Source organism: Manihot esculenta, chromosome 8, assembly GCF_001659605.2.
Source record: "Manihot esculenta cultivar AM560-2 chromosome 8, M.esculenta_v8, whole genome shotgun sequence".
Classification (NCBI taxonomy): Eukaryota; Viridiplantae; Streptophyta; class Magnoliopsida; order Malpighiales; family Euphorbiaceae; genus Manihot; species Manihot esculenta.
The window spans coordinates 33,865,993-33,926,013 of record NC_035168.2 but is presented as its reverse complement, the minus strand read 5'-3'; the positions used below and the strand labels follow the sequence as shown (position 1 = coordinate 33,926,013).

The window sequence follows — 60,021 nt, the reverse complement described above, 5'->3', positions numbered from 1 at the left end:
TTTTAATTATTTAGAAAATAAAAATATTATTTAATTATTATCAAAACAACAATAATTAATAATCACTAAACTCTTTTAGGATGTGGAAATGGTTGATTAGAGGAGAGGGCCAGCATGAACAAGAAGAATCTGATTAAGGACTTAGTGTTGGATTCATTGGATTTGTTGGAGGAGCATGGGTGGGTCCAGCAGGTTCCTTAATCACAAGAATTATCTCCTAATTATGGCGTTTGATACTAGAAGCAATTAAGGAGTAAGTGATGTCTCCCACGCCCATTTGTTAATCATCTTTAATTTAATTTAATTACTTTTTCTACTTTGTTTTTCACATAGGTTAAGATAAAAATTTTTATTAATTTTTTAATTATACACATTTTAAAAAATTTTTAATTTTATTAAATATTAAAAAAATATTTTAATTTGGTCTTATTTTGCTTTTTTAATTGTAGTGAAACCTTTTTTTTTGGTCTTATCCAATTTTTGTGTTATCTTCCTTTTCTCATTTATATTGTGATTATACAATTGTGTATGCAATTAAATATAACTACATATTATATTGTTTGAAAGTTTAATAATTAATTTTTTTTTATTTTTTAACAAGAAAAGGAAATTATTTTTAAAAAAATAATTATATAAAAATTTATTCAAAATTCTTTGTGATAAATATTTTTTTAGGTAGAAGTCTAAACGAAATAGTTTTATTCATTTTTATAACTCCTTTATTCAATTTTAGTAAAAATCAGATCTCTTAAATCTCCAAGGCTGAAGTGTCTTGTTCAAGGAAATTGGTTCTGACTTGACTGAAACCAAAATCTTGAATTCCAAAAATTGAAAAAGAAGAAGAAAAAAAAAAAGCAGGATAAAGGATTGCTCCCAGAAGCCAATCAGAAATAAGATTGGCTTTTGGGATTCTGTCAACTTCAGGAATTGTAAATCCATGGGATTGGTTAATGACAAATAAATCCAAGGATTAAGCAATAGAGAAATTTCCATAATCAATCTAGTTTGGGTAACATGTCACTCTACCATTGGCAAGGACATTAGTCATTTTGTGGGAATTATATAAGATAATATTATTAGGTAGCCCAACAGACAAATTTGGGCCACGTGTCAAATCAATATTTGCTGTATTTGTACAAGAGTCTTATTGGTTTGCCAAGTTTATTAGAATTTGAGAAAACAGCAATCTGATTTCTGATTTTGTAACCTTATATATAAAATTATTTTTTGAAAAATAATTATTTTTATTCATTTTCACTTAAAAATTTATATTTATAATAGTATATCATAATATTACATTATTAATAAATAATAATTAAAAATATTAATATGATAAATAAAATATAATTATTAATCAATAATTTTTTAAATAATTTTTTTTCTTTTACCATAGTTTTTGACATTTGAATATCTTAGGAGAGCAGTTCACAAGGAGGAGGGTGATGGAGTTTGAACTGGGAAAATCCCCAATTTGGTCCATTAAATATGCCAAAAATTAGAGTGTGGTAAGCTGTATTTGCCAAGTTTGATTAGGTCAAGGAAAGGTAAGCACTATCACACAATGGACCAACATCTCATGATTTCTTGTACCAGGGTAAGTTTGGCTGCCTGGCTGGTTAGCCATAGCCATTATCTCAATCTTGACTTTTTTTTTTAAGGAAGTCTTCGTGAGGTTAGGGTTAAACTAGTGTAATTGTATCTATAAGTGTGTTTTGTTCCTATACGCTATAAGATTTGGATTAAAAAAATAAAAGAGAAAGTATAAAAAAAATATTTTATGGTCTTTTTAACTAATTTAATATAAATAAAATTATTAATATTGAAATAAAAATGAGTGAAATTATAAAATATTTTTTATATTTTTATTTTTAATTAATAATTATATTTTATTTAATACTGTTTAATCACGTTAGAAAATTATCGTTATTTTTAATAGGGTAATAATATAATTATTATTTTAATATAAATTAAATTATAAACTTTAAAATGAAAATGAGTGAAATTATAATATATATTTTTTTATATTTTCTTAAAAATAAAATTATTATAATCAATGAGCTTAGCTTATAGTATTGAATTTTTGTTAACATTGTTAAATTTTGAATTCCAACTTCAATTTATGTAAATTTTTTAATTTTGAAGTAAATTATTAAAATTAAAAGATTTGAATAAAATTTTGAAGCTTAAATGTTTGATTTTTTAATGTTACTTATATTTTATCCATGTTTTAAATGAGATTCATGTTTAATAATAAAAAAACACCACACACGCCACTAAACCTACTATCCATTGATCTTAATTTTAAATTAGAATAAAATTTATATAAAATATTTTAATTTTAAACTAAATTGTAAAAATTAAAACGTTTTGGATAAAATCGATAAAACGCAAAAACGCTTAATTTTTTTAAGATTATAAAAATGTATGTCATAGCTATATGTCACAATATCTTGAGACTATTGTTTTGCTAGTAAATCATGCAACAATACTCTTGAATATATGCAAATTTTAATATAAATATTAATTTAATAGTTATCAAATTGGTTTTCATATGATATTAAATTTAAGTTTTATTTAATTCAAATTAACTATTAAATTTTTAAAAAATTAATTTAACACAATTAGGAGACTAACTTAAATTTCCTAACACCAAAAAAAGAAATGACTTTTGAATATTATTTTAAAAAGTCAAAAAAAATATCAACAAAACAGATAAAATTTTAATATTTTCGATAATTTGAAATTTCTTAATTGTGTTGCTCCAACCTAATAGTCGTTTATATTAGACTAATCCAAAAAATATGGAAGAGAAGTCAAAGAATGGCTATTTAGATTTCTTGTTGGCCAATCAACTCTAGCCCTTGCAAGTGGGATTACTTTGTCATTGACTTGTGTATCTGTGTGTGTGTTTGAATTGTAAAAAAAAATTGAGGCTGTTGATAAACTGACAGTGCGGTCAAATGGTGGATGTGCACTTCTGATTTCCAATGCCTTAAATAATTTTTCAAAATTAATTTCAATATATCAATGATATTGGTTTACTTATTTTTCAAAACTAATTTCAATGGGAATACACAGTAATGAAAATATGAGATTTTCAATGAAGAAATGGGAATCGTGTGAATGAAGTCAAACAAAGATATTTGATCAATCATTCATAGAAACAGCAATACTATAAATGGGGTAATTAAAAAGCAAGAAAAGAAAAGAGCCATCTTTATCAAAGGGATATGCTAGCCAATACCTTAGGATTTCCTTTTCTTATTTTGCGCATAATCTTGGCTTTACTTTTTCTTCTTTAATCTCCCACTTGGATGTTCGTCTCTGTAAACTGAGTGGCAGACAATGACTAATATGCAAACTCAGTTTTCTGTGATTGATTTGTTTCAAGGGATATTCCTAATTTAGACTTGGCGATACATGCATTAGAAATAGGTCCCAACCATTTCGACCAGCTTGGTTCTTAATTTTACTCAAATCTAGCTTTTCCCTATTCATAAATTGAGGAAAAACTTACAAACACCTGATCTATTATAAATCTAAAAAATAAGTTTACCTTTTTCATTTTTTCCTGGTTTCTTATTCTATTTGTTGGAGAAGAGCTCCCATTGATCTGTTAGCAAGTGGTCTCTTTGCATCTCTTTCGGGCTCCTTTCCCTTGTTTAGAGAGTGGGTTCTCATTTTTCACTCTCGAGTGAGTTTGTATATAGTTTTTTATTGTTTCTTGTTGGCAAATAAAAGTGTAATGAGAGGTTTCTTATTAGATTTGTCTTTTTTTTTTTTATCTTTAGTCATAGAGCGTTTGTTTGGTTACATGTCTTATAAATTGGTTCATCAATTTAGTAGGAGATGAAGATTTTCTTTATAATTCATGAATAAGTCTCTAAGCAACACCGTCGTATTAGATTTTATTGTTTTGAATCTGTGAGAGATTTTCTCTAATCCATGGGTATCTCTACAACCTTTATATACCGTGTTCAAGGCTTTTCTTTTTTCTCCTGTGGCATTATGTGACTAACTCATACGGCTTTAATATTGCAGGTGAATTTTGTCTGTTAAATTTCTCTAGGATCTTTCTGTTTTGTGGTAGTTGTGCTGGCGAAAGTGCTTTTATGGATTATTAATAGGTTTCTTTCTATTCCACCAATACTAAAATCTAATATTTTTGGAGACCTAATTTTCTATCTTGATTTTGTTTTCTCAACTTTGACTTCTCTTTTGTGTATATCCATCAAATTAATGCAGTTTGGGTGTGATTATTTTTTCTCTGCTCTAGCTATCGGATGATACTAGGTCTTTAGTGGTTGGCTATGCTTATGTTGTGACCGGATTTTTGGGTCTAACTTATTTACTCAATTCTAGTGTTGGGCCTTATGAATTTTCTTGTAACAGACTGAGTTGATTTTTTTTTTTTTTTTGATATTGGACTAAATTTTTTATACTTTTTGAATTTTTTAGATATTTTTAATGAGTTATTTATATATATATATTAAAAAAAAGAATTTTTTTATAAAAAATAAAATAAAATTGATCTATTTATATTTTAGATCCATGATAATACATCCCATCTAAATAAAAATTTCCCAAAGCTGCCTAAGAATGCATTTGCATCTTTGCATAGTATTTTGGCACCTCATTCAATTTGAGTATCTTAATTCAATTGATTTCAAAATAATTGTTAATGTTAATTTAATAATTTCAATTCATAAAAAAAGAAACTAATTCTATTAGTTCAATAAACTTCTTAATACTTATATTAATACAGTAATATTAATAAATTTCTTTATTTAAAGAGAGAATTTAAAATAATTAATTAACATTCTAAATTGACAAATCAAAAGAAGCTCACCTGTGGCACTGCTTGATCTGGCTGGTTCACGCACAGGTGGACGGCGAGACTGTCGTCCTGGTCAGATCCTTGTTCGGGTTGCCCATTCACCTTTAGCCTGGGGATATTTTTTTTTTCTTCTAGTTGAACTGAGCTTTCTTGACTGGGCTTACATCCTCGTACGATGTCCATATCCGGCCAGTAGTCTTGTAATTTGCAAACGATCCAATGAGGACATTACCATATTAGGGTTACATTAAAATGATTTTTGGCAGCACATGGCCTTTTATACATGAGTATTTATGTTTTAAATCATAAATTTAATCCCAATTAACCCTTATTTGATATGGGTAAAATAAAAAAGGTTGGAAAATAAATAGTGAAAAATAGGGGAGAATTTTTACTTTACATTATTTAGAATGGGAGAGAAAATAGAGAGAAAAAGAAAATAACTTTTATTTTTCCTACTTATTTTCTCTTGGGAAAATTATAAAAGAGAAAGATTTTTCTTTGAAAGTATGAAATTATTTTCCTTCCCCTCCTCTAAAGTATCTACTGGTTTGGAGGGAAGGAAAATAAATTGAAAAAAAATGTCTTTGAAATAATATTTTCTTTTGTTCGGGAAGTAAAAAAGAGAAAGGGAGGAACTTTGATTGTTTTCTCCCCACATTGGAGAGAAAATAAAGGAAAATATCATTTAAATTTAAAATTACATTCATGCTTTTTAATCTTATTTAGAAATAAAGGATACATTAGTTATTTAAAAAAATAATAGTATTTTTTTTACAAAGAAAAATAAACTTTTTTTATATTATTTTTTGGTCGTATTTTCAGATTAAATTTTTAAATACAGTGTAATGTAAAATAATAGTAAAAAAATAATTAATACACTAAACGAGAGCTGAGATGAGACGGCGCAAATTTATTATTTTCTAATTAATAACAATAAATTTAAATTTGTATATAGAATATTTTTAAAATTTAAAAGAAATTTTTTTATTTTATTTAATAAATTTACTTATACGCATCCCTATTAATTAATTAAAGATATCAAATATTTTATACTTTAAATAGTTATAATAATAAGTAACAAAAAGAATTTAAAGATGATTTTAGTCCTCTGATGTAAGAACAATAATTTTACTATATAATTGTGATTTCATAGATGAAATAATAATTAATTTTTAAAAATTACTTTTTTAATTTTTGAGATATAATATAATTAATGGATTTATTTTTCTATTTTTATAATTCAATATTTTTATTTTTAAAATTTAATTTCGTTAAAATCTAAATTTTTTTATAAAAAATTTCTGTTAAATTAATGATTTTGACTTGCTGACAGAGAATAAATATAATTTTAAAAATATTTTTATCAATAATAAAATAAAAAAATTATTATTTAGTGCTTATAGTATAAAAAAATTCGCTATTTAGTCTCTTAAATTTAAAAAAATTATTAAAATGTCCTAAAATTTTTAAAAGTCTACTAGTTAGTTTATCTATTAATTTTATTACTAAATATTTTACTATTTAATCCCTATAGTTTAGAAAAAATTATTAGTTGGTCTCTCAAATTATTAAAAATTTTACTAATCAGTCCCTCTATATCAAGAGTATTTAAATTTTTTTTTTTATAATACTTAACAACTAAAATTAACGGAAAGACTAATCGGTAGATTTTTTAAAATATAAGAGACATTATTTTTTAAATGGCGAGCAGTAATCGACAACGAGCGACAAAAATAATTCCTATTGTTTAAATTTTATATATTTTAATTTTTATTATCTTTGTTGAATTTAAATCTTAAATTTATTAAAATTTTTATTTGTTTATGAAAATTAAATTTGAGATTTTCTTATTTGAATTTTGATGAAATTAAACTTTAAAAATTAAAGTGTTAAATTCGAAAAATAGAGAAATAAATATGTTAATTATGTAATATTTTAGGATCGAAAACATATTTTTTATTCTCAAAAAGAATTTATAAATTTGTAGAAATTAAATTTTAAAAACTAAAATATTGAGATCTAAAAATGGTAGTTCGGTCATTTTTTCTATCACTAATCATATTTTTTATAAAGTAACCTCTAATTTTGATAGAATTAAATATCAGAGATGAAAGTATTGGATTCTAAAATAAAGAGACGAATTAGAAATAAAAAAATAATTTTTTCTAAATAATTTAATTAATAAATAGAAAAAATAAATATTAACGATAGGGAAATCTTAAAAAATTACCAAACATTTTTTTAAAACGATTATATTTGTCTATGTGTTAAATTGTTAATGGTTTGACATTTCATGACATGGTATTACCAAATTTCTGTATTTTTTTTTTGATTTATGGATAAATTACTACTAAAAGAACATAAAGTTTAAATTAAGATATTGTTTTGTTAATATTTCATAGATTAATTTTAAAAATAAATGGGCTAAATGTATGTTACTAAATCTCAATTATCAAATATTATAATTTACTTTAATTATGCGTCCACTTGTTCGGTGGAAAATATTATATAGAAAATATATTTTACATTTTTTAATATTTGAGACAGTAAAAAAATCTTATTATAAAAATATTTATTTAATCAAATAAAATATTAAGTCATTTTATGAATTTTATTTGTATTATTGTATATAAATTATTAATATTATTTATTTTTTAAATTGCAACTAAAACATAAATAAGGTATTTTTAAAAAATATTTTTCAAACAAAATTTTTTCATGAAAATTTTTTCAAATATAAATTATTTTCTATAAAAAATTAATGGGGCATAAATATAATTTTAATTGAATTTTTAATGTCATGCCAACCATTTGATGATATTAGAGAAAAGTCTCATTTCATCCTACCGCAAGCTGTACGTTCACAACAAATGAGAAGGAGGTAGAGGTTGAGGGAAATTAAGCCTAACTCACCAAACGCTGAATTTGGTGAATGGATGGCGGTGTCTTGCAGGGGAAAGAAAACATTAAATCGAAAAGTACTAGATAGAGCAAATCTTGAGAATAATAGCTCACGATTTGAGACATTAAGAAACACTGATGCCATGGAAAGTTATGGCAAGGAATTCCATCCTTAAAGAAATGCATGATATAATATAAATTTAGCATATATTCTTTTTTTTATTTTTTTTTATCACCTATCCAAATAATTTTTAATTAATTTTACACTTTTTGTCATACTTTTACAAAAAGTAAAGAATAAAAAAGATAAGTCAAAATAAAGAGAAAAGAAACTGATTATATGCAGTGGCTGAATAGATTTGATCAACGATTTATCTAAATCTCTGGACAAACCTCCAAACTACAGCAGAGGCAGACCTGACAATGAGCGGAAAACTAATTCAAATTTAAAATAAAAGATCAGATCTCCTCATTCCAAAATCGCGAAATATTACACGATTTCCCTCCTTAAATGCGGTATAATATCACCCTTAAATCAATGAGTCTTCTCCTGAATGGAAATAAATTAAAGAATGATTCTCCAATTGAAATAATCAAGATCTCCTATTTTCAAAGGGATTTTGCTAGAGTTCAGTACCTATTTAATCTGGTTTTTGTGGACATCCGCACAATATCTTCATAACCATCTCTTACAGCCGAGTTTCTTCTCTTCTCTTCTTTTCTCTTTTGTATTTTCTTTGTGGCTAAACTCTTTATTTCTAGTTGAAATTAGGTTAAAATTTCAGTTTATCTATGAATTATGAGATCTAAACATTGTTGTTCATATTTTATTCCTCCAATATTTATGCAATTTCAGTTTTTAATATTATTATTGTTTTGTTATTTGATCAATATGGTCAATTATTCATATTTTCAAAGTGATATATAGTTAGTTTGGATGTTTGAAATCCGTAATTACTTTAGGTCTTCAATAATAAGTAACAATTAAAAAATTGCATGATCTACCTTAAACTCACCATGCGATTTGATTTGTTAGTTAGAATTGGGTCTCTATAATTCTTAAGACGGTTGATAAATTAAATCCAATAAATATTTTTAGGGTTATTTATTGACTAGGGTTATGATCAAGCATAATTTAACCACATTTTTATGATCTTTATTATTGTTTATTTACACATTATTTAGCTTAATTTATGGTTTTTACTTTGTTTTTACAGAAAAGGAAGAAATTGAAAAAATGGAGAAAAAATGCAGAAAATGACAGAAAAGTGATTGGGTCAGTGATTTGCCCAAATCACTGCCCAAATCAAGCTGAAGCAGAAATCTGGAGGCAACAGGCAGAAGTGATTGGGTCAGTGATTTGCCCAAATCACTCGTAGAAACTGGTCAAATCACTCGCAGAGACAAAGACAGAAACTGGACTGAATCCCAGAGAACGATTGGGGCAGATTGGGCAAGTGATTTGCCCAAATCACTCGCAGAAACTACTCAAATCACATTGACAGCAGAAATTGACAGCAGAGGCGGGAAAACAGCAGGGAACCAAATTTCGAATTTTCAGAAGCCCAAATCCAACTCAATCACTACCAACACAATTCCAAGAGCCACGAAAGAGCTTCTCACCTAAGAAATTCCAGTTGCAATTAAATTCAACATCAAAAAAGGAATCACAAGCCAAATTAAAAAGGGATTTCAAAACCCTAGAAGGGTGGAATTCTTCAGCTATAAAAGAGCAACCTTCAAACCAGCAAGGGGCATCTCTGATCAGCTACTCAGCATCTTCTCCCCTCGCCAGAAACTCTGCAGCTTCTTTCTTTCCTTTCTTTTCATCTTTTGTGTATTTAGTCCACCATGAGTGGCTAATTTCCTTCTTTTCTAGTTGAAGTTGGTGAATTTCAGATTTTGTGATGAATTGGGAGATTTAAAACTCCATTGTTAAACTCTTATTTACTTTCAATATTTATGCAATTTGAGCTTTCCATAATTATTACTTTGCTTTTAGAATCAATAAGGGCCCATTGCTTTTAAATTGCTTAAGTAATATTGTTTGAATGATTTAGGTCCGTAATTGCTTAGGTTGTTCAAATACACATTTAATCAAATTGCATAATCTAAACTTGACCACGCGGTTGGCAAGGATATAATTGGGTTTCTCTAAGTCTTAATGCAGTCAGCAGTTGTTCGATGCTACAATGCCCCAAGGACGTTCCTTGGCAACTTGTTGATTAGTGTTTGATTAGCGAACGTTTCCTAATCAAACTAGAACTAAGGAGGAATTTGGATTGTGAGAAGCGTCTTCCACATCCTAAACTAATTTATTGAGATAAATAGGAGTATTAAAGAATCAATGATCAATTCTAAACAATCTGAAATAGATCCATACTTCAACTAGAAGTTTTTCTCTTATTGATTTACTCAAACTTTAAATTACTGCTTTCTTTTGCTATTTAATTTTAATTATCAAATCAAAACCCCCCTCTTTTATTTATTTGCTATTCACCTAGTCATTATTAGGAAAATCTTTGGTGTCAACTCCCAGTGGTTCGACCCTATTGCCACTATCTGCAAATTTATTTGTTGATTGATTAATAGGTTTATTTTTGACGGCTTCGACAACCGCTTATCAAAAATTGGCGCCGTTGCCGGGGAATTGATTTAACTCATTTGTTTTTCTTTCAAAAAAAAAAAAAAAAAAGATAGCACTACCGAATCAGCCTCTGAAGAAGTCACCATCGCAGATCTGAATCATGGATGAGGTAAGTACATCTATTCTCTATTCTCAACTCACATCTGTTATAAAAGATCTTGCCATAGACATAGTGCAACAGATTCAAGCGCCCCAGCCACCAAAGCCCTGTATGATCTGTGGATTTGTGGGACACCTAACTTCCCGATGTCCTACACTTTATGAGGATGACCAACCAATGCATACATTTGGAGGATTCAATGACCAACCAGTTCATGCATATGGAGGATACTATGAACAGCCAAGACATGATCCCTACCATGACACATACAATCCATATTGGGGAGGCCAACCGAACTATGGCTACGCTGAGGCTAACGACTACCAGGACTATCAAGGATACCAAGCCCAACCAGCACCTCCAAGTTCAGACCCCGCCATTAGTGAGTTGGCAAAGACTTTGCAAATGATGCAACAGCAGATGGATCAAATGGCCACCTCATTAAATGCGATCATGTTAAGAAGAGAGGAAGAGCTTCAAGATGTATGGGGTGATGATGAAAGTTCACAAGTTCAAGAACAAGCCTCTGAAGAAATACAACCAGAATACTGTTTGTCCAAACAAACTGATCAAACAGAACCTGTTGTTGATTTAGATATCATTGATTATTTGAGCAAAGATATTTTTTATACAAATCAAGATGATATACTAAACAATGATCCTTGCAGGGAAGAGAGCCAAAAAGGGCCAGAACTGAAAGAAACTAACTGTTACATCCAACAGGTGAACTGCAGCCAAGCACAGACTGAAGAGGGCTCTGTCGCACCTCTTCAGAAGAATTCGCAGATGAGCTTTGCGCAACCTGAAGCCACCTCCATCGCATCCTTTCAGCTTCCAAAGCATGTGAGCTCTCCCAGTCCTCCCTTTCAGTCAGATCTTGCACAGAAGGAGCAAATTGAAACCAATTCAGCCATAGATCCAACGCAAACAATCCATGCTCACAAGGAACAAGTGGAAGTTCAAGAGCCCAAACCAAAGGACCATGCAGATCAATGCCTTCCCAAACCTCCGGATAAGGTAGAGTTTGTTTTGCCTGAATTCAGTACTAAATTGCAGCTAGCCATAGAGAAACATGAATTGGAGTTCAAAGTTCTTCCCAATCATCTCAAAAATGCAAACATAAGGGCTAGAGGCACACCTCATCTGAAAGAGGAGAAGCTAATCATGTTACTTCATGAGTACATGGAAAAAATAGGATGGGTTTTGACTAAATCAAAAGGAGTGCTACACTTTTTGCTCAATGCAGTTGGAACTCTTTTCCCCTCTCCAATTACTTGAGCTTTGATCAAGTGGATCACACCATGCACACCACACCCAGGGGAGTACTCAGTTTCCTTTGTTCTTTTATGTTTCTTATACATTGAGGACAATGCATGATTTAGGTGTGGGGGTGCATATTTCTGAATTTTTACTTTTTGAGTTTATTTTTGCTTTGATTTCTAGTTTGCTTGCATTAGTTGAAAATTTTTCATTTTTGCTTTCAATAACACACACAAATAGCCACAGTTTTTATTATTATTATTATTATTATTTATTTTGTTTCCATTTTTGAGATGCTTTACTCAATCTTATAAACTATGTTGGATGAGCTTTTTTTTTCCATGACCCCATTGATGTGATAACTCTTTAAACTTATGTTGAATCAATTGCAGTGAGTTATATTCATGTTTGAGAATTACCTTTTGAATTGAATCTTTGAACTTGCCAATGGTGAAAAATATATTGATGACCCTCAATTGATGAGAATAAATTGAAAGTTGTGTGAATGAACTTAATGTGACTTGATTTAGCAATTGGTGTTGATTTGCCCAAATCATTGAGAGAAAGAAATTCACAAAAGCTTAGATTTCAAAAGCACAAATTGAAAATTGTTCCAATGGACAAAAGACTATGAACAGAGCTAGTAGCCACTTGGACAGGTGACCAATTGAGTAACTGGGGGTGGGTATCACAAATATGTACCTTCACGTCAAAAGGTTGGTGACTTGTTCAAGCAAAATTAAAAGTGCAAAAAGCTGAATAAAGTACTTCAAGGTAAGGGCAAGTCACTCTGAAAGCTAGAAAAAGTCTTAACAAAAATGTGCATGTATGGTCTCTCTTGAGGAAAACAAATCCTAGCCATGGTGAGTAAAGGGAAACAAGGAAAGGAGGTAAGTAATCTTCATGCATATATTCTTCACTGCAATGCTTCAAAATAGGGGTCTAGAGTAAGAGTTTAAGTGGAAATAAGGATCTAGAGTAAGAAAGCTTATTTGACTATGTTTATTTGCTTGAGGACAAGCAAAAGGCTAAGTGTGGGGTATTTGATAAAACATAATTTAGTCCATTTTATATTAATATTATTAATGAATATTTACATGATTTCTGCTCAATTTATTGCTTTTAATATTATTTTGCAGAAAATAGTGTAAAAGGACAATTTGGAAAAAATCTCTCTAAAACTGCCTTATTGGAGCAAAGAATGAGGAAAGGATTTTGAAGCTTAAATATTCAAGTTTCTGGGCCCACTTATGGATCAGCCCATTCTCGCAAATGGCCCGCCAAATTCACTCCACCGTGAGCCAATCACCCACGCTCACGGACTCCAGCATGCGGACAGCCCAAGCACTGCACATGGGCTCGCGCTTCCCCATTCCTTCACCGTGGACCGCACACATTCCCACTGCAGCAAACACATGGACCGCGCCTTCAACATCCAAGAACCACGGGCCCACCAAGGCGTTTCAGCAACTCACATGATGGCCCATCCCCGCCAAAGCACAATCTTAATGCACATGGGACACATTCACATGGCCACCACTTCATCACACATTCAAATGGCCTCCTTCATTTGCACATGGCCCGCTCACTCAACTCACGCATTCATGCACAATGGTCCAAGGACAGCACGTGGGCCGCACTCACACTCCAACTTCACCCACGCACACGATGGCCCATTCCCGCTCCAATCACCCGCACGTGGATCCAGCTCCAGCACACAGACGGCAAATCCCACACGCGCACAGTGGACAAAATCTTCCAAAATAGTGCGCCACTCTGCACTTATAAATAGAGCCTTCAGTGGCCGAATTAAAGACAATTCCACCTCTCGGCAATTCCAACGCCCGGCGCAAGGAGAATTCGGTTCTTCTTTTCTTTTCTTTTTCTTTTTTTCTTTTATTTTTTTTGTTTTCAACTCAGTCAATGAGTGGTTGATTTCTTTCATCTAGTTGAATATTGATTGAAGTTTTAGTTGTTTAATGGGTTGTGAGACTTGATCAAATATTGTTTAATTTTGGAAGTTTAATATTTATGCAATTTCATACTTAATTTTTATATTATTTTGTTATTAAAATCTACGTTAATTTTTTATTGCAAAATAATTATTTGTTAGTTTGAATAATTTAAGTCCGTAATTGCTTAGATTATTCTTACATGGTTCACTTGGGATAAAACCCAAGAAAATTGTATGATCTAGCGTTATCTCCATACGTTTGGGTAGTTAGGATTGGATCTCTCTATTTCTTAATGCAATTGACAATTGTTTTGATGCCTAAGACCCAAGGACGTTCCTTGGCAATTTGTTAATTAGTAATTAATTAGAGAACGTTCCCTAATTAGTTTAATCATAAGGAGAGATAATGGTGGTGAGAAGCGTCTTCCATCTCCATAACTAATCTATTGAATCAACCCAAAAGAACAAAGTGTCTGTGATCAATTCCAATGACTAAAGTGGATCCAATACTTCAACTAGAGCTTTCTTATTATTTATTTCTATTTTATTTTATTATTCACTTATTTTAATTGCTTTTAGTAGTTTATTAATCAAATCAATCTCAAACCCCTCATTTTACTTTACTGCAATTTATTTTTATTCCGCTTTCAGTTTATTTCATTTTTGGTTTATCTCATTGTTTCAGTTTATTTTATTGGTCTTGTTGAGAAAAATAAATAGGTAATCAATTCTCTGTGGATTCGATCCTTCACTACTATCTGCAGTTGTAAATTGTGGATTCTCCGGTTGTTTGAGGACAAGCAAAAAGCTAGGTGTGGGGGTATTTGATCAAGCATAATTTAGCCACATTTTTATGATCTTTATTATTGTTTATTTACACATTATTTAGCTTAATTTATGGTTTTTACCTTGTTTTTACAGAAAAGGAAGAAATTGGCAAAATGGAGAAAAAATGCAGAAAATGACAGAAAAGTGATTGGATCAGTGATTTGCCCAAATCACTGCCCAAATCAAGCTGAAGCAGAACTTGGAGGCAACAGGAAAAGTGATTGGGTCAGTGATTTGCCCAAATCACTCGTAGAAACTGGTCAAATCACTCGCAGAGACAGAGACAGAAACTGGACTGAATCCCAGAGAACGATTGGGGCAGATTGGGCGAGTGATTTGCCCAAATCACTCGCAGAAACTGCCCAAATCACCTTGACAGCAGAATTTACAGCAGAGGCGGGAAAAGAGCAGAAAATCTAAATTCAAAGAAAAGAAGTCCAAATCCACTTCAAACACTACAAGATCAGTCCCAAGAGCCACGCCCTTCACTTAGAGAGTTCCATTCTCAATCAAATACAAAATCCAAAGAGGAATCAAAGACTACAAAGAAGACCAAATCAAATTGAGATTCCAAAACCCTAATCAAATTGGAATTGGGATTCTCCAGCTATATAAGGGCAGCATCTAAACCAGCATCTCATCATCTCATCTTCAGCAATACTGCAGAAAATTACAGCAGCTTTCTTCCTTTCTTTTCTTTTCTTTCTTTTGAGATTTTGTCCACCATGAGTGGCTAAATTCCATCCTTTTCTAGTTGAAGTTGGTGAATTTCAGATTTTGTGATGAATTGGGAGATTTAAAACTCCATTGTTAAACTCTTATTTACTTTCAATATTTATGCAATTTGAGCTTTCCATAATTATTACTTTGCTTTTAGAATCAATAAGGGCCCATTGCTTTTAAATTGCTTAAGTAATATTGCTTGAATGATTTAAGTCCGTAATTGCTTATATTATTTGAACACAAATTTAATCAAGTTGCATGATCTAAACTTGGCCACGCGGTTGGCAAGGTTAGAATTAGGTTTCTCTAAATCTTAATGCAGTTAACAGTTGTTCGATGCCAAAGGCCCCAAGGACGTTCCTTGGCAACTTGTTAACTAGTGTTTGATTAGCGAACGTTTCCTAATCAAACTAGAACTAAGGAGGAATTTGGATTGTGAGAAGCGCCTTCCACATCCTAAACTAATTTATTGAAATAAATAGGAGTGTTAAAGAATCAATGATCAATTCTAAACAATCTGAAATAGATCCATACTTCAACTAGAAGCTTTTCTCTTATTGATTTACTCAAACTTTAAATTATTGCTTTCTTTTGCTATTTAATTTTAATCATCAAATCAAAACCCCCCTCTTTTATTTACTTGCTGTTTACCTAGTCATTATTAGGAAAATCTTTGGTGTCAATTCCCTGTGGTTCGACCCTATTGCCACTATCTGCAAATTTATTTGTTGATTGATAATAGGTTTATTTTTGACGGCTTCGACAACCGCTTATCAAAAATTAGCGCCGTTGCCGGGGAGTTGATTTAAACTAACGTATTTTCCCTTTATGACCAGGTCTGGCCATAAAGACACTCTTCTTTACGACCCTGAGATTGAGAAAACTGCCAAGCACTTAAGGAAGCAAGCAAATTTGAGGAACCAAGCCTCAAAAGCCTCTTCATCAGCAACACCATCTCACAGAGCTGTTGTTATATCTGCTGATTTTTCTGCACCAGCAAATTCACCTACCTCTGCACCAGCTGAAGCACTTGCTGTCACATCTGCCCCTGCTGCAGAAATTTTTGCACCAGCAGACTCTCCTACAGCCACTATTGCATTTGAACCTGATACCCGATTCCAGGTTATGGCAGAAAATCCAGCAATGGCGCAACAACCTGCTGTCCGTGGGGAAGCTGAACTTCAAGCTGGAAATTTGCTTATCCCGGTCCAAGCACCACAGCCACAGCCACGGGAAAGAACTCTCGGAGAGCTAGCCGAACCAGCAGGAGACCAAGCACCCTTATGCATTGAATATCCCCCTTTGACAGCACCATTTGAGTTAAAGACAGGCCTAATCCATCTCCTTCCCAAATTTAGAGGCCTAGAAAATGAGGATCCTCACAAGCACTTGAAGGAATTCCACATTGTGTGCTCCTCCATGAGACCTCAAGGTATTACTGAAGAGCATGTCAAGCTTAGAGCCTTCCCTTTTTCCCTTGATGACTATGCCAAGGAGTGGCTATTCTACTTACCACCCGGATCCATCACATCATGGGCTAGTATGGTGAGAGCATTCTTGAGAAAATTCTTCCCTACCTCAAAAGCCATAGGCATCCGTCGAGAGATAAGTGGGATAAAGCAAAAGCACTCTGAAGGCTTGTATGAGTACTGGGAGAGGTTCAAAAAGTTGTGCACAAGCTGCCCCCAGCATGATATTTCTGACCAATCTCTCATTGAGTATTTCTATAGAGGTCTGATTCCCGCAGAGTGAAAATTTATTGATGCAGCCTATGGAGGATCCATTGAGAAAAAGTCACCTAGAGAGATGAGGGAATTAATTTCCACCATGGCTGCAGCTTCTCAACAATTTGGAGACCAAGAGCCACCATCAAGGAGTGTAAATGAGGTGAGTACATCCATTCTAGCATCCCAAATTTCTGATCTCACCAATGCTGTCCATAGCCTTGTTGTGGGTCAAACCCAACAAGTCAAGCAGATTCAGCAGCCCAAGTCATGTGGAATATGTGCCAACAACCCCCCAACTGATCTATGTCCTTCCCTTCAAGAGGAGGACCAACAAGTCAATGCTGTTGGAGGGTTCAATGGGCAAAGAAGGTATGATCCCTATGCAAATACTTATAATCCAGGTTGGAGGGACCATCCAAATTTCAGCTATGCAAGGGGAAATCAATATCCAAGCTACCAACAAAGGAATCAAGCTCAAGCTGCACCCCAGAACTCCAAAGCACCTCTTGAAGAGATTGTACAGAATTTAGCCAATACTGTGCAAAGTCTTGAGAAACAAGTGAGTCAAATGGCCTCCTCAATGAGCAAATATGAGTCTCAAGGGAAGCTACCTTCCCAAACTGAGATAAATCCAAGACAAAATGTTAGTGCCATCACATTGAGGAGTGGAAAGGAGTTACAAGACAATAGGGCTGAAAAATTGCAAAAACAGGCCTTGGAGGAAATTCTGCCAGAAAGTGATCAGGGCAGTCGATTTGCCCAAATCACTGACCCAATCACTAGGCAAACTGATCTGCCCAGCAGTGATTTGCCCAAATCACCAGAGAAGGCAGAGATCGATCTGCCCAAATCAACAGATCATGCAGAGTCCAGTCAAAGGTAGAAACAACAACCAGCAGAAAAATTCAAGGTACCTTACCCTTTTCCCAAAAGATTTGCAAGATCTCAAAAAGAAAAAGAGGAAAAAGAGATACTTGAGACACTCCGCAAGGTGGAAATCAATATACCTCTACTTGATGCTATCAAACAAATACCAAGGTATGCTAAATTTCTCAAAAAACTATGCACCAATAGGAGGAAACTTGCTGAACATGAAAAGGTAAGTGTGGGGGAGTGTGTCTCAGCTGCCATTCAAAGGAAACTTCCCACCAAATGCAAGGATAGAGGAATGTTCGCGGTTTCATGCAAAATAGGCAATGTGGGAATAAAGAAGGCCATGTGTGACCTTGGGGGCTTCAATCAATGTCATGCCCCTTTCCATTTTTAACTTGTTGAATGCAGGTACACTCAAGGGCACCAACATTGTGATCCAATTGGCTGATCGATCCGTCATCCATCCCAAGGGAGTGCTAGAAGATGTGTTGGTACAAGTTGACAAACTAGTCTTCCCAGCAGATTTTTATGTGATTGACATGGACGAGGATAAGGGCAAAATCACCTCTGACATCCTACTTGGGAGACCATTCTTGAGCACAGCTAGAATAAAAATTGATGTGCATGATGGCACACTAACCATGGAGTTTGAAGGGGAAATTATCAAATTTAATGTTTATGATGCCATGAAATTTCCCAATGATGTTTCTCATGTTTATGGCCTTGATGTTATTGATGATTTAAGTCAAGAAATTTTTTATTATGATCAAGAAAACTTACTTTATGAAGGTCTTTGCAGGAGGGAAGAAGTGGACAACAACACTGATACAGACCAGATAGAGTACTGTTCACAGCTGGTGGCGGGTGATTTGCCCAAATCACCAAACGATCTGCCCAAATCACTGGGGCAGACATGCACAACAGAGAGTGATTTGCCCAGATCACCAGATAATCTGCCCAAATCACTGGCCAAATCAGACAACAAACAGCAGAAATCAGAGCAGACAGCAGATACACCAGATCTGAAGCCCTTGCCCAGCCACCTCAAATATGCATACTTGGAGGTTGAAAATACACTTCCAGTAATTATTTCCAACCAGCTCAGCCAAGAGGAAGAAGAAAAGCTCCTTGATGTGTTAAAGAAGCACAAAAAAGCAATTGGGTGGACCTTGGAGGACATAAAAGGCACCTCAAGACCATTCGGTGGAGGCTCATCTCACCAGAATCAGAGACAGGATGCAGCACATGGAGCACCTGCTGGACCTGTTGGTAGACCATTTTCTGCCCAGCACCGTGACAGACAGTGATTTGACCAGTGATTTGCCCAAATCACTGGCCAAATCACCCACAGGCCAGGAAGTCTTTTTCCCTTTTCTTCTTAATTTTTTATATATATGCTTACACATTGAGGACAATGTTTGTCATAGGTGTGGGGGTATTGTTAGGTTATTTTTGCATTGATTTGCGTTGATTCCATCATCTTTTCTTTTCTATTTGTTTATTTTTGTTTCTTTTTGTTTCTTTTTTTTCTATTTATTTCTTTTTGTTTCTTTTTTTGCATTGTTCTTACCCGTTTTTGCATACACCAGAATTTTTTTTCACACTTTCTGTACACAAACACAGAATTTTGTCTTAGCTTTTGCTCTACTCAACATAGATAACAAAGTTAAAAGAGTTTCCTATATCATGACCCCATTGATTTTCCACCCCTTTAAGCCTAAATTGAATCAATTATAGTGTGCTACCTTCACTTTGGAAGTTCTTTTCTTGAATTGAATCTCTAAATTTGCATTGGTCAAGGGAAATAAAAATATAAATACATGCAAATAAAAAGTTAGTGTAACTCCCTATGAGCTGATTTGCCCAAACTGTCATGAAAAGAAAAGAAAAAGAAAAATCAGCACAAAGCACAAATCATAAAACCTGTTCCTATGGCCAAATAAGCTATGAACAGAGCTAGTAGCCACTTGAACAAGTGACTAACTGAGTAACCGGGCGTGGGTATCACCAATATGCACCTTCGCATAAAAAGGTTAGTGACTTTTTCAGGCAAGAATAAAAAAAGTGCTGCTGAATAAAATAAAATAAAATGCTCAAAGAAGGGCAAGTCACTCTTAGAGGTTGCATTGAGCTCATATAAAGAGAATAAGCATGATTAAATCAAAAAACCTTTTTCTTGACCATGGTAGGTGAGGGGAAACAAGGAAAAGAAGAAACAACCTTGGTGCATGTACTCTATACTGTGATACTTCAATTTAGGAGTCTAGGGGGGCTGATTAAGTAGTACTTAGGCTCAAAAGAAAAAAGGGGCTTGATTGACTAAGTTGTTTATTGCTTGAGGACAAGCAAAATGCTAGGTGTGGGGGTATTTGATCAAGCATAATTTAGCCACATTTTTATGATTTTTATTATTATTTATTTACATATTATTTAGCTTAATTTATGGTTTTTACCTTGTTTTTACAGAAAAGGAAGAAATTGAAAAAATGGAGAAAAAGTGCAGAAAATGACAGAAAAGTGATTGGGTCAGTGATTTGCCCAAATCACTGCCCAAATCACTGCCCAAATCAAGCTGAAGCAGAAATCTGGAGGCAACAGGCAGAAGTGATTGGGTCAGTGATTTGCCCAAATCACTCGTAGAAACTGGTCAAATCACTCGCAGAGACAGAGACAGAAACTGGACTGAATCCCAGAGAACGATTGGGGCAGATTGGACAAGTGATTTGCCCAAATCACTCGCAGAAACTGCTCAAATCACCTTGACAGCAGAAATTGACAGCAGAGGCGGGAAAACAGCAGGGAACCAAATTTCGAATTTTCAAAAGCCCAAATCCAACTCAATCACTACCAACACAATTCCAAGAGCCACGAAAGAGCTTCTCACCTAAGGAATTCCAGTTGCAATTAAATTCAACATCAAAAGAGGAATCACAAGCCAAATTAAAAAGGGATTTCAAAACCCTAGAAGGATAGAATTCTTTAGCTATAAAAGAGCAACCTCCAAACCAGCAAGGGGCATCTCTGATCAGCTACTCAGCATCTTCTCCCCTCGCCAGAAACTCTGCAGCTTCTTTCTTTCCTTTCTTTTCATCTTTTGTGTATTTAGTCCACCATGAGTAGCTAATTTCCTTCTTTTCTAGTTGAAGTTGGTGAATTTCAGATTTTGTGATGAATTGGGAGATTTAAAACTCCATTGTTAAACTCTTATTTACTTTCAATATTTATGCAATTTGAGCTTTCCATAATTATTACTTTGCTTTTAGAATCAATAAGGGCCCATTGCTTTTAAATTGCTTAAGTAATATTGTTTGAATGATTTAGGTCAGTAATTGCTTAGGTTGTTCAAATACACATTTAATCAAATTGCATAATCTAAACTTGACCACGCGGTTGGCAAGGATAGAATTGGGTTTCTCTAAGTTTTAATGCAGTCAGCAGTTGTTCGATGCTACAATGCCCCAAGGACGTTCCTTGGCAACTTGTTGATTAGTGTTTGATTAGCGAACGTTTCCTAATCAAACTAGAACTAAGGAGGAATTTGGATTGTGAGAAGCGTCTTCCATATCCTAAACTAATTTATTGAGATAAATAGGAGTATTAAAGAATCAATGATCAATTCTAAACAATCTGAAATAGATTCATACTTCAACTAGAAGTTTTTCTCTTATTGATTTACTCAAACTTGAAATTATTGCTTTCTTTTGCTATTTAATTTTAATCATCAAATCAAAACCCCCCTCTTTTATTTATTTGCTATTCACCTAGTTATTATTAGGAAAATCTTTGGTGTCAACTCCCTGTGGTTCGACCCTATTGCCACTATCTGCAAATTTATTTGTTGATTGATTAATAGGTTTATTTTTGACGGCTTCGACAACCGCTTATCAGGTTAATTAATAAACGTTTCCTAATTAATTTAAACTTAAGAAGAGATTGGTTGTGAGGTTCCTAATTAATTTAAATCTAAGGAAATATTGGTTATGAGGAGCGTATTCCATAGCTAGAACTAATTTATTAGAGTAAATAAATGTATTTTTTGTTTATATGATCAATTTTCAAAACTGAAATGGATCCTAATATTCAACTAGAATCTATTTGCATTGATTTGATTTTCTTTTGACTAATGCGTTCTTTTTATTGTCTTGATTATTATCTTGTCTTCTCTCTTCAACAAACCCCCTTTTTGCTTTTATTGTTTATTTTTCTAGTTCGTAATTGAAAGTTCTTAGTGTCAATTCTTTGTGGATTCAATCTTATCCACCCTATACACAATTCATATTTGTTGATTTTGGGATAGGTTAATTTTTTGTGGTTTCGATACCCATAAAAATTTGGCGTCTTTATAGGGGAATTGATTTAAACTAATTAATTTTTTTTTATTACTAGGTTTGATCGTGAAGAAGATTTGCTTTGTGATCTTGAGATTGGAAGGACTATAAAAAGCTTACGAAAACAAGCGAAATTGAAGCCTCATCAGCATCCACTTCTGCAGCTTGTAAAGAATTAGCCAAAGAACCAGAAATTTTTACTGAAAAAATTTCAGAACTAGCCCTTGGAACAACAACTAAACCAGCTGCTATAGAGGCAATTACAACAACACCTGAAGAGGCAGAAAACACAACAACTACTGCTCTTGAACCAGCTATTATCCTTGACGAATTAGACGTTGAAATCATTGAAGAAAGAGCTCTAATGGCACAAGAAAGGACCTTGCGTGAATTAGCCGCTCCTGTAGGTGATTAAGCACCACTGTGCATTACATTCCCACCTTTAACAGTCCCTTTTGATCTAAAAACTAGGTTCTTCACTTGCTTCTAAAGTTCAGAGGTCTAAAAAATGAAGATCCACACAAAAACCTCAAAGAATTCCACATTATATATTCAAACATGAGGCCCCAAAGGATAACTGAAGAACATGTTAAACTGAGAGCTTTTCCTTTCTTCCTTGATGAATATGCCAAAGACTAGTTATTTTACTTGCCACCCAAATCTATTACCACATGGGCTGGGATGGTGAGGGCTTTCTTGAGCAAATACTTCCCAACCTTAAAAGCTATTGGCATAAGAAGGGAGAACAGTGGCATCAAGCAAAAAGATTTTGAAGAGTTGTATGAATATTGGGAAAGATTCAAATGGTTATGCACAAGCTGCCCTTAACATGACATCTCTGATTAATCCATTATTGAATACTTCTATGGAGGTTTGCTACCCTCAGAAAGGAGACTAATTGATACAGCATGTGGAGGATCAATTGAGAACAAGACACCTCAGACCATAAAAGACCTAATCTCCACCATGGCAGCAGCCTCAAAGCAATAGAAGATCAAAAGGAACCACCTAGGAGAATCAATAAGGTAAGTACATCTTCTTTAGCCTTATAGATTGCCGATTTAATATCTGCTGTACAAAGTTTAGTTGTAGGTCAGGCTTAGTAGGCTCAATAAGCTAGACTCTGTGGGATCTATGCCACAATAGGACACCCAACAAACATGTGTCCTTCTCTTCAAGATGACGAGTGGGCAAAGAAAATATGACCCTTACTCCAACACATACAATCAAGAATGGAGAGATCATCCCAATTTCAGCTATGTAAGATCCAACAATTTTCAGAATTTTCAGTACAATTATCCTCAATAAGCGCCTCCTCAAAAACAATATATGTCTCTTGAAGATATTGTTAAGTCTCTTGCTAAATCTGTGTAAAATTTGGAATAACAAATAAGCCAAGTAGCCACATCAGTGAGTAGGCTGGAGTCACAAGGAAAATTGCCTTCACAAACAGTGGTCAACCCAACACAGAATGTCATCATTATTACCTTGAGAAGCGGAAAGAAACTGAAAAATGATAGTTTTGAGCAGCGATTTGCCCAAATCTTTGGGCAAACCAGCAGGAAAGTATTACAGAATAACATATTTGAGCAGCGATTTGCCCAAACCTCTGGACAAAACACCGAGAGGGAATTGCAGTTTGAAAAGACAACTCATGAACAATAAAAAGAGAACAAAGCAGACAAAGGTAAAAAGTAAGGTCAATTTAGAGTCCCTCCACAATTTCCAGGAAGGTTAGCCAAAAATAAGGAGGAAAAAAAAGAAAAGGAAATTCTTGAAACTTTTCACAAAGTTGAGGTAAACGTTCCTTTACTTGATATTATTAAACAAGTGCCTAAATATGCAAAATTTTTGAAGGAGCTTTGTACTAAAATGAAAAAGCTACCCGAGAATGAAAGGGTAAGTATGAGGAAAAATGTTTCTGCAGTTATGCAAATAAAATTACCTTCTAAATGCAATGATAGATGTATGTTTGATATTTCTTGCACCATTGGTAATGTTGGATTTAAAAAGGCTATGTGTAATCTTGGAACCTCAATTAATGTCATGCCTTTATCTATTTATAATTCTTTGAATGCTGGTCCCTTGAAGAAAATAAGTGTTGTCATCCAACTTGCTGATAGATCCATTGTGCATCCCAAATGTGTTTTAAAAGATGTCCTAGTCTAAGTTGATGGGTTACTTTTTCCTAAAGATTTTTACATAATTGACATGAAAGATAATAAAGTTAATATTACATCTGATACTTTGTTGGGTAGGCCTTTTCTTAGCATGACTAGGACCAAAATAGATGTGCATGATGGTACACTCATTATGGAATTTGATTATGAAGTGATTAAATTTAATGTTTATGATTCTTTGAAATATCCTAGTGATATAGCTAATGTTGATGGCATATATATTCTTGATACTTTTAGCCAAAATACATTTGAATTAAATGTCGATGACAAGTTGAATAGTGCTCTATATAGGGGTATGAACATGGACAATTCAAAGCAATTAAATCAGCAAATTGTTGCTGATAAAAGGTTATAAGAGACCGTTCATGCTCTCGATAGCATTTTGCCACTGTAAATAATAGATTTGCCCAAATCCATTACAAAACTGCTACCATCAGTTATAAAGACACCTAAATTTGAGATCAAGTTGTTGCCCAATCAACTAAAAAATTCATACCTAGGGGTTGGAGATACACTTCACTTAAATGAGGAGAAACTAATCATGTTGCTTCATAAGTAAATAGAAGAAATATGATGGGTTATAACCAAGACAAAAGACATGCTACACTTCTTACTTGATCCTGTTCGTATCTCTTTCCCCCCACCAGTTACTTGAGCCTTACCTTATGCCTTGCCCATATTAACTTGACCAGGGGAGTATTGTTCTAACCCTCTTTATATAACTTTTTATTTTTGCATATTTTGAGGGCAATGTATTAGTCAAGTGTGGAGGAAAAAAATTTATATATGCTACATTTTTATTTTGCAATTTTTATTTTTTCATGCATTTCCTTTTACTTTCTTTTTATGCATTTTGGTAGGAATTTTGGCTAAGCATTGTAATTTGATTATCCTTCTTACTTTTGAATTATTTGAAATTTGGATTGCATCATAAATAGTATGTTAGTATTTATGTTGGTGATTGTCTCGATTTTTATATTACTTGTAATAGTATTTAATAATTGTCTTGAAGCATAAATAGTTAAACTTGAATAAGATGTATGTACTTGTAGGATTAAGATACTAGTGCAGTATAACTAAGATTTGCTAAAACCATGAATTTTTAATTTTTATGGAACTTTTGTTAAAAAAAACAAGGTGTTCAAGATACTAAAAAAAAATACAAAATAAATTCACTGCACTGGTAAAGTGACCATAAGTAGCGCTAGTAGCCACTTGAAATTGTGACCAATTGAGTAATTGGAAGTGGGTATCACAAATATATACCTTTGCGTGAAAATAGTGGTAACGTTCCAAGCAAGAGATGAATAATTGCTCATAAATAATAAATAAAAAAGTCTTTGATACTTTGTTTTTAGACTTAAGAATCAGTTTTGAACAGCAATAGAATTAGCTAAAGTAAGGTCTAGTAACTACTCCATAAATGCTACTTGACTATTTGTGTGATTGAGTGTGAATAGCTTGAGCTCTCCTATTTATGTCAAAGGTTTTGTTGGGATTATTGTCTGAATGTGACTCTTGTGATTATTAGTTATATGCATGCTGGTATATTATTGTGCTTCAATCTAAAAGTCTAGATGAAAGAGTGGAGTTGATGATCTAAATTATTTAAATACTTAAGGGCAAGCATGGTTCAAGTGTGAGGGTATTTGATAGAGCATAAATTTAGCATATATTCTCCTTCTTCTATATCACCTATCTAAGTGATTTTCTATTAATTATACACCTTTTGTCATGTTTTTACAGAAAAACAAAGAATAGAAAAGATAAGCCAAAATAAATAGAAAAGAAGCTGATTATGTGCAGTGGCTAAACAGATTTGACCGATGATTTGTCCAAATCTCTAGACAAACCATCGAACTACAGTAGAGGCAGACCTGATAGTGAGCGGGAAACTAATACAAATTTGAAATTAAAGATCAGATCTCCTCATTCAAAGCTGCAGGATCTCACGTGATTTTTCCTCCTTAACTGCAATAGCATATCCTCCTTAAATTAAGGAGTCTTCTCCCGAATGGGAACAAATTAAAGAAGGATTTCCCAATTGAAGCAATCAAGATCTCCTATTTTCAGAAGGATTTTGCTAGGGTTCAACACCAATTTAATCTGGTTTTTGTGGACAGTCGCACAACATCTTCATGACCATCTCTTCCAGCCGTATTTTTTCTCTTCTCTTTTGTATTTTTTTTCAAGCCATGAGTGGTTAAACTCTTTATTTCTAATTGGAACTAGGTTGAAATTTCAATTTATCAAGGAATTATGAGATCTAAACTCGTTGTTCATATTTTATTCTTCCAATATTTATGCAATTTTAGTTCTTAATATGATTATTACTTTGTTATTTGATCAATAGGGCTCATTGTTCATATTTTCAAAGTAATATACTGTTGATACTTGAAGTCTATAATTGATTTAGGTATTCAACAACAAGTAATAATTAAGAAATTGCATGATTTAGCTTAAACTCACCATGCGGCTTAGTTTGTTGGTTAGAATTGGATCTCTCTAATTCTTAAGACAGTGAATGAATTAAATTCAGTAGACATTCTTTGAGATATTTGTTGACTAGGGTTAATTAGCGAATGTTTTCTAATTAATTTAAATCTAAGAAGAGATTGATTATGAAGAGGGTCTTCCATAGCTAGAACTAATTTATTGGAGTGAATAAAGATATTTTTTATTTCTATGATCAATTTCCGAACTGAATTGGATCCTAATATTCAACTAGAATCTATTTGTATTGATTTGATTCCCAAACGTTTTCCAGTTTATGATTAGAAGTTTTTAGTGTCAATTTCTTATTGATTCGATCCTATTCATTCTATACATAATTAATATTATGTTGATTTTGGAATATGTTATTTTTTATGGTTTTGACACCCATTAATGTACTCCAAAGGGAGACAACTGCCAAAGAATCCATAGCTTTTGACAACAAAAGGAAAGGAAAAGCCAAAATGCAGACAAAATTAGCTTATAAGGTTACACATTTTACCCTAAAAATTTCTTTGGAAGCAAGAGAAAATTCATCGGAAGCAAGAGAAAATTCATCTAATACAAAACTTGTAAAGATTGTCCCTTCGCATCAAATTGTACCTTTCAAAATTCTAAAACAGGTATAATTCAGGTAGAGACATCTCTAGACCCTAATAATCATTCAGTGGTCCAAGGATATCCCTTATCAGGCTGCTGGTTTGAGCACATCGCTACAAATATCTCATAATAGTGTAGAGGCTCAAAATTTTATTCCCATAGCCCATGTGAATGGACACCTTCCTGGACCTGGAATATCCATCCCTTTAAGAATGTTAGACTTAGTCAAAGCGAAGGGATACAATTCTCTGGCTCCCTTTCAACCTTCCCCATCGTTAACTACTACGGATGAAGAGATGGCAAAAGGACAAGAGGCAGAAGATAGAGACGGGACTAATATCGACTCTAATAGTGAATATGAGGAAACATACTTGGACCTGTACCTACGAAATTGAGCAAGAATTACCAAGTTTTTGTTCTCTCCCTTCTGCACGTTATTTTTTATATGTATCTATTTTCATTTGGAATTACTAAGGGACGGGCAACCCTATTTTTCTAAATACTTTCTGGTTATTGATCAATAAATATAAACCTGATCTTATTGTTCTATTAGAGCCTCTTATTAGTGGTAAGAAAGTTGATTCTTTCACCATTAAAATGGGCTTCCAATAATCTCACCGACTTGAGACTAGTGGTTTTTCAATAGGTATTTGGCTTTTTTGAAATAATGTTTAGAATATTCAGATTCTAATAAATAATAAGCAGTTTGTTCATACTTGTATTTTTAGGAATCGGGAGCCTCTCACTCTTTTTACTATAGTATATGGAAGTCCAAATGTCCATAGTAGGAAGAGTTCATGGAATGACTTACTCTCTCTTATAATTTCTATCTGTGAAAATTGGTTAATTGCAGGTAATTTCAATTCTTTATTCACAATAGACGAATGCAGGGGTGGCTCTATTCATAAAACTGGAGTATCAGGAGACTTTATTGATTGGTTCCAAAGCTCAACTCATTGATTTGGGATACCAAGGACCTAAATTTTCGTGGCAAAGAGGAAAGCTTTTTGAAAGACTAGATCGAGTAGTGTGCAATTCTGTTTAGAGATCATGCTTTCCTAAGGCCAGTGTTTTCCATCTTCCTAAAATCCAGTTGGACCACCGCTCGATCTTGATCAAGTTTCAAAGCTTCCAATTGAGAACGACCTTTCAAATTTCTAGCAGCATAGTCATCTTATAATTGTTTTCATAAACTCTTGCAGGAATCCTGGATTCCAAAGTAATTTTTTTGGACACTCTGAATCACCTATTTGATAATCTAAAAGAGTGGAATAAAAACATTTTTTACAATGTATTTCATCAAAAAAGAAAACCTCTTGCCTGTATAGAAGGGATTCAGAAAGCTCTGGATAATAATTTTTCCAGATATTTGGTTAATCTAGAGTTGGAATTAAGGAAAGATTTGGAGGTAATTCTACAAAGAGAAGAGCTCATGTGGTATCAAACATCCAGAATAGATTAGGATACAATGGAGTGATAGAAATATTGCATGCTTTCATGCCAAAACACTTTCCAAAAGGAAAAAGGAATAGAAATGAATTGATTCAGAATGATGAGGATATTTGGATTGAAAACTAGAAGGACCTTAAGAATCTAGCCTGCTCCTTTTTTATATAATCTCTGCCAAACTGATTCTAATTACATTTCTTGCTATCCTATAATAAGTAAGTTTCCTATTATTCCTTATGACCTATTTCAGATTTTAAAGGTGATGTAGTGATTGCAGAAGTTAGAGATGCTCTATTTAGCATGAAACCATAGAAAGCTATTGGTAAGAGTTTTTTTTTTCCAGGCAAATGGCTTTCAGGCAATTTTTTTTTCAAAGCAATTGGGCTATTATCGGTAAGAGTATCTATGAGAAAGTTGCTAGAGTATTAAAGGATGGTCCCTTGGACACTAATCTTAATAACACTCCCATTTCTCTCATTCCTAAAGTTCCAAAATCGATTACTTTTAAGCAATTTAGACCTATTACTTTATGCACTGTTATATATAAAATTATTACTAAAGTGATTGCTAACAGATTAAAATATTATATTCCCATATTGGTTGGTTCCAACCAAACTAGTTTTGTACCAGGGAGAAGAATCACTCACAATATCATTATTGCCTAAGAAGTTATACCACTCCATGAGAAAAAAAAAGAAGTTCTAAAGGTTTTCTTGCATTGAAAGTTGATCTAAAAAAAAGCATATAACAGAATCAGTTGGGATTTTCTTCAGGACACCCTAAGAGACATAGGTCTTCCTTCTTTATTAATACATGTTATTATGAACTGTGTCTCATCTTCTTCTATGCAGGTTGTGTGGAATGGTGCACTGATAGAGAAGTTTAAATCGTTCAGGGGCTTAAGGAGACCCTCTATCTCCTTACTTGTTTGTGTTATGTATGGAGAGGCTTGTGCACGACATCAATGAAGCAGTGAGCCAACATGTTTGGAAACCAGTAGTGCTTTGCAAAAGGGGTCCTCCCATATTACACCTATCCTTTGCTGATAATTTAATTCTTTTTGTAGAAGCTTCCTTATCTCAGGTGGATTTTATAAAGAGAGTTCTAGATTCATTTTGTGCCAATTCTGGTAAAAAAGTTAATAAAGAGAAGTCTCGCATCTTCTTTTCTAGAAATGTTCCTACCAGCTTCAAAAGAATTCTTAGTACTAAGCTCAAAGTTACCAAAACAGAAGATCTTGAGAAATATCTTGGTTTTTCTCTTTTTCATTCTTGATTATCCAAGTTAACCTTCTCGGGAATCATTGATAAAAATAAGAAGTAAGTTGGTATCCTGGAATGTAAGGAAACTTTCTCTTTTTGGAAGAATTACTCTTGCTCAACTGTTATTTCAGTGATTCCTGTTTATACCATGCAAGCGGCTCTCTTGTCTGCCTCAGTTTGTGATACATATATAAATTATGTCAAAAGTTTACCTGGGGCAACGTGAATGGAGTAAAGAAATTAGCGTTAGCTTCTTGGAGACAAATACAACATCCTAAGGAATTTGAAGGACTTGGCTTTAGAAGCTCAAGTATCATAAAACAAGCTTTTACAATGAAGTTAGCTTAGGGTTTACTTACTAACAAATAAGCCCTATGGACGTCTCTACTAAATATAAGTTGGAGATCACTCCCTTTGTGTGCATGATCAAGAGTTATGATTGCTTTAATTTTTAGCGTGGGATTTGATTGATTTAGGACTTTTTTATCCGAATCAGACTCTTTCAATAGGGATAGGGGATGGAAGTAGATTTGGAGCTGGGATGGTCCTCAATGAATAAGAACCTTTCTTTGGTTAAGTTATCATGATAAACTTCTCACTATTGTCGAGCGGATTAGGAGACACCTCAATTCCTCTGCATTATCCCATGCTTGCCATACTACTTCTGAGACAACTTTACATGTTCTCAAAGATTGCGCTTCAGCTGCATATGTGTGGAAACTTCTGGTGGTTAGGAACAAATGAAGTTGCTTCTTCTCCACGAATTTTTCTCTACAAGAATGGATAGGTGAGAATCTCCAGTATAAGGAAGAAATTGGATAAGAAACACCCTGAGTGTTATTGTTTGGAGTAGTCTGTTGCATATGGAATAAGTAAAATAGTTTCCTTTTTGGCCAAATAGACTCGAACTTAAATTCTTTTACTTGGTTAGCCTTCAATGAAGTTAAGGAAATCAAAAGGTTTTTGAATAAAATGTTCTCGGCTAATAATGGCTCTTAAAGGAGACAACAAGGAGTTAGATGGAGAAAACCAGCCGAGACCTTTATAAAACTTAATACTAACGCGACAATTTCTCGGAGAGACAATACTGCATTAGGTGGAGGCGTTCTATGAGATGTAAACAGTCGATGGATCAAAGGCTTCATTACATTCTTTAGAAAGTTGACAGTTCTAAATGCTGAATTACAAACCATCCTTAGCAAGATTAACCTAGTTAAACAATGGAGCTTTCATAATATGGAGGTGGAATATAACAACTCATCTGTAATTTCGTTGCTAAATGACTGTTTTAAGACAAAAATCTCTAACAAATTATAATTACCATTTAGTTATAATAGTAAAAAAACTCACTTTATTCGCATAGTGAGAACTGTAAATTTTTTTTTTATAAAAAAATAAATTACAATTACCATTTAATTTTTATGTTTTAGTAAAATTAATTATTTGCTTTGTCAAATTATTAGGTATAAAATTATATTAGCTATTATTAAAAAATCGTATTTCTTAACAATTAAATAAAAGTATAATTAATTAAAAGTTTTATCACCAACAAATTTTATAATATGGTTTTGAATATAAAATATTCAAAAGAAATATTGTATTATATTGTTAAAACAAATAATAAAAATCCATGCAACATATTGAAATTTACATTTATTTTTTTAAAACAATTTATTTTACATCAAAAAATAATTGAAGAAAAAATATTTAAGAAATCTATAAATTTTATTATTGTAATTCCTTTTCTAACCGTTTAAATATTTTTTCTCTCTATTTTTGTTAATACAATTAAAATATATAAATAAGAATAATAATAAAGGAGGGAAATAATTAATAAATGAAAGTACTAGAAAATTTATTTTTTCCAATATTATTTAATTTAATTATTTTATCAAATATTTTACAATAACTTTCCAAATGAATATTATTAATTTTATAAAATCAAAAATCAATAACCTACAATGATTTCCATTAAAACGTTTAAGAAATCTAAAAAATTTAGGATTATAAGGAATGCATTTAATGATTTTTCCATTTTCATGTTAATTTTTACATAAGAACATTTATGAAATAATAGTAAAAAGAGCAAGATTCAAATTTAGATTTTAAAACTATTAATAAATTATTATGAAAATGATTGGAGAATAAGTTTATCCAAATTTAATAGTTTCAGATTATTAATCATGTAAAATAATTAATAAAAGTATATATTAATTTATTATATTAATGAGATAAATTAAAAATATTAATTTATTATATAACATATATAATAATTTAAAATATATTTTTAGCCACATATGAATGCATACACTCATTTAATTTAAAATTAATATATTATATAAAATTAAAAAATTATTATTTAAAATATAATAAAATTAATTTATATCTTAATATAATATTTTAATTTTTAATTAATTGAATATTAAAAATAATTTATACACTCAAATCAAATGCGTGTAAAATCCAATGACTGATTGGGTGCTTGTGCGTCTGCGACTCATCCCAGCACTGTTGCATGGCAAATGGGCAAATGGGCAAATGGCTCCAAAAGCTGAATTAATTTTTTGGCGTGTCAGGTTGAATGTCTCTAATCATTGTTGAGGCCTAGAATTCTAAACTTACGGATTCCGTATTTTTGTCCCCTCTAAACTTTTTTTTTACATGGCTAGAATTTAGAGGAAATATCAATTCTAATCTAACATTCTATCTACTTGAAAGTTGAAACCATGGACCAATCTGCCTTTAGCGATTGGACGTGCACTCTTTTTTGGACATAATGACTAATATTTAAATGTTATAAAATATAAAAACATAATTGATAATTTTGAAATAATAATAAATTAATAAATTTTTTAAAAAGACCTAACAATAATTTTAAAAAAATGTTAAAGCATATATAAAAATATTTTTTAATAAAAATATTAAACCATGAAAGGAGTAATAATAAAGAGTAGTATGCCATTTACTTGTGTATTTTCCAGACACAAAGCCTAAAAAGACTCGCTGAGACCACAGAACAAGGATTACGACTTTACGCCGTTAAACTGTTTAACGGTTTTCCGACCTCATGATCTTCTGTTTGTTGGAGTCCAGTCAAAGTGTTTTATTTATTTATTTTTCCTTTGCAACAAACGGCTATTCGTCTTAGCAAGAGTCAGGTCCATTTCTCTCACCTGTCTCTGGCGAGAAAGTTCCGTTTCTCGCCGGATACTTCATAGATTCCGACAGAAATTTCCACTGCTCCGCTGGGCGTGGAGTGAGAGAAAATTTATAGGATATAAACAATAATGAAGGCATAAAAAAGGAAAAAAAATGGAGAAATGAGAAAGGAGGTGGAGGTTAACGTGCAATGCAGGGAAAAGAGAATCCAAGTTAGGGTTCGGAAGATCTTACAAGTCACAGATGCCTGGATAATGGCTTCTGTATTCAATTTTCCTTGCCTTATGGCGTAATTTATTCCATCTCTGGTCAGTGTTAACTTTGTTTAAATTGCTCCCTTGCTCACGTCCGCCTTGTCTCACCTCGCTCTGAATTGCACTCTTTTTGGGATTTAATAAGGTTTGTTTGTTACGCTTTGTCAACATATTCTCACATTTATTGCTTCAAGCCGCTGTTCTGTCTTTCCGATCCTCTGATGATCAGTTCTCTTCGAAAGTCGAAGTTTATATATTTCTTTGTGTTTTAGAATTGTATTCAAATTGTATGTTTCTAGGCAGATTGCGCGCACGCGCTTTAGCTACAACTAGTTGAATTTTGCAATTTTTTGGTTTCATTGGTGGAAGTGAATTTTACTTCCAGCTCTTCGGATCTTGCTGATCTTTTATCAAAATTACCCGTCTGATTATGCAATTAATGATAGTTGATGAACAATTCGGAATTACATATCTTTTAATTCTCATGCTGTGGAATTGTTTTGTAATCTTATCATTAATTGTTTTTTTCATCCTTTCAGTACTTCCATTTTGAGATCATAGTCCAAATCAACTTGCAAATCTTTATTAGACAAATAGGAAATATTACGCCTTGTAATTCTAATCTCCTACACGCATTATTTTGTTGGGTAGTCTAGTTGTCTCTTTATTGGTTGAATTACCTTCCAAATTTTGGAAATGCAGAGTTCCCTTGCTGGAGAGGAGAAAGATTTTGGATTGTGTTTACGAAGATGTATAATGTGCATGAGTATTAGGCCGCCCATATATGACATTACTGTTTTGGGGTTTATGGATTTTTAGATGTCAATCATCATGCCATCTGAAGCAAAGAGTTCACCAGGTTTGTCCTCATTATCGTTCTTCTCTGAGGATGCATCTTTGGCTAGTGAGGTATGCAATTACTAGTAATATGTATATATATGTGTATGTATACACACTCACCCATCATTTTAGCCATAATGCACCATTAAAAACCTTTTTTTTTTTTTTCCTTTTGTTGGTTGGAATCATTGTTCTTCCTTTTGTTTTCTACTCGTTGCAGAGACGCATTGGGTTTGGGAAGTTGGATACCATGCCTGATCATCATGGACATGGTCAGTGTTTTGCTCCACTGAGGACATGCATGATATTGTGTACCTTGTGTTTTGGTCTTTTCTTTTTGATAAGCGATCTTTAAATTGTTCTTACTGCAAATTGAACAGTATTTTTTATGAACTTTTAGGAAGTTACAACCAACTTTTTCATACTCAACCAGTTAGAGTTTTAACTCGGTGTACCTTCTTTCCTAGATTTTCACATTCGTTTTGATTGTTTGGAAGGATTCAGTTGGCCTGAGATATGCACCTATAACTAATTCATACAAGAAATAATCTATAAATATCATGAATGTACAAAAGGAAGCTAATGGGGTGTTGTAATCTGACATTAATGAGGTCTATTAGATGACACGTATTATGTTTAGTAAAATAGATAACATCTAATAATATACATATGGATCAAATATATCTACCAACTGCCATTATCTGAAGCCCAATAAATCTATAATTATGTAACAGCTCTTTAATAGGGATCAACATTTACAGCTTAGGGCTTTTGATAATCTAATCAAATGTAATATAATTATTGATTTTTCTGGAAGCATGTATTCAATGACTAAGCGTGTAAATTATGGGCAAAGGTAGATCATGAGGAAATGCAATTCTTGTGCCTTGCATTTGTTTAGTGCTTTTAGATAAGCCCCTGGGCTTACTTTGATCCTCCCCTGATAAAGACACCATGCTTCATTTGAGCAATTTTTTTTTCAAATTTTAAGAGAGAGATTCTTTTTCTTAATTCAGTATTAAATGCAATTAATATTTTGCTATATAAAGGAATGCTGCATTGGAGGAGTAACAATTGACATAATTACTTGAACAGCCACTGGGAAATCCGTAGCTGTGTTACCCCTGGAAAATCTTGGAGCTGTGGGTTGTCAGACAGCAAAGTCACTTGGACTTCATCATTCTTTCCTAGTGCGGGATCAGAAATTGAATCATAGCTTAATTAGGCAAGCAGCGGGAACAGGGATGGCAATGAGTCAGTCGTCAACTTTGTTGAGACCTGTGGTCCATGAGACAAGATCCAGTTTTAATGGACAGTCAGCATCTTGTTTCCCCGAAGGTGGCAAAGTTGACATGATAGCAACTCAGTATGAGAATAGTCTCTTCTCAAGCTCATTATCAGATTTATTTAGTAGACAGGGTACGTTTCTTTCCCCTTGCTAATGTTCCTTCATGCAAAAATCTACACATGCTTCACATTCAATTATGTCCCAGATGTAACCCCCCTCCAATACCTAGATTTGGCTTCTATGTTTCCTCTAGGTTATTGTTTCTTATCTAACTATAAGCATTATGATTTTGGTACAGTGAGATTATCCTCAAGCAATATACCACATGTCCATTCTGTTGGTACTATTGCCTCCCACTTTGAGGATGGTGAACCTTTTGAATCCCTTGAAGAAATTGAGGCCCAAACCATTGGAAACCTTCTTCCTAGTGATGATGACTTGTTTAGGGGAATAACTGATAAGCTGGACAATATCAACCAATCCAATAGCAAAGATGATATGGAGGAGTTGGACTTTTTCAACAGTGTTGGTGGATTGGATTTGGGAGATGATAGACCTGCAACACAGAATGATATTGAATTTCCAGGAGCATTTTCTAATGGTCAGCCAGGGCTCAGCAATGGTTCAAAAGCTGGACAACACCCTCACGGTGAACACCCTTCTCGAACTCTTTTTGTGAGAAATCTAGATAGCAATGTTGAAGATTCTGAGTTAAGAGCCTTATTTGAGGTGCGTGTTTTACATCATTTATTGCCCATGTTTGTGGTTCATGTATGTTATTTACATGAGCTATCTGTCTCACATGAACTAGTACCTAATGTAATCATTTTTTTTCTTCGACTCTGCAGCAATATGGAGATATCCATACTCTTTATACATCTTGCAAGCATCGTGGTTTTGTTATGATCTCCTATTATGATATTCGAGCTGCAAGGATTGCAATGAAAGCACTTCAGGATAGAACACTTGGGCATAGGAAACTTGATATTCACTACTCAATCCCAAAGGTAAGCTCCTGAAGTTCTCCCTGATGTATGATTGTGCTTTTATTAAATCAATCATCATTATGGTTGTTGCAGAATAGCATTCCCATTGTTTAGCGTCTTTTAGGTTTCTGAGACACATGCACAAGTTTTATCGCATGACTCCGTACCTTATTTTTCCACTTTTATCAGGACAACCCCTCAGATAAAGATATTAATAAGGGGACCCTTATTGCTTTCAACCTTGATTCTTCCATTTCAAATGATGAACTTCATCAGATTTTTGGTGTATATGGAGAAATTAAGGTGGTAAGTATCCTAATTTTTGTCACTTAACAAAAGAGTAACTATGAATGAGGCATGTATGCATGTTGTTCTTGCTTTGCAGATTCGCGGAAGCCCACACAGAAGTCATTACAAATTCATTGAATTTTACGATCTTAGAGCTGCAGAAGGTGCTCTTCATGCGTTGAACAGGAGTAATATTGCAGGGAAGCAAATTAAGCTTGAGCCATGCTATACAGGGGGTTCAAGATGGTATTAACCAACTATATTTTTCTGCATTTACTTTCTTGAATTTTTTTTTTCCTTCCTAATTTTGCTTTAGTTTCATTGGAATGATGATCAAATTTAGGTGCATCAGAACAGAAACCTCTCTCTCACTCTCTCCACCATCTAAAGTGTAATAGTTCTTATTGTTTCAGTGGTTGCTGGTTAAGGAGCGAGCACCAAGTTGTTTTTGGGTCAGATTTGCAGTGTATTGCTTTTGCTTCTGCTTGACCTAATTAAAATGATAAATCCAACTCTAACTCAACCCCACTGCTGTACCTCATGAATCAAGCCCGAGAGTCTATACTGCATGCTTGCTTTTTGTTGTCCTTGTTTGGGGTTAGAGAAATAGCTGCTTTATATCTTCTATTAAGCAGTCCTTTTGTGTTGCAGTTGGTTGGAACATGATAAGTATGGCCCTCATGCACATCAGAGTAGCGCTCCCAATAACTCAGCAGAGTATGGCCCTGGTATGATTATTACCAATGGACTTGCTTACTAAATATTACTGTTTCAATTCTTTTATGAAACATTGTTAACAGGAGCTCCCCCATATGGTGCAGTTATTTCCCGTAGCATGAATAATGCAAGTACCTTGGGACTACCGTCTGCAACACAAGCCCCATTTCTGGAATCTGAATGTTCTAGTGTTCCTAATAGCTTGTCCTCTCTTTTGAGGGTTGAATCAGCTGGTAATCAAACTGGCCTTGCTGAGCCTGGTCGCATGCAGGGTCAATTAAACTTTGATTTTCAAGGCACACAAATTTTTCATCCTCGTTCACTTCCAGAATACCATAATGGTTTGAAAAGCGTTCTTCACTGCAATTCTCTTGGCAGCATGACTACAAACACAAGTCAAAAGCCCCTTGAAAGAATTGATAACAGGCAGTCACACAAAACTGGCACAGATGGACGCTCAATTGAATTCAATGATGGGGGTAAATGCAATTGTTTCCAATCCAAATGCTTTTTACTTATTCTTGGGGGATCCTTCGGTTTGACTTTGTGCTTTTCTTGTATTTGCTTCCTAACAAGCACTTTTTATATATTCTGAATTTGATATGAAACTGGTATACTAACAAAATACTGTAGTGATAAATATAGGTTACTTCACATGAGAAAGGAAAGGAAATTAACAAAATGAAACAAGAAAACTTTTCAATATTGCCTTTTTTCTCACCAAATTTTGCTTTAAACTTCCAAAATAGCAAAACCAGAAGAAGCTTGGCAACACAACAGAGCCGTTATTTTCCTGCCTTGCCTCGCCATTGCTGGCACACTTGTATAGCTATAATGTCATTTTAAGGAGGAAAAAAAAAACAGCTATTTGGCTCAACGAAAGCTAAGTTTCGTTTATGTTATCTTCTTTGCTTGACTTGTAATTAGATAGAGATGATTGCAGTTTTCTACTTTCAAGACTCTTCCACCTCCAAAATCTTGGTGGAAGTTAAGTTCCTATTTAAATGAGTGCCAGCATATAATTGCATCCTATGATGTTTTAGGGTGAGAAAGGTCAAAATGACCTGTCTTATCCTATTTACCATAGTTCTCATTACATGCAGAGATACTCTGTAGGTTAAGAGGTCTTATGTGAGTTCATTTCGTTAACTTTGCATTCTAATATTGAAGTCGGAATATTTGGAAACTATGCATATTTAATGATTTTCTTCAGATGGAAATCAGAATTCAATTATTTCAGTCAAATTGTTTTATATCTATTTTAGTCCATTGCTTTCTTGTTTACAGTTTTTGGATCCACTGTTAATGGAAGCCCCTCTCTTCCTGGACATAATTGTGCATGGGATAACTCCTATCACCCACATTCTCCAGGCTTGATATGGCCAAGTTCACCATCCTTTGTCAATGGAATTTCAATGGCTCATCCCAGACTGCGGCTACATGGACCTCCTGGAGCACCACCTCCTGTTCTTAACTCCATTTTACCTATAAATAACCACCATGTGGGATCAGCTCCAACTGTTAATTCCTCTCTCTGGGAGAGACGCGCTTATGCAGCGGAATCTCTTAAGACTTCTGGTTTTCATCCAGGTTCCCTTGGGAGCTTGAGAGTTTCTCATAACTCACTGCAGTCTATGGAACTTTTATCTCCTACCATGTTCCCGAATGTTGCTGGTAACTATGTGGACTTGTCAAATCCCCCTGAACATGTAGGATTCCAACCACACCATCAGAGATCCCCAGTTTTCTCTGGCAGGAGCCGAATGATTCCTACGACCAATTCATTTGACTCTCCAAATGAACGTGGAAGGAGCCGAAGAAATGAAGTCAGTAGTAACCAGGCTGACAAGAAACAGTATGAACTTGATATAGATCGCATACTGCAAGGGGAAGATAACCGAACCACACTTATGATTAAGAATATACCTAACAAGTACGTGGTGCATTCCTTTGTTTCTGTGACCATGTTAATACTCGTTGCTATTTTAAAATTGTTTAAGGTTGTCTTGTGAAAGATTAACTTTTAGTCCATTGAACTATCTGATTTAGACATGCCCAATGATTTTGAAATTGTGTTGAACTTTAGATGAGTTAAATTAACATTTCCATGGATTGATTGTCACAGATACTGTGGTTTACGATTGTGATTTAAGACACTTATCTGATCGTTATTGCAGGTATACTTCAAAAATGCTTCTGGCTACAATTGACGAACACCATAAAGGAACTTATGATTTCATTTATCTACCAATTGATTTCAAGGCAAGTGAAATATATAGCCTGTAAATTTATGGTCCAGGAGACCCATACTTGTCATGTTTATGTTACTTTTGTAATCATATGCACTACTTCTTGACTTACATTTGTTGTAGAATAAGTGCAATGTGGGGTATGCATTTATCAATATGATTGCCCCAAGCCAGATAATTCCATTCTATCAGGTTAGTTCTGTGTAAGCTCAAAGGGTTTAAATTTTATGCAGGTATGCTAAATCTAAAAGGAAAAATCTAATTATGGCAGGTGTTTAATGGAAAGAAATGGGAGAAATTCAATAGTGAAAAGGTAGCATCACTTGCATATGCTCGCATACAAGGAAAAGCTGCTCTCGTTGCACATTTCCAGAATTCAAGCTTGATGAATGAGGATAAACGATGCCGACCCATTCTATTCAATACTGATGGCCCCAATGCTGGTGATCAGGTATGAATTTCACACAATCACAGGCACTATAGATTCTAGCGAGTAGTTAGCCATATATCTATAAATTCTTGCCAAACTTGGAGGTGGATTTCCTGCTAAAAGTACTTTGCATTTGTAATGGTACTGAAACATTGGCTTCAGATTCCCTCCTCTAAGATGTAGGAAAACCAAATTTCTCTTGTTAAAAGGGAGAAGATGATTTGAGAGATTTCATATGCTGACCTTTTCCTCATCTGTAGGTGCCTTTTCCATTGGGGCATAATGTCCGAACTAGAACTGGGATACCTAAAACCATTACACATGAGGAGAACGAGCAAGGATGTCTGCTAAGTTTGGCAAACAGGGAGGATCCCTTGAATGGGGATGCTTCATCAGGGTCTGGTAAGGAATCTGACTGAGGAAGGCATCTATTTTTGAGGGCAACTAACCCCTTAGGATTGAGTAATTTGAGAATGGTACCTTCCCAAGTCTTTGATTAATACATTGGGGTGGAAAGCATACACATTTTTCTGTTGTTGAGAAGCTCTTAAAAATTTTAGGGAAAGTAATTCATAGCCAGAACAAAAGTGAGATTCTGATTCGTTTGGGTTTTTCTTTAAATTCTGATTGGTTGAGAAGAAAGAGGCACGAAGTGAAGCTTCAAAATTTTGGATGCTCTCGAGAGTAATATTTATAAAGTAGATGTATAGGAGTTTCTGAGCAACGAGGAAACTTTCACCGAGGTTCTCTGGAGGCTGCTCTCCTAACACATTTTCTTCTTGATACTTTTTTGGGCTTTCATCCCTTATGTAATTGCTGATATATAAAAGCCAGGGATCTCTTTGTCGTAAAATTTTGAAATACTGTGTATCATTAATTTTTTTATTTTTTTATTTCGGAAAATTTGCTAGACTTCGAATATAGGTCTATTTTATGCTTTGATTCAATTACGGTTCTATCATCTGGCATCTGCCAGTTTGATAAGGCACTTGTCTATTGATGAAGGATGATAGAGCATGACGAGAACAGCATGAGCCGACGCACCAGAAAGAAACAGCAAGCGAACAATTTATACTCGTTTGCTGATTGCAGTCTTTATGTAGATGAATGGCTGGACTTCAATAACTCGACCATGATTGTCCCTGGCAGGAATTCCGCTAATACTCTGCGCAAATTTCCTCTAATAATTCATTGATTGCAACTACAAAAAGAAGCAATGACAATGCGGATCTAATTTTGCCAACAATTATATTGGGACACTTGTGTCAACAAGCTTGGTAACTACATACTAAACCAACCTTTGTAGCTGTTAGCACCTAAAATCTCAAACTCATGGCTGGAAATGGCAGGCTTTTGATACCCTCACAGATGGATATGACCAAAAAAGCAGCAAGCTGTTAAAAGAAATCTTGAAAAAAAAAGGAAGAAAAAAAGGGAGAAGAAAAAAGAAAAATCAGGATAATATAAATTTTTACCCATTTAGCAAAGCAATTTCACAGTTATGATTAAAGACCAGGTGAGGGCCTGCTTAATCCATGAAAACATAAAATTTTCCCCATTTAGCAAAACAATTTCACAGTCATAATTAAATACCAGGTGAGGACATGCTTAATCCATGAAGTGAAATTGATTGTCCCCGGCATTTCTAGCAACCTTGCATTTCTGTCCCCACTCTAAGGGTTCAGAAGTATTTGAATATTTTTCAGAAGCTACAGATCATAAAGCAAATGAGCTTAGGCCTTTGCCTTAACAACACTAGGGTTACTGTCATGACTCCCTTTTTACCTTCATGCTCCACAATTTGCCAGGAATCAATTAACAATCTGCAATATATGTATATGAAGATTCAATGAACAAATATCCATGAAAATTATTACCTAATATCATTCAAGGAGGGGAAAAATTCAATTTAACATTTTAATAATGTTACAGGCAGGTATCAGAACCGAATGGTGTTAAATCCTAATGACAACAACTGGCATTTAAGTGCCTATGATGCAGTAACCAAAAAATTTTCAACAGAGGTTTACATGTTTTACAAAGACAAGAGCGGAGAAGCCCCCCACCATACCCTCCCACACAGACTATTAGTGCGTTATGACTAGAAAGATTCAAGATTAGCTTACCAGAGTAAGCAAGAAGTCACTTTGCATATAGAATATCATAGTGACCTGGACGATAAAGCAAAGTAATGAAGGGATTCTTGGTCACGGAATCACCACTAGTAGAATTTGGGAGATCATCAGCCGCAGGAATGAAATCGTGATGATTTACACTAACACCGCCTGTATCACAAGAACTGCGATCTAGGTATACAATGCGAATAGGCACACCCAAGGCATCTGATAGGGCAGTAATGTGCACATGGTCACTCTCTTCACCCATGGGTTCCACAGATGACTTGCAAAACTATACCAAACCAGATAGTAACATTAGAGAGATAAAGGGAGGTAGAATTGAAATTGGGGTCTCCATGCTAACAAAAATATAAAGCCAATGGCCAAACTTCTAGAAACACATGAAACAGAATTTCAACAATGATAATCTTACAGTCTAGCCAAGGTATTACAGTAACAAACAAGTCTATGAAAGAATTTGCACGAGGACAAAAATATGGAGAAGTGTACATTAAAAATGTAATCATAGCTGCTGTGCAGAGACTATAATCACCCTAATTTTCTGTCCAAGACCAAAGTCCATAATGACAAGAAACTGGTAATGAAATGAAAATGTAACAAATAAAAAAAAAATTAGCATTGAACAAACCTGTTCTACTGTTGCATTCATTAACCCCAATATAAATGGTTCAAAAAACTCGGAGCGTTTCCGTATTTCCCCAGAGGTAACGAATCTGAAAAACATGACAACTAACCAACTAAATCTGTTAGGACATATTTTATTAAGAGGAGGAGCACATTCATACCATGAAGTCCTTAAAGTCGCTTACCGTAGTCTGATATTGATTGATCCCGACTCCTATTTAAGAGCTCATCGTGACTGTAAATAAATAATAATAATAATAATGAAACAGAGTTCATTGCACGTACTCAGGGAAAAAAAAATCCTATGCAGAAATTATTTATTATGGAATACCATGCTCCATGCATTATGTTCGTTCATGGTTACAAGCAAAACTTCTTGAGATAAGGTCTAATGAAACTTAAGATACCAAAGTAAATGCACTGTCAGAATTATTAACAGAAATACCAGAAAGCAAAAGACAAAAGGTACCTGATTGAAGATTCATTTCCCTGAAGGACACAGTCCAACTGCTCCAGGAATAGCTGGAAAATTTTTTATCATTCAGTTTTTTACGTATGTTACCAAGATAAATAAAAAGGAATGCTGGCAGGTACAGCGATTAGAACTACAGGGTTGTAGTAAGTAGCTTCTTATTACAAAATTTCCATAAAAAGCATTCACTTTGTGTATTTGGTATATTCAGTTCTATAATTTATGCCTTTTTCTAAAAATTTTGTTCGTTCATTTTTTGTAGTCATATTCTTAATACCTTTTTCACTTGCTATATTTGTTAATTCAATTTACAATCACCATAACACTGCAGCTATAGCAAGTAACTACAGCAAACATTTTAAGACAAGAATTAGCAAATGCTGGTATAAGGAAAGCCTTCATTAGTCTTTAACAAAAATTATTTGAAAATTGCTAGAGGAATTAGATCTTCCTATATAAATAATATAACAGGCAATTGAATATAACTTTTTTCATTTTAAAATGAAGAATAAAAGATTGACATTAAGCTAAATTCAACTGTATTTTGTAATTTGCATTGCAGAAAATTTTCCCGTTCCTTCTCTTTTTCTTTTTCCCCATTATTAATCAGATAAACCCTCAGTATCAACTTCACCATTCATTAGACATTTAAACCCATGTACAACTTGAGTTCAAGTGAAGTACACAGGCCTACCATTCCCTTAGAGAAGCATACTGAAAAGGTCAGCAATGATACTATTATACCCATCCATCAAATTAGCAGAACTTCAAACCTCCATTGTTGAGGTAGAAACATCTTATAGTTATACAGTAAAACCAAAGACAAGAATCAGCAATGACATTATCCTAAACGATGATCATAAGTCTCTTTGAGAGGAATGGTTAAGCATATTAGATACAAGTACACCACAGCATAAAGGAAGAATTTCCGTAACTCAAAAACTAACGAAAAAAAAAAATACAAGTACAGAATAAAGAAGTGCACAAAATAGGTTACCGCAAAAAAATCCTCAAATGTAAAGTCAGCATATCCCAAACTCTGAAGCGTTTTCCTACATTCTTCCACCTTTCTTTTGATTTGATCAACTTCTGCCCGGTCTTGTGTCTCTAAAATATGCTCCTATTTACAGTATCAAATTCCCATGAGAAAGAAATGTGTGGGAATAAATTTAAAAAAAAGCACGAAAATTGGACAAAATACATATAAACAAGGCATACAAGGTATGAAAACATAAAGCTTCGAAAGAAACAGTTGCCATCTCCGCGAGTTCGCCTAATAGCAACATACTGCTCGGCGAGGACCTACACAAACAGCAAAACCAGTTACTAGCAGACAAATACATATTACATGAGAGAGCAGGAGAAGAAGAAAGTAGAAAACCTTTATCTTCTCGATCAAAATAGGGCTTCCAGATTCATATTCAGCGGCTAATGCAGAAATAGGTTCCTGCAGTATAACAGATGCTTTCAACTGAAAATGCATTCGAATTGAAACGTAAAATAGGCACTGAAAACGAAAAAGAAAAGAAAAGAAAATGCCTTTTCACCGAGAAAAGGAATTTTATCGGCTTCGGCGGAGCGAATTGCAGAGTGTTGCTGCATGATATCATCGTCCCCAAAGTTTGCCCAATCTTCAAATTGAGAAGCTGTTTGCTCATCCGGTAATTGCCCTTCCAGATTCTGATTCTGATTGTGATTCTGATTCTGCATCCCTCTCTCTTTCTTCTAACACATCAATTCAATTAGAACAGATTTTGAATAACAGTAAATACTAATACTGATACAGGTGAGTATTCATACCTGAAGTGAAGTGAAGATCAATAACGGTGAGGGACTCTCTGCCTGGTCTCGATTGTTTAGATTTGATAGGACACAATTTTCCTTCTATCGGGCAGCCTTTTCACCTCTTTTTAGTATTTTAATTTTATTTTTCTACTTTACCACTTGCAAATAGCAAATTATCCAAAATAAATAATATATTTAAAAGGACCAAATCTTGTCCAATTTTGAAAAGTTAAATAATTTTTTTTAATTCAAATTTTATTTATTTTAAATTTAAATAAAATATTAATAAATTCAAAATTAAATAGTAAATAAATTTAAACGAGTTAAAAACTTAACTCAAATTTAATTTTAAATAATTTCTGAATAATTTATATATATATAGTTTAAAATTTATAAATATAAAATTAAATAATTTTAATTATATAAATAAATTAGTGCATAAACTTATAAAAATAATTTTTAAATTCTAATAAAATAAAAAATAAATAAGATTTAAGTTTATTTCTTTTATAATATTAATTTCAGTTTATATAACGAAATTGTTCATGAGTCAGTTCGTCAGTTCACTTATGAAAACGAAAACGAGCTGAATTCACGAATGAATATTATGAAAACGAAAACGAGCTGAATTCACGAATGAATATTATGAATCTCAAACTTGACTCGTTTGCTAAACAAGTCTAAAAAGTTAAACTCAAACTTGTATCGTTTAAAAATTAAAATAAATTCAATCATATTTTTATCAAGATAAATTTGAATAGCTTACGAACGGTTTGCTTTATTTATACTTCTACAGGGTCAAAAATAAAAATAGTATCTGACCATTAATAAACTTATAATTTATCATATTATTTTAATAAAAAATAATTTAATTCTTAAGTTTTCATTATGTTAAAATTTATTGTTAAAATATAATAATTCAGTTATTTAAATTTTACTTATTTTTTAATTTTAATAATTTATAATAATTTAATTATTATAATTTTAATATTATAATAATTTATTTTTTTCAATTTGAATTGAGTTTTTCAATTAATCATTAATTAATGGTAATTTAATAGACTAATTATTTTATTAATAAAATAAAATTTTAAAAATTAAATTATTTAATATTAAAAAAGTATTGATTAGAATGTGGGTTTTACTTATAAGGTATATTTCATCTACTAATAACCCATTATTCTATATAAAATCACTATTGCAAACACGGGTTTAATTGATGATAACGGTGTCAAAGTTAACCTAGAATGATTTAGATTCAACTCTCCCAATATCCTTACCTTTCAACTCAAAAAAAATAAAAAAAGATGAGAATCTATCCATAATCTGCTCTTTTTGACTTAAGTTTAACCGATTAATACATTCCAAGACCTCATTTCAATGGCACCTCTCTTTTCGTCGCAGGGCACAATTCTCTTGCTTATTGTATGGTTTATGGGCTTAGATTTTGAACTTTGAAGGCAATAAATTATTTCTCTTTTAACACTTGCTTTCCTTTTGTATTAAATTACCAAAAGTGTTGCTGAGTTGAAACCTCATTTGCCATATTTGATAATTTTGTTTGGCTTTTTGAAATGAGGTCTAGTGGGATTGTGGCTTGGCTCTTCAATTCAACTTTTAATGGAGCCATTTTTTTTTAAAGTTTTTGTTTTCGAGATGCATTTAGGAATCGATATGAAGGTTTTTTTTTTAAATATTGCTTGTGGTGAATTGAGTTTTATTAGTTTGAGGTTGAGAGATCGGGAGAAGGAGAATTAGAAGAAATGGTTATTTGATTAGGGAGAGGGAGAGAAAAGGGATGAGAAATGAACAATAAAGAGATTAAGAAGAGAAGAGAAAAGAGAAAGATATGCTGCATGAATAAAATGGGAGAGATATGTTACATGAATTTATTTTTATTCAATATTTTAAAAAAATAATTTTAATACTAAGTTATTCAATAGTTCATATTAACAAAGTCTTTTATTTTTTTAAATTAAGATAATTCATTGATAATAATGATCATATATGTCATATCTAATAACTAGTCCACAAATAAAAATTTCTAAAATCAACCTAATCCAAAAGATTAAATGGCTAAAGCCCACATAAAGAGAACCTTTGGTCGAGTGAGTTATTCTATATGACAGAGAAACCTAATTTTCCCATGGCCACAACACTGCACCACAACACAAATCATCCATAAAGTTCAATTAAGAAACATAATGGCTAACTCCATCACCATTGTTTAACACCCATAATGCAACACGTGCAATAAGGACTTAAACTATAAGAACTCAACTAGAAGCACAAGAGTGCTTACTAGTCGAGTGCCAAAAATTTTAGAAATACAACACAAAGCCAATATAACACCAAGGACCAACTAAGTCAATAGGTGAGTGAGGCAAAGCTCTTTTAACTGTCTCAATCCCTTGTAAAGGGACCAATTGCAGCTTATACTCCATCTTCAAAAGTATCAAGACCAAAAAGAACCCATCTTACAAGAGGAGGTCGATTGCAACATACTAAAGCCCAATTCTCTCTTAGTAATACTCAAATCCATTGAGTAAAAAAGAAAAAAAAACTATTCAAAACCAACTCAAATGCGAGAAAGCAAAAACTATATTCGAATTGGGAAGAGGCTCTTCGTACTCGATAAGTAAGCAAAATCACAATTATATATATATATATATATATATATATATATATATATATATATATATATATATATATATATATATTATGTTTAATGGAGTTTTAAGTGACGAAAAAAATAACAGCTCTATAAGTGGCATAAATATCAAGGGGTGAAATTAAGTTTTTTGATCAATTTAATATCTACATGAACATAATGAAATTTGAGGTTAGTTTGATTCATGTAATGGTCAATGGCACATCAATTACTTGATAGATTTAAATCTGAGTTCATACTCTCTCTAATTTTATAACGGTAAATGAATCAAGTTCATAGCTGTTCGTGAGATATTCAAGATTTTATTCAATTTATTTTTTAAAAGAGGCGAGCTCAAATTTAATTTTTAAGTTTATTATAAAAGATCAAAGTTGAGTTTATAAATATGCACTTAGCTTCAACTTGAAAAAAATTATTAGTTTAATATGTTTGCCAGATGGCTTATGAATGTATTTAACTAAAATTATTTAATTTTAAACTCGTTACTTTTAACTTAAAATTAATAATGGTAAATGAGTTGAAATATTTGCGAGGTATTTAACTCTTAACTAGATAAAAAATCTATTTGACTAATTTTATAAATAAATTAAATTGATCTTACTAATATTTTGTTGGGTTCAAAATTAGTCAAATTTTCCTATTCAAACTTATTCTTTAATTTAAAAAAAGGAAAAGGTTCAACTTACTCTAGAAAAGAATTCTAACAAACTTAAGTTTTTGGAATCTCAAATGGCTTAACTTGTTTTGTTTACAACGAAATATAAAGGGATTGAAAAAAAAATTCAATATTTTGGTTGTTTTGTACTTTAATTCAAGCTTTTAAATTTTGGATAAATTGGCTTAATATTCATATTTAGATATAGTTTTTGTAATACCCGACTAAATTCTAATGTCGAAATTTCAACTTTTCAATGGAATTTCCGTAATCTAAAATTTCGAAACTGAAGTTTTTTTTTTTTTTTTTTTTTTGAAATAGGATTGGATTACTTTAACTACCACTCGTACCCCTCATACATACCCTATTCTCCCTGCTACTCACCATACCCATCCTACCCTATGTTTTCACCTCCACCCTTCTACCAGAATCCAGCAAACCTAACCTAGGGAGTGCTGTACCACCATCTCTTCCCCCAACAAAACCAGTAATTCTTGAAACCAACCACCCAATCCTAACCTGTCAGCAGGGGGTGAGGTAAAGATGATGGGTTACCTAAAGTTGGACGCTCCTAAGTATAAGGAGGGTGATGACCCATTTGAATACATCAAAGCGGTGAAGATGATAGCTGATAAGTTAGGGGCCAGCGACAAAAAAGCCATTGAGATGGCGAGGTTCACTTTGAAGTACAAAAAGGCAAAGGAGTGGTTCAAGAATTATGTGAAAGCGAAATTAGATAGCTTATCCTGGGAACAGTTTATTAATGAGTTTGCAGGATGGGCTTTTCCAAATAACTCAAGGGAGTTAAAGGTGATAGAGTTTGAGCAGTTAAAATAGACTGAAGAGATGAGTGTAGATGAATACACATATAAGTTTTTGGAGTTGCTCAATGACTCGTTGTTGTCGAAGCCGGTCAAAAATATCCTTTCTGGTTATCAACAATTTACAACTGCAGATAGTAGTGAAAGGATCGAATCCACAGAGAATTGAGAACTCACCTATTTCTCTTTTTATGACCAAGAAAATAAAATGAAACGATAATAAATTAAAAATGAGATAAAAGACTGAAAGTGGGATCAAATGAGATAAACTGAAAATTGGGATCAAAACTGTCAACAAAATAACAGGGGGGTTTGAGATTGATTGTAGTAAACTAATAATGAGAATAATAATGGAAAGCAAATAATTAAATAAAAAGTAATCAATAATGAGAAAGCTCTAGTTGAAGTATTGGATCCACTTTAGTTGTTGGGATTTATCACAAACATTTTGTTCTTTTGGGTTGATTCAATAGATTAGTTATGGAGATGGAAGACGCTTTTCACCACCATGTCTCTCGTTATTATTAAATTAATTAGGGAACGTCCTCTAATTAATTACTAATCAACAAGTTGCCAAGGAACGTCCTTGGGCCTCAAGCAACAAACAACTGTTAATTGCATTAAGAAATAGAGAGATCCAATCCTAGCTACCCAAACGTATGGAGATAACGCTAGATCATGCAACTTCCTTGGTTTTTACACCAAGTGTTCTTATGTAAGAATAATCTAAGCAATTACGGACTTAAATCATTCAAACTAACAAATAATTATTTTGCAATAAAAAATCAACGTAGATTTCAATAACAAAGTAATATAAAAATTAAGTATGAAATTGCATGAATATTGAACTCCCAAAAGTTAATCAATATTTGATCAAGTCTCACAACCCATTAAACAACTAAAGGTTCAACCAATATTCAACTAGATTAAAGAAATCAGCCACTCATTGGCTGAATTAAAAACAGAAAAATAAAAGGGAAAAGAAAGAACCGATGAGCCGAATTCTTCCTCGCGCAGAAGCTTTGCGGAATTGCCGAGAGATGGATTGTTCATTGTCGGCCACTTAAGTGTCCCTTAAATAGAATGAGAGATGTGCGCCCTAGGTTTCAATTGCTTCCCACGTGCGCGTGAGTGGTGAGGTGCTTGCCCATGTGCGCTGGAATTTGCCGTCCGTGTGCTGGAGTTGAAGTGCGGTCCATGTGCGCTGGAATGGGTGAAGTGGGAGCGTGCAAGTGTGGGCTGGCCATGTGTGCATCCATGGGCTGCTCCATGTGCGTGAGTGATGAAGCACAATGAGCGGGTCCATGTGCTTGGCTTGGTCCACGAGAGGGAATGGGCTGTCCGTTAGCGGTCCCATGTGCGTGAGTGATGAAGCACAATGAGCGGGTCCATGTGCTTGGTTTGGTCCACGTGAGGGAATGGGCTGTCCATGTGCGGGCCCAAGTGCCAAGTTGCTTGAAGTTTTAAAGTTCAAAATATTTTTCTCCTTTAGCTCGTCTTGAATCCAACTTGGCGGGCTTGCTCTCTTTTGCTCTAAATAAGGCAGTTTTAGGGGGATTTTCTCTAAATTGTCCTTTTACACCATTTTCTGCAAAATAATATTAAAAGCACTAAATTAAGCAGAAATCGTGTAAATATTCATCAATAATATTAATATAAAATAGACTAAATTATGCTCTATCACTCCAGTACATGGGTCAGGCTTATGATACTAACTACAAAAAGGTTAGGAGATATACTATGAGACTCCACTCTAGATATTCCTCCTTGATCTTAGTAGCAGATAGAGAGAGTTTCCACACTATAATGGATGTAGCTAGAAAGATGGAGGCTAGTGCCATTATTCAGGGAATAGTGAAGCAGCAGGTGGCATAGTCATCAGGTTTCAAAACCTCAAGTACAAAAAAGTTTGATCTCTCTTTTCTGAGTGCAGCCGCCATGGAAAGTAAAAAGTGGAATAGGTCCTCTAAGAAAACCAAGAAGAACAAATTCTGGAACAGGTTGACGTCTGGTCTAAGAATGGGCAGTGATTCAAGTTTTGGTTCGGATAGCTCTGGGTGTGTAAGGTTTGTTATGCCACACAAAGGGTTTTTTCAGTTTGGGACTACAGCTTGTTACAGGTGTGGACAAGAGGGACACATCGCACATGAGTGTCCCAATACAGCCAGGATGGCACAATCCCAGCAGACGGCTTTTGGCAGTATATATCAGCCAACAGCTTTAACCACATCTCAGGGCAGAGGGCAAGGTAGAGGAAGAGGGACAGCCTCTTCTTCAGCGGTTTCCTAAGGAGAAGGTCCTTCAGCTCTAGTACGGATCTTCACCATGACACAGCAGGAAGCAAACACATCAAACACAGTGGTGTCAGGAAAGCTCACTATTGGGTGTTCTGATTTGTATGCTCTTATGGACCCTGGTGCCTCTCATTCCTTTATTTCTTCGAGAGCCATAGACAATTTGAGTTTGATAGCTTCTAGGCTAGAGTGTCCTCTTTGGGTCAATGGGCCTAAGTGTAATCTGTATGTGACAGAGTTAGTTTATCGGTTCAGTCTAGTTATAGTTGAGGACAAGTGCCTTCTAGCCGACCTTGTGGTTCTAAATTTAACTGATTTTAACATCATTCTAGGGATGGATTGGCTTTTTACTCATGGTGCTATCTTGGACTGCAGAGACAAGGTAGTTAGGTTTAGAGAACAAGATGGATCGGAGGTTGTCTTTCGAAGGGACAAGTCAGGTATGCCTAGAGCTTTGATATCTGCCCTGTAGGCTCATAGGTTGCTTAGGAGGGGTTGTCAAGTGGTTTTTTGCTCATGTCAGAGAGTTTGATGGTCAGGTCAGGGAATCAGTTTCAGTTCCTGTGGTTAGAGAGTTTCTCGATGTTTTCTCAGATGAGCTGCCAGGTTTACCACCTATTAGAAAAATAGAGTTTAAAATTGAAGTGTTGCAAGAAACCAGAGAGATACAATGTAACACCCGGCTAAGCTCCGGCACCAAAATTCCTATATTCCGGCGGAATCTCCGTTGGAATCTGGAATCCCGAGGTCGGAATCCCTTAGAAGGGTGAAAATGAAGATTTTCTAAAACGTTTTTATATGTTTTTATGGTTTTAATGAAGAAAGAAAATGATTTTTGAAAGAAAAGACCAAGGAAGAAAAAGCCAGGTTCGGCCGCCGAACATTGGCCTCTTGCGGAGGCACCTTTGGCCCCTGAAGGTAGTCTGGCCAGCCACCTATAAAAGGCCCCTGTCCGAAAATGGGCGAGTTTTCACTCTCCATTTCCGGGCATAGGTGAGTTTCTGCCCTCTTTTGGTTGATTTTATGTTTTTCTACAATCATCCACGTTTCTAATGAGTTTTATGGTTGTTTTTGAAGTTTTTAAGCTTAAGACCAAAGTTTGGAAGCTTGGAGACCTCCGGAGACTTTTCTCCCAATCTCTAAGTTTGGATCGCCCCTCCTCTCGTTCTACAAGAGATAAGTGTAGATCCATACCCTCTTTTATATTTTAAGTATGTTTTATAAGGGTTTTGGGTTGTTTTATGCATGTTAGAGTTTTGTAGAGTTTATGTTGAATGTATGCTAAATGTGATGATAATGTGATGTTTGTTGGGGTTTAGGCTAGTTTTATGCCCCATTATGCTTATTGTATGAGTTATGCATGTTTTGGAAGTGTTGGATGTGAGTGTGGGAACTTTTGGAGGCGGATTGCATGAGGCAGAATCGGGTTCTGCCTTCTGGAAGAACCCAGGTTCGGCCGCCGAAGGTAGTTTCGGCTGCCGAACCTGCCTGTGCAAGCAATATTTGGGCGCCTAAACTTGCCCCTGAAAATGGACTTTCGGCTCTGTCAAGCACTTTCGGCCGCCGAACCTGCCGCCGAAAGTGCCTGACTTTCGGATCTGTGGGGGCATTCGGCCGCCGAATCTGCCGCCGAAGGTGACCTGTCCAGCCTTCCTTTATCTGTTTTGCATGCATGTTTTATGATATTTTAGGGGGGGTTTTTGGGGCTATGTTTAGGATCTCTTTAGAGTATGTTTGGCCCCTCATTTGAGTCCACCTGTGTAGGTTTAGACCCGAGAGACCGAAGAGACCAGCAGTGAGCTAGCTACTACAGAGTTAGTTAAGCTTCAGCCAGAGGTGAGTAGAACATAACTCTTTTTATATTAAAGAAATTAAACGTTTTAAGCATGTTCATGCATCATAATATGTAATAGGTTGGTTGCATTAGAATTCACGAATATGATGCATTGCATTATTTGATGTTGATGTGCATGGACAACAGGACGACCCATTAGCCCTCTAGATTTTCATTGTATGTAATAGAAGTCCTGAGGAGCCCCACCGAGGGCCGGGCACAGAGCTTATTATATGTAACAGAAGTTCTGAGGAGCTCCATCGAGGGTCGGGCACAAAATAGATGGATTTTTGGGTCAGTCCATCATTGATGTGTATTGATCGTGTTATGACGCATCCCATGAAAGCATTATTTTTAATAGTGATGTTTTATTGTTCTACTCACTGGGTTTTTTTAGCTCATCCCTCTCCCCTAACCCCCAGGTGTGCAGGATTAGTGTTAGCACAGGATGGACAGCAAGGTTAATGTTTATGGTCATGTTATGTAATAGAGTTAGTAGTGGACATGATATGGATCAAAATGTAATGTAAAGTGATGTAACGGAAAGTAATGAAATGTTTTATGGATAGAATTGTGCTTTGCCCTAGTATTGAATAGGTTAACCCTTTTGTACATGATCTATATGAAATGTTTTAATGATGAAATGTTTATGGACTGAGCTTGACATATGATATGTTGACCCTACTAGAGCATTTGTTGAGGGCTCTAGTATAGGGGTTCTATGTTTATGTCTATGGTGCATGCACAGGTCAAGCTTGGTATATGAAAAGTTTTTTTTTTAAAATGTCATGGAAATGTATGATCATGTATGGGCTTTATCAGGTACACAAGATGCATAGTAGGCTTGCTATGGGTTCCGGCGACCTTAAGTCGACCTGAATCCTAGCGCCGGTAGCGGTCCGATTTTCAGATCGTTACAGATTGGTATCAGAGCCCGAGGTTCATATGGTCGGACCTAGTGTGTCGGGCTCATAGAGGTTATGGTAGGGCAAGCACAATAGGAGAAATCATGTCCATTAGGATAGGATGTAGAGTCCTGTCTTGATAATGATGTGAAATGCCATGATTATATGCATGTGCATTAATGATATGCTATGTATGTGATGAGGGTTCACGTGTTTCCACATGAACCATATGATGCTAATCCTATGTGATGAATGTTGTTTTTCAGAAGCAGGATGAGAGGCTCACGTCGATCCGCTAGATTGACAGGAGCTCCACCTGAGAATGAGGGCATGGATGCCCGTCCCCCTGCTTTGCCAAGGGCAATGTCAAGTAGAACAACCAGGGAAGGGACATCAAGGGACCCTAGAAGGTCTTTTGATGAGAGTAGGAGGAGAGCAGTTCAAGGTAGGAGGTCAGCCGATGTGAGGGAAGGAATGGAAGAGGATCAGAGGAGGGATGGCAATCTAGGTGTGGGCATGTCAGCAGAGGGTACAGGGGAGTCACAAGGAGGCGCTCAGGCCTCGGGGTTTGCTCATCCACCCCAGTTTTCACCCTACCCACAGGGTCCAGGGTATCCGATGGGGGGTACATCGGATTACTCCGGTTTTAGCCCATACCCTTGCTTCATGCCCTATCCTCCTTTTTATCCATCACACCCCATGTATCCACCCTCACCCTTCTATCCTTATGCAGCGAACCCTACTCCAGGGGGTGCTGTACCCATTCCTCCACCAGCAGAACCTATAATCCCTAATGTCCAAATACCCAAACCTAGCTCATATGATAGGAGTAAGATAAAGATGACAGAATACCTAAAGCTGGATGCTCCCAAGTACAACGCAGGGGATGATCCGTTTGAGTATCTCAAAGCGGTGAAAATGATAACAGATGAGTTGGGAGCAAGCGACAGTAGAGCCATTCAGATGGCGGGGTTCACACTGAAATGTAAGAGAGCAAAGGAGTGGTTTAAGAACTATGTGGACCCGAAATTGGAGAGTCTATCCTGGGAGGAGTTTGCAAATGAGTTCGCAGGATGGGCTTTTCCAGACAGTTCAAGAGAGCTGAAGGTGATTGAGTTTGAGCAGCTAAGGCAGACGGAAGAGATGAGTGTTGATGAATACACTGATAAATTCTTGGAGTTGTTGCCGTTTGTGGGCAAGCTTATGACACAGAGTTGAATAAGGCTAGGAGGTATACCATGAGGCTTCATTCCAGGTATTCTTCCTTGATCCAGGTAGCAGAGAGGGACAACTTCCATGCTATAGTGGATTTAGCGCGGAAGATGGAGGCTAGTGCCATTATTGAGGGGAAAGTTAAACAGACAGTGGCACAGCCCTCGGGTTCCAAAACCCCTAGTACAGCAGCATCAGATAGTAAAATGTGGAGCAAGTCCAAGCCCAAGAAGAATAAGTTCTGGAATAAGTTGAAATCTGGTATGGGATTAGGTGGTGGCTCGAGCTCAGGTTCAGATGGTTCAGAATGTGTGAGATGTGGGAAGCCGCACAAGGGAGTTTGTCGGTTTGGGACCACTGCATGTTACAGATGTGGGCAGGAGGGGCACATAGCACGAGAGTGTCCCAATGCTCCCAGGATAGCACAGTCTCAGCAGGCAGCTCCAGGTGGTGTGGCTCAGCCAGTAGCTCCAGCCATGACTCAAGGCAGTGGCAGAGGTAGAGGGAGAGGGACAACCTCTTCTTCTGCAGGTTCCTGTGGTGGAGGTTCGTCAGCCCCAGCTCGGATCTTCACTATGACTCAGCAGGAGGCTAATACGTCAAACACCGTGGTGACAGGTAATCTCATCATTGGTTGCTCTGATGTGTGTGCTTTAATGGACCCTGGTGCTTCTCATTATTTTATTGCTCTGAGGGCCGTTGTTAGACTGGGTTTGATGACTTCTGGGTTAGAGTGTCCCCTATGGGTCAGTGGACCCAAGTGTGATCTATCAGTGGCAGAGTCAGTCTACCGATATAGTCCAGTGTTTATAGAGAGTAGATGCCTTCCAGCCGACCTTGTGGTTCTAGATTTGACTTATTTTGATGTCATAGTAGGGATGGATTGGCTATCTACACATGGTGCTACCTTGGACTGCAGAGACAAGGTAGTCAGGTTCAGAGATCAGGATGGGTCAGAGGTAGTCTTCAGAGGAGACAGAAGGGGTACACCTAGAGGTTTGATATCAGCCCTACAGGCTCGTAGGTTACTCAGGAGACGTTGTCAGGGGTTCCTAGCTCATGTGAGAGAGCTAGATAGTCAGGTTAGAGAACCAGCCTCAGTGCCCGTAGTCAGAGAGTTTCCAGATGTCTTCCCAGACGAGCTTCCAGGACTACCACCTGATAGGGAGATAGAGTTTGAAATAGAAGTGATGCCTGGAACCAGACCGATCTCTATCCCTCCCTTCAAGATGGCACCAGCAGAGTTAAAAGAGCTGAAAGAGCAGTTGCAAGAGTTGGTAGATAAGGGTTTCATCCGATCGACCACCTCACCTTGGGGCGCTCCAGTGCTTTTTATGAGAAAGAAGGATGGATCTCTCAGACTTTGTATCGACTACAGACAGTTGAACAAAGTCACTACTAAGAATAAGTATCCCTTATCCAGGATCGATGATCTATTCAACCAGCTAGTAGGGGCGGGTTGTTTCTCCAAGATAGATCTGAGATCTGGGTACCATCAGCTGAGAATCAGAGAGGAGGATGTGCCGAAGACAGCGTTCAGGATTGGAAATGGAAAATCATGGCAATGGATTTTGTAGTGGGGTTACTAGTGACGTCCAATAGGCACGACGCTATATGGGTAATAGTAGATAGATTGACCAAATCTTCTCACTTTATTCCTGTTAGGAGTGCTAACTCTATGGATAAATTGGCATAGATCTACGTGAAAGTAATCATCAATCTGCATAGGTCACCAGTTTCTATAGTATCAGATAGGGGACTCCAGTTTACCTTCAGATTTTGGCGGAGTCTGTAGAATGCTATGGGCACAAGGTTAGATTTTAACACTAGTACCTTTAGACTGATGGGCAGTCAGAAAGGACCATCCAAACCATAGAGGATATGTTAAAGATGTGTGTGCTAGACTTTGACAGTTCTTTGAGGCAACATCTACCATTGAGGGAGTTTGCCTACAATAAAAGTTACCATGCTAGCATTGGAATGGCTCCGTATGAAGCTTTATATGGGAGGAAGTACAGGTCGCCTATTTATTGGGAAGAAATAGGAGAAAAGGCCTTAGCAAGCCAGAGTTCGTAGAAATCACCAACAGGGTAGTGTCCATCATTAAAGAAAGAATCAGAACAGCGGTGAGTAGGTAGAAGAGTTATGCAAACATCCGTAGAAAGAAAGTTATGTTTCAGGAGGGAGATACGTTATTGCTTAAGGTGTCTCCTATGAAATGGGCGATTCGGTTTGGAAAGAAAGGTAAACTAGCTCCAATGTACATTGAATCCTTTGAAATCTTGCAAAAGATTGGGAATGTATCTTACAAGTTAGATTTACCTGCTTCCATGAAGAGAATCCATTCTTTTTTTCATGTTTCTATATTACGGAGATTCGTATCAAATCCGAGTAAGGTTCATAGTGAGCCTGATGAATAGATCCTAAGAGATCTCATCTATATTGAGCAGCCAATATTGTAATACCCGGCTAAGCTACGACACCGGAATTCTGACTTTCTGGCAGAATCTCCATTGGAATCTGGAATCCCTTAAAAGGGTGAAAATAAAGGTTTTCTAAAATGTTTTTATATGTTTTCACGGTTTTAATGAAGGAAGAAATTGAGTTTTGAAAGAAAAGACCAAGGAGGGAAAAGCCAGGTTCGGCTGCCGAACCTCATGTTCAGCCGCCGAACTTGGTGCTCTTGCGGAAGCACCTTTGGCCCCCGAAGGTGGTCTGGCCAGCCACCTATAAAAGGCCCCTTGTCCGAAAATGGGTGAGTTTTCTCTCTCTATTTTCTGGCATAGGTGAGATTTCGCCCTCCTTTGGTTGATTTTGTGTTTTCCTTCAATCCCTTCAAGTTTTGATGAGTGTTTTCTTTGTTTTGAAGATTTTTAAGCTAAGATCAAGGTTTTGAAGCTTGGAGACCCTCGGAGCTTGATTTCTCCCAAATCTCCAAGTTGGGTCGCACCTCCTATTGATCTTCAAGAGGTAAGTGTAGATCCATATCCTTTTCTATGTTTTGAGTAAGTTTTATGAAGGTTTATGGGGTAGTGATGCATGTTTTAGTTGAATCTAAAGTTTTAGGTTTTAGTTGAGTTTTTGTTAGTTTTATGTTAAATGTATGCTAAATGTGATGTTTGTTGGGGTTTAACCTAGTTTTAAGCCCCTATGTGCTGGAAAATATGTTTATGCAGGCTTTTGAGTGTTGAGTATGAGTTTAGGGGTTTTTTGAGGAGTTGTTTAGAGTCATGTTAGAGTATGTTTGGTCCCTCATTTGAGTCCACCTGTGTAGGATCGGACCCGAGGAACCGAGGAGGCCAGCAGTGTTAGCTGTTTCAGAGTCAGCCAGAGGTGAGCAGAACAGAACTGTGTTTTTTAAAGTAACTAAATTTTGAGCATGTTTATGCATCACGAATGCCATGTTATGTATTAGGTTGTTTGCATTAGAATTCACGAATATGATGCATTGCATAATCTTGGATGGATATTGGATGACCCACTAGCCCTCGATATGATATGTTATGATACGGTATGGAAGACCAGTGAGGCCCATTCTACTCCCCTGGCACGATGTAAGTGTAATACCCGGCTAGACCCCGGCATCAGAATTCCTACCTTCCGGCGGAATCTTCGTTGGGATCCGGAATTTCTCGGATGTCGGAGCTTTCTAGAAGGGTAAAATAAAGGTTTTCTAAAATGTTTTTATATGTTTTTATAGTTTTAATGAATAAAGAAAATGAGTTTTTGAAAGAAAAAGTCATGGAGGAAAAACCCATGTTCGGCCGCCGAACATGGGGAGCTTGCGGAAGCTCTTTTGGCCCCCGAAGGTGGTCTGGCCAGCCACCTATAAAAGGCCCCTTGTCCGAAAATGGGTGAGTTTTCTCTCTCTATTTTCGGGCATAGGTAAGATTTCGCCCTCTTTTGGTCGATTTCATGTTTTCCTTCAAATCCTTCAAGTTTTTGATGAGTTTTTGCCTTTTTTTTTAAAGATTTTAAGCTTAGATCAAAGTTTTAAAGGTTGGAGACCCCCAAAGCTCGTTCCTCCATATCTCCCAGTTTGGGATCGCATCTCCTCTCGATCTTCAAGAGGTAAGTGTAGATCCACGTCTTTTATGATGTTTTAAGTAAGTTTTAAGAAGGGGTTAAGGGTTTTGATGCATGTATAGAGTAGATGTAAAATGTTAGGGTTTATGTTAGTTAAATGATAAATGTATGTTTATGTGATACTATGTTGATGTTTGTTGGGGTATAG

At 34.9% G+C, this 60,021-nt stretch overlaps 2 protein-coding genes across 8 annotated transcripts; one reads left to right on the top strand and one right to left on the bottom strand.

The window, feature by feature from the left end:
* Positions 1-33,267: 33,267 nt before the first annotated feature.
* LOC110621767 (protein MEI2-like 4) lies at positions 33,268-41,295 on the top strand. 5 transcript variants are annotated; one of them, XM_021766059.2, is made up of 15 exons: positions 33,268-33,723; positions 34,398-34,487; positions 34,639-34,690; positions 35,514-35,837; positions 36,005-36,435; positions 36,555-36,713; positions 36,882-36,998; positions 37,078-37,226; positions 37,632-37,708; positions 37,802-38,176; positions 38,985-39,630; positions 39,875-39,959; positions 40,070-40,138; positions 40,218-40,397; positions 40,637-41,295. In XM_021766059.2, the coding sequence occupies exons 2-15, from the start codon at positions 34,398-34,400 to the stop codon at positions 40,793-40,795; spliced, it is 2,913 nt and encodes a 970-aa protein (XP_021621751.1). In that variant the 5' UTR covers positions 33,268-33,723; the 3' UTR covers positions 40,796-41,295. The 5 variants fall into 5 exon arrangements, with proteins under 5 accessions (XP_021621751.1, XP_021621752.1, XP_043814753.1 ...); XM_021766060.2 differs by having other exon boundaries at positions 34,281-34,437; XM_043958818.1 differs by lacking the exon at positions 33,268-33,723 and having other exon boundaries at positions 34,294-34,487; positions 35,468-35,837.
* A 609-nt stretch (positions 41,296-41,904) lies between these two features.
* On the bottom strand, positions 41,905-45,552 carry LOC110621769 (OVARIAN TUMOR DOMAIN-containing deubiquitinating enzyme 1). 3 transcript variants are annotated; one of them, XM_021766066.2, is made up of 10 exons: positions 45,411-45,552; positions 45,150-45,332; positions 44,992-45,057; positions 44,829-44,912; positions 44,608-44,730; positions 43,608-43,660; positions 43,324-43,373; positions 43,143-43,243; positions 42,503-42,785; positions 41,905-42,199 (listed from the first exon to the last, which is right to left on the bottom strand). In XM_021766066.2, exons 2-9 carry the CDS (start codon positions 45,318-45,320, stop codon positions 42,519-42,521), a joined length of 915 nt encoding a protein of 304 aa, XP_021621758.1. In that variant the 5' UTR covers positions 45,321-45,332; positions 45,411-45,552; the 3' UTR covers positions 41,905-42,199; positions 42,503-42,518. The 3 variants fall into 3 exon arrangements, with proteins under 3 accessions (XP_021621758.1, XP_021621756.1, XP_021621759.1); XM_021766064.2 differs by lacking the exon at positions 41,905-42,199 and having other exon boundaries at positions 42,237-42,785; XM_021766067.2 differs by lacking the exon at positions 41,905-42,199 and having other exon boundaries at positions 42,237-42,785; positions 45,150-45,335; positions 45,411-45,549.
* Positions 45,553-60,021: the final 14,469 nt, after the last annotated feature.

Bases quoted from the DNA above. Each gene is read 5' to 3' on its own strand.
- LOC110621769 (XM_021766066.2), bottom strand. From the start codon at position 45,320: ATGCAGAATCAGAATCACAATCAGAATCAGAATCTGGAAGGGCAATTA. The intron at 44,731-44,828 runs GTATGCCTTGTT...TACTGTAAATAG, and splicing joins GCTTTATGTTTTCATACCTT to GAGCATATTTTAGAGACACA. The intron at 43,661-44,607 runs GTAACCTATTTT...AAAATTTTCCAG, and splicing joins CATTTGAGGATTTTTTTGCG to CTATTCCTGGAGCAGTTGGA.
- LOC110621767 (XM_021766059.2), top strand. From the start codon at position 34,398: ATGTCAATCATCATGCCATCTGAAGCAAAGAGTTCACCAGGTTTGTCC. The intron at 34,691-35,513 runs GTCAGTGTTTTG...TTACTTGAACAG, and splicing joins GCCTGATCATCATGGACATG to CCACTGGGAAATCCGTAGCT. The intron at 36,714-36,881 runs GTAAGCTCCTGA...CACTTTTATCAG, and splicing joins TTCACTACTCAATCCCAAAG to GACAACCCCTCAGATAAAGA.